The 72,089-nt window shown below is 40.1% G+C and overlaps 1 protein-coding gene across 1 annotated transcript; it reads right to left on the bottom strand.

Moving 5' to 3' along the window:
* Positions 1-14,574: 14,574 nt before the first annotated feature.
* FAM234B (family with sequence similarity 234 member B) lies at positions 14,575-59,409 on the bottom strand. The gene is made up of 13 exons (XM_070755972.1): positions 59,297-59,409; positions 50,619-51,011; positions 47,123-47,221; positions 46,172-46,360; positions 44,902-45,032; positions 44,352-44,499; positions 37,405-37,546; positions 34,814-34,957; positions 31,509-31,590; positions 28,779-28,934; positions 21,268-21,370; positions 19,455-19,678; positions 14,575-16,546 (listed from the first exon to the last, which is right to left on the bottom strand). Exons 1-13 carry the CDS (start codon positions 59,331-59,333, stop codon positions 16,541-16,543), a joined length of 1,854 nt encoding a protein of 617 aa, XP_070612073.1. The 5' UTR covers positions 59,334-59,409; the 3' UTR covers positions 14,575-16,540.
* Positions 59,410-72,089: the final 12,680 nt, after the last annotated feature.

Here is a 72,089-nt window from a genome sequence, read left to right as displayed (position 1 = left end):
CACACATCCTTATTTATTTCAGAAATATCTCTTAACCCCTGTCTTATACTATTATACCCTGTCTTATACTGTCTACGGAGAGGGGCGGCATACAAATTTAATAAATAAAATAAATAAATAAATAAAATAAATTTGCCCTTAGAAAAATTACTTACTCTTAAGTATTAATTGTCCATGCATATCATCTAGATCTTATAAAATATTCTCATGACAATAACATTAGTGGGATTTGAGGGTTCTCCAAACTGCACAGAATCATAGCTAGAGGTTCTCCTGAACCCCTGCAAATCCCCAGCAGCTCACCCCAAGTATATCTATCACCCTGAATAGACACCAGCCTCATTCCAGCTGCAGTTTGACTGTCATAAAAAACAACATGGTTGCTAACAGCTTGCTGTGGGGACAGGCACCATTTTCCCCATTCGATGGTGGCTCTGGTTACACAATGTATGTATATATGTATGTATGTATGTATGTATGTATGTATGTATGTATGTATGTATGTATTTTGACTTCTATGCAGCTTACAACAGTATAAAATTACAACAAATAACAATAACAATAAAAAGAAGTCAAGTAAAAAACAAACTAATTTCTAAAATCCAAATTAAAACTTAAATACAGTCCAACAACACACGTACTAGTCATTCATACCGATTCATACACTGGATAGTTTAAGGTCCCCAAGCCTGCCGGCATAGCCAGGTTTTCACAGCCTTACGAAAAGCCAGGGCCGTAGGGACCTTGGGAGGGAATTGATTCCATAAAGCAACAGAGAAGGCCCTCCCCCACGGTCCAGCCAACCTGCATTGTTTAGCTGACGGGACCTGGAGGAGGCCAACTCTGTGTGCTCTAATTGATCTCTGGGAGGTATTGTGTTATTGTGCGAACTGTTATATAAACACCCGCACCAATCACAATTATCTAAATCAGGAATTTCACTGCATCAGTGGTCCCCAATGTTTCTGGCTTGGTGGATCTGTAGAAGCAGTGAAGGTGGCTGGGGGTGGTGGTTTTGTGCATCACTTTCACAAATGCAGCTGTGCATGCACACATGCGCTCACACACCACTTCCAGAGCCCAGGACTGGGCCTGAACTAGGGCTTGGGGATGGGGACCCCTGCACTACATGATCATCCAACAACTACTTCCAGGTGGCATTGGCTTCAAGATAAGTGCTGAATACTTTACTTATAACCACAACTGAGCCCAAAATTTCCATGGTTAAGCAAGACTGTTTCTAAGTGAGTGTTGCCCCATTTTATGACCTTTCCTGCCACAATTGTTAAGTGAATCCCTGCAGTTAAATTAGTAACTAGTGATGGGCGAACCGAACCCGCACAATTCAGGTCCGTACAGAATTTTGCGGTATTCGGTATGCCGAACACGAACATGAAATTTTTTGAAACTTTGGACAAATTTTGGGGTCGCGTTCGGCATTCAGAGCTTTGACGTCACTGGCAGGTTGTTAAGGACACCAAGGTGATTCCAGGAAGTGATCACCTTGGCATCCTTAGCAACCTGCCGGTGATGTCAAGGCTCCGCCCTCAGAATCTCTTCATGGGAGGGATTCCCCAGCTCCTTCAAAGGGAGGTCTTCACGTAAAAATAAACATTGTTATTTTTATGAAAAAGGATGCCGCAGTGGCGCTGCAAGCAAAGGACGGTCCTTTCACGTAAAGGAGGAGCTGGGGAATCCTCTCACGAAGAGATTCTGGGGGCGGAGCTTGACGTCACCGGCAGGTTGCTAAGGATGCCAAGGTGATCACTTCCTGGATTCCATGGAATCCAGGAAGTGATCACCTTGGCGTCCTTAGCAACCTGCCGGTATACGTGACGTCAAAGCTCCACCCCCGGAATCTCTTGGTGGGATTCCCCATTTGGATTCGGGTTCGGGTTCAGTTCGGGTTCGGCCGAATTTTGCGTAAAGTTTGTCCGAACTTGCCAAACCCGAACACCGTTAGCTTCACCCATCACTATTAGTAACACAGTTGTTAATTGAATATGGCTTTATTTATTTATTCATTCATTCATTCATTCATTCATTCATTCATTCATTTATTAGAGTAGTATGCCGCCCCTCTCTGTAGACAATGGCTTCCCCATTAACTTTGCCTGTCGGTCACAAAAAGTGATCACAGGACACTGCAACCATCATAAATACATGCCAAGTGCTAAATATTCAGATTTTGATCACAAGACCATGGCACTGCAATGATTGTGTGAAAGCTGTTCATAAGTCACTTTTTTTCAGTGTCATTGTAACTTGTGACTTCATTAAACAAATGGTTATAAATCGAGGGCTATCTATACTCACTTTCTGCCAGACCAGCATTCCTTTGCAACACTACACAGGAATGGAACGTGTTCATTATCATTCACTCCTTTCTGCTTTCTGATCCCTCCTTGTTCTGTTTATTTGTTAGCCAAGACATTTAACAGATGTCAAGGAGTTCTGAGGGACGCAAGAGTATCTTCAGTACCTTGCCCTACTTAATGCCTACTACCTGTTAGGAAACTGATTGGTGGCTAAATCCAATGTCCTGCCCATCCCAAATTAGGGGAAATGACTGCTGATTACTTACCCTTTGATAAAGGAAATAATCTAATAAATAATCTAATAATTATACAATTATCATTTCACAAATGTATTTGGATCAACCAGAGAAATAAGATTTAACTGTGCCTCTTGATTCTGCACTCTGAGTTTTGGGGGTTTTAGTTCCTGCTGAGTAATTCCCAAATTCGAAATCTCTAAAATGGATGATGGCTCTCACACTTACAGACCTGTGAAAATGTATTTTCCATTTAAAAAGGTAATTTCAAGCTAGAAATGCACAAGTCAGGTAATCATCTAAGCAGAATTAAAGAGCTAAAAAGATACAGTCCAAGCGAAATGATTTTGTACTCAGGCCAAAAAGAAAAGGGAGGAAAATCCATCATTTACAGTCTATTGCTGGTTTGCGGATTGGACCCGTTTAGTATGCTGGTAGGTGTTCTTTCTTCTAGATATCAGTAAATAAAAGGATTGGAGGGACTGAGAACTTCCTCTAAGGTATATTAAACCAAAGAGAGCAGTAGAGAAGCCAAAGGTTGGAGGCAGCAGAGAAGTATTCTGAACTAACCTGTTTCATTCTTTTTTGAAAGCTACTGAAGAATCCCTTTTGAGAAAATTTATCTACAGTACATTTGTGTGGAAAACTGCATATGAAGCTGTGAAGAGTTGTGGCATCTTTGGGAGACACTGGTGGAGATCTGCTTTATTCTTGGCTACAATGTCGTTTGGCGGGACCCAGGGGAAGAGCCTTCTCTGTGGCGGCCCCGGCCCTTTGGAACCAACTCCCCCCAGAGATTAGAATTGCCCCCACCCTGCTTGCCTTTCATAAGCTTCTTAAAACCCACCTCTGCCATCAGGCATGGGGGAACTGAGATATTCTTTCCCCCTAGGCCTTACAATTTATGCATGATATGTTTGTATGTATGTTTGGTTTTATAATAAGGGTTTTTTTAGTTGTTTAGTATTGGATTGTTACCTGCTGTTTTTTATCACTGTTGTTAGCCGCCCCGAGTCTGCGGAGAGGGGCGGCATACAAATTAAATAAATAAATAAATAAATAAATAAATAAATAAATAAATAAATAAATAAATAAATAAATAAATAAATAAATAAATAAATAGTGTTGTGATTGGCTCCAGGCCAGCTCCTCTGGCTGCTGATTTTGACTCAGGGGAGCCAGGAATGAATAGACGTTGCCGCAGCCTTGAAAAAGGGGAGGTTTTGCAGATGACGTTGTGGGAATTTATCGTTCAGTTTTTGGAGAAAGACTTTGATGAATCGTGGTTTCGTGTTTGTTTTGGATATCTTTGGACATTCTGACACTTAAGCCGTGAGTTATTTGGCTGACGTAAGCCATCAGGACTTCTGTGCTGACCTGACTGATTAACTCTGACCTTTTGGACTCATAAACTAGTACTTGCTCTGGCAGATGCCAAGGCTTGCAGCCTTCTGTAAATAAAGAAAACCTCTTTGCTTTCTTGTTACAAGCCTGCGAGTGTGTGTGTGTTTGGTTAATTACTTCATTCTTGGGTGGCCCACGGCCAGGCAGAACATCCAGAGGATGAAAAATATTTCTTTAAACCACTGCATTGTAGAATTATCAGACCAGGGAGTGAAATGCTACCAGTTCGGCCCAGTTTGAGCGTACTGGTAATGGCAGCCACTGCTGGTTCACAAAACCGGTAGTAGCGGTAATGCGAGGCTCTGCCTACCCACCTGAACATCTCCACTTTCTTTTTTTAAATCTTCTGCACATGTGCAAAGCCTTCTGTGCATGCACAGATAGTAAAAAAGTGTGTGCAAGCACACACAAATTGCACACGTTCGAACTGGTAGGGAAGATAAGTATATTTTACCACTGTATCAGACCCATAATCCCTACATTATTTCTAGTTCAGAGTCTATGGGTTGGCTACCTCCTCCCAGCCCATACAGTAAATGAAATGATTGAGGGAGGGAGGGAAGGTCTTTCATGATTTGCAAGGCCAGTTTCTAATTGAAAGCCCAGGACAGCCTCCCACTACCAGATGATCATTAAAAATGTTTCAATTACACTAGACTGAGAAAAGTACCATAATTATGGGAGCTGTAGTGCCAAAACATTTAGGAAGTTTGAAAGTTTTATAATTGTTCAGAATGTAAAGCTTGGGAACCAAAGAACTAACTGTCGTGAGAGCCATCTAAGCAGATTTTTTAAATGTGACTAAAGGCAATGCAAACCTAGGCTCTGCTTTTAACATTGTGCTACAGATACTTGTAGTACTGTAAATATTCTTTTGGTATCACTTTCGTTAATATCTTCCCAGTTCAAATATTTATCTATTTAAGATCATGAGAACAGAAAGATCCCCATTTGACTAGCAGATACGATGTTTTAAAGTTCATAAGATATCACCATGCTTAAAAATAATTCTGTAAAAAATTAGCCTTGGGATGTTAACCTTTTATTTTGCAATTTCTTGCCCTATTTCTCGTGTTAAAAAATTATCACAGTAGATCCATTCTTTGCATTGTTGTACATGAAAAGAGATAGTGCTTTGGATCTATATATTCATATGTCAAGGGACCTCTTTGGAAAGGATACATTTCATAAACTGCAAAGCAACATGAAACTAAAAGGAATTGGGTGAGGCAAGGTGTAGTCATCTGAAAAGAACTGGGCTTTTTTGCCAAAAGAAAATTGAGAAAATCAAATACCATGAAGACTTAAAAATGGGTGAAGCATAACAGGTAGAACTGTATAAACCTGTTCCCTACAAACCCAATTAGATAGTATAGCACAACTTTATTTCCTAGGTGTTTTAAATTTTTAGAATGACATTCTAAGAAAATTCTGTACTAGAGTGTCATGAACCAAAAATATTCAAAGAAATATATATATATGAGCACACACACACCAACCCCACCCCACCCCCAAAAAATAAAATATAGTAAGAAATGTAAGGCCATCCTCAGAGAAATATTTTCTAAACTGAGAATGTAAGGGTTTTTTCTCCCTTCCTCACTCTCTCTTTCTCTTGCCAAAAGAGATTGTGAGGAAAGATTAACCAAACAAATCTAGGTGGGGTTTATACAGTTTTGAAACAAAACTTTTGAATCAAAAGTTGGAATTAAGAAATATCAACAACCTCAGATATGCAGAATGATATCACTCTAATGGCTGAAAGTAAAGCAGAGCTAAAGAGCCTCTTGATGTGGGATGATGAAAAGTTGGCCTTGAAACTCAACATTAAGAAAACTAAGATTATGGCGTCTGGTCCTTTCAATTCCTGGCAAATAGATGGGGAAGAAATCTAGGTAGTGACAGATTTTATTTTCCTGGGCTCCAAGATCACCACAGATCGGGACTGCGGCCAAGAAATTAAAAGACACTTGCTCCTGGGGAGGAAAGCTATGGCAAATTTAGACACCGGACTAAAAAGTAGAGACAACACCCTTCCAACAAAAGTGCACATAGTCAAGGCTATGGTTTTCCCAGTTGCAATGGATGGCTGTGAAAGTTGGACCATAAGGAAGGCTGAGCGCCAAAAAATTGAGGCCTTTGAACTATGGTGCTGGAGAAACATAGAAGACTGACAGCAGAAAAAGACCTCATGATCCATCTAGTCTGCCCTTATACTATTTTCTGTATTTTATCTTAGGATGGATCTATGTTTATCCCAGGCATGTTTAAATTCAGTTACTGTGGATTTATCAACCACGTCTGCTGGGAGTTTGTTCCAAGGATCTACTACTCTTTCAGTAAAATAATATTTTCTCATGTTGCTTTTGATCTTTCCCCCAACTAACTTCAGATTGTGTCCCCTTGTTCTTGTGTTCACTTTCCTACTAAAAACACTTCCCTCCTGGACCTTATTTAACCCTTTAACATATTTAAATGTTTCGATCATGTCCCCCCTTTTCCTTCTGTCCTCCAGACTATACAGATTGAGTTCATTAAGTCTTTCCTGATATGTTTTATACTTAAGACCTTCCACCATTCTTGTAGCCCATCTTTGGACCCATTCAATTTTGTCAATATCTTGCAGGAGAAGACTCCTGCAAGTCCCTTGGACTCAGTGATGAGCTACCAACATTTTTACTACGACACTGTGGGCGTGGTTTATGCATTTTGTTTCAACATCTTTCAGTGCAAATTGGGTGCTCTGGGGTGGAGCTCCAAATTTTGCTACCGGAACTGCGTTCCTGACCGTTCCCGAATGAGCCCATCAATGCTTAACTGCAAAGGGTCAGTCCTAGAGGAGATCAACTCTGGCTGCTCTTTAGAAGGCCAGGTCCTGAAGATGAAACTCAAAAACTTTGGCCACCTAATGAGAAGGAAAGACTCACCGGAGAAGAGTCCAATGCTGGGAAAGATTGAGGGCAAAAGAAGAAGGGGACAACAGAGAATGAGGTGGTTTGATGGAGTCACTGAAGCAGTCAGCATGAGCTTAAATGAACTCTGGGGGATGGTAGAGGACAGGAAGTCCTGGAGGAACATTGTGTTGGACATGACTCCCTTGGCAACTAACAACATCACCATATCCCCAACCTTGTTGTTTCACCTTCTTTTCAGTGAAAATGCAGGAAACTGACCTGAGGAATCATTCAACTTTAATTCCTCTACCTCTGAAAATAATTGGTAAAGGTGGGAGGAGACCATTGGCAGAGTCAGTTCTAGGCTGCTGTTTATGTGTCTAAATTAGGCCACTCCAGGGAAAGGGTGACTTTTGATTTGAAAATTATGTTCTCCTGGAATGCATCTTTTCAAGGTCTTTTCCTATCTATCTCCAGCAGCCACAATATTAGTAATTATATCCTGATCCCCTTTAACAGGAAACATAAGGTACTAGGATGCTAGGGTTTATCTACTCAAACCATTCTATCTCTTCTAGCTCATCTGTTATAACCTATGGAGAAAATGACATGAACATAAATTATTTTTAAGTTTGGGAATGGCAGAATATACATGTTTACTCAAAATAAATACATGCATGCTTTCTTGCAAATGGAAAAATGTAGATCATTCTAAAAATGTTTATACCTACAGTAGAAGATTGAGTTATAAAATTGGCAGAGCTTGTGGAAATAGCAAATAGTTGCTCAGGGAAAAAAGAAGGAATTTTTTTTTAAAAAAAAACCCCTGAAAACCCTAAATGGATTTTGTGTTGAAAGAAGAAAAGGTATGAACTTATGATTTATAGCCTGAAGATTTAAAAGGGGCCAAGGTAGAAGGGGGAATAATAAGGTGGCAATTACTTGATAGAAAGAAAAGTAGAAGTCATAATTCTGTATTTTCTTTATTTTTTTTTCAGTTCTTTTTTCCACATTCTTTTTTCTATCTTAATCTTTCATTGTGCTGAACAATTCTAATAAAAATATTTTTGAAAAAAAATGTTAAAGACTATAAAATGTAATGTATCTTTACATTGGCCGGGAGCATCGGTAGTTACAATCTAACCTATTGCATGAGAACTAACATTTCTTTCCTTTTAGGGACATGTGATCATTGCGGTTTCTTCTATTGTAGATGAGAAATGTCATAGCTTCATTGAACATTCATCTGAGAAAGGGAGGGAGGGAGAGAGGGAGAGAATTTTAGACCTTTTTCTCACTGCCAAGTTGAAATTACTATCTACTATCCTTTGAGCTGGCAGAAAAAATACCCTGGCATGAAATATGGGGACCCCATTGCCAATTCCTAACCTACCTCTAGAGCAGTGATGGCAAACCTATGGCACAGGTGCCACAGGTGGCATGCTGAGCCATATCTGCTGGCACACGAGCCATAACCGTAGCTCAGCTCCAACGTGCATGTATGTGCCAGCCAGTTGATTTTTGGCTCACATAGAGGCTCTGGCAGGGAGTTTTTACCTTCCTTCAGCTCCAGGGAAGGCTTTGGAGCCTGGGGAGGGCAAAACACGAGCCTACTGGACCCACCAAAAGTTCGGAAACAGGCCGTTTCCAGCCTCCAGAGGGCTTCTGCGGGCGGCAAAGGTATTTTTGCCCTCTTCAGGCATTGGATTATGGGTGTGGGCACTCGCACATGTACCCACGCTCTTCGGGCACCCAAGGGAAAAAAGATTCACCATCACTGCTCTAGAGTCTCTGTTCTGGCTGTCAGCCACATGATGTAAGGATGATGGAGCATCTGCAGGGTGTGTTAAACAAAGCCCTTGGTGCATCCTTTCTGCATTTGCTATCCCTCCATGCTTCTCAACATTACCAACTGATAGGAAACATCTGCCATGTGAAATCTGATTTTCTTTGTACAACTTTACTGTTCGTCTATTAGGCACCTTTTAAATCTTACTGCAAAAAAATCTGTTTAAGATGTTTGCTATAAAGGACACACAGGCTGACAATTAAAAGAATTGGAACAAACGATTCTTTTCTGTCCCTCTGATGAATGCAAAATTCCGGCAGATTGACGTGACTGATCTCTCTTGGCTGATATTAATTAGTGCTGATTTAGAGAGAGGAGTGGAAACCCTAATAAATCGTCCCCTTCTCCCTCCCGCATTTCTCTCCTTGGTTTTAATTAGCTAAAATAGCCAAGCACTTAGGGAGCTGTGGAAATTTGGCATTTTGAAAGGCTGGCATCTCTGTTAGCCCCCTGATCACTTGGTTCAGAGGTTTGTTGAAATTTCACTCTTCTGAAAGCAGAAAAATTATTACGTTATTAAGTTATTTTTCAAAAATAACTCCCAGGAATCAATCTCTCTCTCTCTCTTTCTCTCTCTCTCTCTCTCTCTCTCTCTCTCTGTCTAATCTGTCTAATCTGTCTAATCTATCTATCTATCTATCTATCTATCTATCTCTTTCATCTATCTATCTATCTCTTTCTATCTTTCATCTATCTATCTATCTATCTCTTTCTATCTTTCATCTATCTATCTATCTTTCTCTTTCTATCTTTCATCTATCTACCTATCTAGCTATCTCTTTCTATCTTTCATTTATCTATCTATCTAATCTGTCTAATCTATCTATCTAATCTGTCTAATCTATCTATCTAATCTATCTAATCTGTCTGTCTGTCTGTCTGTCTGTCTGTCTGTCTGTCTGTCTGTCTGTCTGTCTATCTATCTATCTATCTATCTATCTATCTATCTATCTATCTATCTATCTATAACTAGACCCCATCATAAAATATATTTATTTTAAAAGAAACATATTCACATGCATACACACCATTCATACAGTTTGGCCATGAAAGATGTACAATTCATGGCCCCCAGGCCTGTCAGCAGAGTCAGGTCTCCGTGGCCTTATGGAAGGCCAGTAGGGTGTGAGCAATACAGATGTCGGAGGTAGGTAGTTCAATGATATGGCAGATCTTATACTGTTTGTTCCCTTCCATATGCATTTAAGACACTGATGCTTGAACTAATTCAGGGTTTTTTTAAAACCTTAATTATATTTCATATATATACTCTGAGATATTGTTCTTTACAGTCCCTTTTTTATTTATTTATTTATTCATTTATTCATTCATTCATTCATTCATTCATTTAATTTTTATGCCACCCTTCTCCTTAGACTCAGGGCAGCTTACAACATGTTAGCAATAGCACTTTTTAACAGAGCCAGCGTATGTGATTTGTGGTGGTGGGGGTTTCAGTTTAAAATTTGATATCGATAATTTGTCGGTTCTTAGTAATGTCAGGGAATCTATCAATTGCTAGAAATTTGCTGAATGACAGTTTCTAGTAATCTAGAAACTGTAATTCATATTCTAGCCAATATGTCCAATGATAAATGATATCAGGAATTGTAGCTCAGAAATATCAGACAGGTAACAAGGATGTGTCCATGCATGATCCTTATTACTTAGGACAAGGATGTGTCACATTTCCAACCGTGAGAAATGTATCTGGTAGTCAGAAATCACAAGCCAAACATATGTATGTATGCTCCCCACATGCTTATGCTGCAATAATTACTTATCCATTGTCATTGGCAGTCTTTAAAATGCTTGCCAGGAAGAAAAACATAATTTGCAACAATCTGTGCAGTGTGACTAGTAGGGGATGCTTTGTCCCACCCATCCACCCCCTTTAAAAAAATTCTGTGGCATATAACCAGTCTTTAGTTGGATCCAGGGAGATCGGTTTTTCAAATGATTCTGGCCCAGTGTGATTCTGGCCCAATGTGTTTTCCAGTCTTCACCTTGATCAATTTGGTGTCAGAAAAAATAAGTAGAGAATAACCAATAGCACATTGAATCCCCCTTGTTGCATTTCCATGGTGGTGCAGTGTTTAGAATGCTGTATTGCAGGCTAATTCTGCTGACTGCCAGCAGTTCGATTCTCACTGACTCAAGGTTGACTTAGTCTTCCATGATTGGTAAAATGAGGATCCGGATTGTTGGGGAAAATCTGCTTATTCTGTAAACTGCTTAGAGAGGACTGTAAAGCACTATGAATAGAACAGAACAGAACAGAATTCTTTATTGGCCAAGTGGGATTGGACACATAAGGAATTGGTCTTTGGTGCATATGCTCTTAGTGTACATAAAAGAAAATATACATTTGTCTATACATTTGTCAAGAATCAGGAGGCACAATGCTAAATGATTGCCATAGGGGTCAAATAAGCAAAGAAGGTGGATATAACTGTATGTGCTATTTCTGTAGATAACAGCCACATTTCCTTTGTTTCTTTGCAATTGCACATCATCCATTGTTGCCTAGGGATATATGAGAATCCTTACCAGTTCCTAGAATTGGACTGTGATGGCTAGTACAGCCAGACCTTTTACTTCATATGTGGCAGGCTACGAGTGGAATGCTAAACTACTTAAGTTGCTTGCTGAATCTGCCAAAATCAGATCAATACCAGGCAGTCAAGCATGATTGACGTAGCTGATTTAGTTTTGGTTAGTTGCAGGTTTTCCAGGCCTGTATGCTTTTATTAATGTCTTATTTAGCAAGGGTAGAAGGACACACGGAACATCTAACCATAGATCACCTTGAATTGTTTCTTCCAATTATCTCAGAATGCATCATTTGGTTTTATTTTACTAATGAATTATTTTAAAAGCTGTTATTTCTACATTACTATGCTAATTGCAATTACTCTAATAATTATTATACTGTTATCATTATATTGCTAATCAATTATTATTAGAATATTTTCTTTGTACTATTATCTTCGGAGAGGGGCGGCATACAAATCTAATAAATTATTATTATTATTATTATTATTATTATTATTATTATTATTATTATTATCTATAGCAGTGGCCTCCAATCTTTTACTGATTGATTTGATTTGATTTGATTTGATTTGTATGCCGCCCCTCTCACTCGGGGCAGCTAACAACGATAAAAACAGCAGGTAACAATCCAATACTAAAACAACTAAAAAAAACCCTTTATTATAAAACCAAACATACGTACAAACATACCAGGCATAAATTGTAAAGGCCTAGGGGGAAAGAATATCTCAGTTCCCCCATGCCTGGCGGCAGAGGTGGGTTTTAAGGAGCTTACTAAAGACGAGGAGGAGGGGGCAATTCTAATCTCTGGGGGGAGTTGGTTCCAGAGAGTCGGTGCCGCCACAGAGAAGGCTCTTCCCCTGGGTCCCGCCAAACGACCTTGTTTAGTTGACGGGACTTCAAGGAGGCCCACTCTGTGGGACCTAACTGGTTGCTGGGATTCGTGCGGCAGAAGACGGTCCCGGAGATATTCTGGTCCGGTGCCATGAAGGGCTTTATAGGCCATGACCAACACTTTTGGACCCCAGGGAACGGTTCCGTGGAGAGAGGATTTTCCGTGGATCAGAGAGGGAGTCATTTTGCATGCCGTCTGCATCCCATAGATGGAGTTTTGCTTGTTTTTGAGGTCCGGCTTCTGGCATGCTGCTGCCAAGTGCCGGTCCACGGACCAGGGGTTTGGAACCTCTGATCTATAGTATAACTATTATTACAGCATTTCCTTTTTACTATTACTATATTCGGTGAAGGACTACCAACATTTTTACTACCACACTGTGGGTGTGGCTTATGCATTCTCTTTCAACATCTTTCAGTGCAAATTGGGTGCTCTGGGGTGGAACTCCATTTTCGCTACCCCACTGCGTTCCTCCCCCATCCGGGCAGCAGCCCACCCCTGACTTTACTATACAGTAATTTAGGCCAACTAGGAAGGAGCACTTTGATGTATGGGAACATCTGGCTTGTAATAGCTAGACTGTGCTGGCTGGCCACAGTTGCTCAGTATTTATAGGCATGGGATGCTCTTTACGCCGCCCCTCTCCAAGGACTCAGGGCAGCTTACAATATATAAAAAGAAACAATAAGATACAGTAGCTTAAATCCAATTAAATTAAAACTAAATAACTAGTCTAAAATCCCCAATGATGTTTAAAAGTCAATAATACCCACTCCGACCTAACATTCGACAGCCAGGGGGCTAAGGTCTAATCACCCCAAGCCTGGGGGCATAAATGAGCCTTTAGACTCTTACAGAAGGTGAGGAGGTTGGGGGCACAGTGAATCTCTGGGGGGAGCTGGTTCCAGAGGGGCGGGCCCCCCACAGAGAAGGCTCTTCCCCTAGACCCCGCCAAGTGATATTTATAGGCATGGGATGTTCTATTCAGTTAGAATTGGGAGCAATATGAATATTTAAAGTCTAAAGTGCCATCTTAGTGTTATTTACGGAATGGCAGGAGAATCAGCATTTATAAAATCCAGTCACAAATGCAGGTTATTAGATAATATACTGACCTATAAACGTGTTTCCATTTCATTCTACTGCAAAACAGCCTCAGGACTTGCTAACAGCATGAAATAACAGGAAGTTGGTGAGATTCATATGTATTGATTGGCACTGACACTTTATACTGGACAACCCGGGCTTTTCTCATATAAGCCATGTAATAACTGAACAATATGGATTTATTTCACTCACTCACTCATTTATTTATTTGATTTTTATGCTGCCCCTCTCCGAGGACTCGGGGGAGCTTACAAAATATAAAAAGAAACAATAAGATACAGCAGCTTAAATCCAATTAAATGAAAACTAAATAACTAATCTAAAATCCCCAATGATGTTTAAAAATCAATCATACCCACTCAGACCACAATCATACATAACATTCATTGGTCAGGGGGCTAATCGCCCCAAGCCTGGAGGCATAAATGAGTCTTTAGACTCTTACGGAAGGCGAGGAGGTTGGGGGCAGTGCAAATCTCTGGGGGGAGCTGGTTCCAGAGGGCTGGGGCCTCCACAGAGAAGGCTCTTCCCCTAGTGTCATTGTCTAGTTGACGGGACCTGGAGAAGGCCGACTCTGTGAGACCTAACCGGTCGCTAGGACTCATACGGCAGAAGGTGGTCCCGCAAGTAATCTGGTCCAATTTCATGTAGAGCTTTATAGGTCATTACCAACACTTTGAATTGTGTCCGAAAACCAATCAGCAGCCATTGTAGTCCGTATAGTGTTGTAGAAACATGGGCATGCCTAGGGAGGCCCATGACCACTCATGGGGCTGAATTTTGTACGATTTGCAGTTTCCAATAGTGGTTAGCATATGATATGCTTAGCTTCTCCTTGTTTTCATTCCAAATGTCCTGCATTTTGTCAAACTCAGTTGGAATTTAAATAATGTGTGTCCATGGATATAATCTTTAGATTTATTAGGAAGAAATAGCTGTATGATGAACTGGAGGGCCAATTAACAGTGTCATGGCTAAACTATCAATATTCCATAAATCTGATTTCACCCCAGAGGGGGGGAAAAAATTTTTTTATACGTTCTGTTGTAGGCAGAAAACTGTATGATCACAGCTGATATGTTCATATTCCCACAGTAGCTTCTTGTGGCACTTTTAACTGCTGACATCCTACCTGGGGTCCCCAAACTTGCTAACTTTAAGACTTGTGGAGTTCAACTCCCAGAATCTGGAGAATTCCACAAGTCTTAAAGTTGCCAAGTTTGAAGACCTCTGGCCTACAGACTGTAATTTCATTCTTTTCAAGACCCACTTTCAATTGCCCTAGAGACGCCAAAAAACTCAGCTGACACAGAGATGTGCTGTACATATTTATTTCTTCTTATAACTTAGAACAATATACAGACAAGCCTTTTCTTTAAAGTGCGTAGGGTGAACAGGGAGAGAAGAAGAAGAAAAAAAAATTCACAGGAAGCTCAGAAGCACCAAAAGGCATAAAGCAAATGCGAATTGAAAGGAGAAACTCAGGTTGCATGTCATCATTTCAAGTAGTTTTCAAAATCTGCCAACAGAATGAGCAACACAGATTTTCCCTTGTTAAAGAAACTCTTGGAAGCAATGTGGATACATACTGCTTTCTCCAATTCGGTGCCTTTCAGATACATCAAACTGCCACCTGGAACAGCTATGGGAAACACACTCAAAACATTTGTCACATACATATTATGATTGTGTTAGACTGTTACTGCTACACAGTAGGGCCTTAAACTGTTAAGAGAGTTGCAGTCCAATATAGTTGAAGGACACCAAATTAGAGAAGACTATTTTAAATATTTAAGTTATCTGAAAAACTAGAACAAGCCAGGGGGTGGCAGTGAGGAAGACTAGTGCTATAAATTGTGCTAACATTTAGCAAAATTCCTTTACAACATATACAAATAAGAATAGAGCAACAGAATGAGGCACTGCCTCGGAATTACTGCGAGGATACAAGCTGATAAAGAAACACATTTGAAAGGGATTATGTACAGAGCTTGATTTCAATCCAGTACAGCAATTCCTCTTACACTGCCAAGGCAGTAGTCCTGATCCATACCTGATCCAGGAATAAATTGAAATTTCTCATAAAGGAGGAATGTAAGCAATGGAGTCACCAAAATGTGTAGGAAATGGCTAGCGATTTTTCTAAAGGTTCAGCCAGAATAGGATGCTAGAAGAAACAGGTGTTTGGTCTTTCTTGTAGGGGCTCTTGTGTTTTATGAAACACTTCAATTGTATCTTCTTTCACAACTGGTTTTTTTAAAACAATATTTTAAAGTAAAACTGAGAACATACATTATGACAAGATAGTAGAATCATCATTCCCTTATTTAATGAAAGACAATTTCTATTTTAGGAGATATGTGTAATACTAACAACAAAAGCATCTGTCATGCTGTTTCCTTGGCAATGCTTGATCAGAATTCACTTGATCAATACACAAGACCATCACAACAAACATTTTATCCATTGATTATATAAAACTCCCCGATAAATAGATTGATTCTAGACTCATTTGGGAGATTACATGGTCACTAGACCAGTGTTTTCCAACCTTGGCAACTTGGAGATATCTGGACTTTAACTCCCAGAATTCCCCAGCCAACGTTTGCTGGCTGGGGAACTCTGGGAGTTGAAGTCCAAATATCTTCAAGTTGCCAAGGTTGGGAAACACTGCACTAGACTAGTAGCTAATCCATCTGGCTCTGATTGAATTAATTAATGCATGCATGTATGTATGCATGCATGCACTCAAATGGCACTGGGACACATAATATCATTCACTATAGATTATGGATTGAGGCATTGAAGATAGGAATAACTAAATGGGGAAAAAGAGTAACCCTAAAAGAAAATGCTACAAAAACTGAATGAACTCGGAGTGAAGGGTGCCAGTCAAGGGATTATGGGTAAAAGACAGAGTACATGGAAATATCTCTACAATATAAATAGGAGCTTAAATACTTCTACAATATAAATAGGAACTTTTTAATATATCTCATAAATTAAGATGGCAATACCCCTACCCCAATATCCCTGCTTAACGACACACATTCAATCCACCTGGAAAGAAGTATGCAGACTTGTAATAGCAAACAAAGGGACAAGCAGCTTTCCTTCAAGTCAGGATACTTAAAGATGAACAGTTCGGCTTCCCCAGTGCTAAAACATCTGGGCTTAGTTCCCATTCTTCATTAACCGGAGTTTTCATAAAGTCTGACTGGCCAGCTTGGTTGCAGACACTGAGTTCCATATTTGTCACATAGAACACCTGAGATACACGGCTAGAACTGAGGCAGAGAAAAGAAAAGGTGTCAGATATGCCAAGTGTGGCTTCTGAATTAGTATTTATGCAAGGCACAATTAACAGTAACAGCATGTTGGGAGAAAGAGAGATGAAATATCAACTACAGTGATACCTCGTCTTACGAACTTAATTGGTTCCGGGAGGAGGTTTGTAGGGCGAAAAGTTCGTAAGACAAACAATGTTTCCCATAGGAAACAATGTAAAACTGATTAATGCGTGCAAGCAAAAAAATATATTGCAAAAACGACTCTCCGCTGGGCGCCGCCACTCAGCTGTCACCTTTTGAAACAGCCGGGTGCTTCTCGGCATTCTCCTGAATGCTGAACCTGAAAAGTTCGGCAAAAGTTTGGGTTCAGGTTCAGCGCCGCCCCTGGCTGTCACCTTCCGAAACAGCCAGGGGGCTTTTCAGCGTTCTCCCGAATGCTGAACCTGGAAGTTCAGCAAAAGTTCGGGTTCAGCGTTCGGGTTCGAAAGAACGCCGAGAAGCCCCACCACCCGGCTGTCACCTTTGCAGAAGAGCCATGGAGCTCTCGGCCGGTCGGGAGGCTCAAACAGAGGTGGGGAATCACAATCAGAATTCCAGGGGCGGAGTTTTGACATCACAAAGATGTCCTTCCTGGAGTCCACATTTCGGCCGGCCAGGAAGGACATCTCCGTGACGTCAAAACTCCTCCCCCGGAATTCCCTATTGGGATTCCCCACCTCCGTTTGAGCCTCCCGACTGGCCGACGGCCCCGCGGCTCTTCTGCGAAGGTGACAGCTGGGTGGCGGCGCTTCTCGGCATTCTCCCGAACCCGAACGCCAAACCCGAACTTTTGCCGAATTTCCGGGTTCAGCGTTCGGGAGAATGCCAAGAAGCCCCCTGGCTGTTTCGGAAGGTGACAGCCGGGCGGCGACACTTCTCGGCGGTCTCCCGAACCCGAACCCGAACCCAAACTTTTGCCGAACTTCTGGGTTCGGCGTTTGCAGCGGCGGGTTCGTAAGGCAAAAAACGTTTGTAAGAAGAGGCAAAAATTTCCGAACCCCGGGTTCATATTTCGAAAAGTTTGTAAGACAGGTTTAAGACAGATTTGTATCACGAGGTACTACTGCATATGTTCAGCCAGAACAATAGTCGGGACCAAGATTTTAGTTAAGTATGGTTTATTGAATAATGTATAACTAGCTAGGTTCTCACGTCAAGTTAATCTGTAAACCATAATACACAAATTGCAATTGGAATTCGCATATTGTGTTAGCCAAACACATAATGGCTTACGATAATATGTGAACTATATAAATCTCTCTGAATCTATTTAGGATACATGCACTAAAGATCACAACAGATTAGAAAAATGAGCCTACTTCTGCCTGAGAATGCCACTAACTATGTTCGAAACTTCAATCTTAATGTAGAAAGCAATTTCCAATTCATCCACTGGAATTTATTCATTTTCTTCTTCTTCTTTTAAATAAAGTCTTCCCTTTCAGAGATTCTAATATATGGTAATACTCTGCAGAAGTACAGGGAAAGGCAACTCGCTAAGAAGTCTCAACCATATTTCCACATAGCAGCTCTGATAGCCCTGAAAATAGATCTTTTTAATGTATTTGAGGAATTGGTCAGTCCACCCATGGACGCAGGATTCCTTCATCTCACAGCCCAATCTGAAACTTATTTTAACGTTTTGATCCAAAAGCAGAAATACTAAATTTTAGGAAAGCAAATAAAAACATAAAAATCCATATTGTCTACATTGAGCTGCTATGCCACATTTCTGACTCATGCAAGTTAATTTCTGCATTAGTGGAAGGCAAATAAAAACATTAAGATTTAATCCTTGGTTGCTTACTTGAGGCCTCACTTAAGCATTCTCCAGATAAGTGAGCCACTCTAGAATCAGAGCATGACCAAGGGCAATTCCTCCCATATCAAAACAGAAATCATATAGCTTGGCAGTTTCTCAACTCTTTTACAGTGATCCCTCGATTTTCGCGGGTTCAAACTTCGCGAAACGGCTATACCACGGTTTTTCAAAAAATATTAATTAAAAAACACTCCGCGGGTTTTTTCCTATACCACGGTTTTTCCCACCCGATGACGTCATACGTCATCACCAAGAGTCACTTCTCTCTCTCTTTCTCTCTCTTTCCTGTCATTCTCTGCTTCAATCATTTTCTCATTTCTCTTTTTTTCTCCCCTTTTTTCTATGATTTCTCTCTCTCTCTACCTTCCACTCTCCCCCCTCTTTCTCTCTCTCTCTCTTTCTCCCTCTCTCTCTCCCTCTCTCCTTTCTATCTCGCTCTGTCTGTTGCTCTCTCTCTGTGAGAACGCCTGCCCCTCCTCTCCTGCAGCCCCCTCGCTGACAGCTGGGACAAAAGCGCTCTCAGCTAAGGGACTGCGAGAGGGACGGGGCGGGCATTCTCAAAGCGCTCAGAGAGGCTAGCGGCCGAATGAGGAGAACAAGATGCCGTAGCCACCAGCGCTGCTGCAGGAGGACCCGTGCCCCAAGAGATCCGGTGAGAGGGGCGGATCGTGCAGGTAGGGGGTAGCGGCGAGGGGGCCGGAGGCGCTGGGGGGGCGACATTCAAAACAATCTTTGCCAGCCTCCGCATTTTCGTTGTTCCCCGCCCCCAACTTCAAGCCTGGCTCCTTATGCGGCCTTGGAAAAGGGTGCGCCGGGGTAGTTTTTGGCTGTCCATAGCCAAAAATGGTGTTTTTACTTCCGCATCTGTACTTCGCGGAAATTCGACTTTCGCGGGCAGTCTGGGAACGCAACCCCCACGAAAATCGAGGGATCACTGTATTTCATAATTTACAAAAAACATTATTTGGCTTGCTCTTCAATAGAACAGTTAAGTTAGTTCTCCACCCTTTTACATGCCCATGTTTAAACCCCAAGGAATCTCACCTTCTGAGCAAAATCAATAAATTTGATCCTAGAAAGAATCCGCCTCAGTTCCCCATGATTGATTTTGGGATCTGTGTCTTTCAGAGATACATCCCGGCTCTGTGTCATCAAGGCCCACCTCAGGCGGAGCTTCCGAACTGACAGGACCCCTGGCTGGTGTTCAGAAGTGGGACTTCTTGTCACCGTAATATAAAAGGCATCTTTTTGAAGATCATTTATTCCAACTAACGGATGAAAAGGGGAACAAAAACAACAACCGGTCAACAATAAATCACATCTGGATTTCTAAAGCCAATACAGTGTTCCCTTGACTTTCGCGGGTCTGACATTCGCGAAAAGTCTATACCACCACGGTTTTTCAAAAAATATTAATTAAAAAATACTTCGCAGGTTTTTTTCTACACCACGGTTTTTCCCGCCCATGACATCATACGTCATCACCAAATTATTGTTAATAAATAATTATGTTAATAAATATCAGGGTCATTAAGTATCTTCTTCAATGGTCAGTACCAGTAATAATGGTGAGTAACTCTTTTATTCCATAATTTACAAAAAACATTATTTGGCTTGCTCTTCAGTAGAACAGTTAAGTTAGTTCTCCACCCTCTTACATGCCCATTTTAAACCCCAAGGAATCTCACCTTCTGAGCAAAAATCAATAAATTTGATCCTAGAAAGAATCCGCCTCAGTTCCCCATGATTGATTTTGGGATCTATATCTTTCTAAATCTAAATGTTAAGGGAATGGGAAATTATAATTTAGGGGTTCAAAGTGTTAGGGGATGTCCTGCGATACTGTTCATAGCCAAAAATAATGTAATTATTTCCGCATCTCTAGTTCGCGGGAAATTTGACTTTTGCAGGCGGTCTTGGAACACATCCCCCGCGAAAATCAAGGGAACAGTGTACAGTGGTACCTCTACCTAAGAATGCCTCTACTTACGAACTTTCCTAGATAAGAACTGGGTGTTCAAGATTTTTTTGCCTCTTCTCAAGAACCATTTTCCACTTACAAACCCAAGCCTCTGAAACTGTAACTGGAAAAGGCAGGGAGAAGCCTCCGTGGGGCCTCTCTAGGAATCTCCTGGGAGGAAACAGGGCCACCACCCTTCCTGTGGTTTCCCCAATCGCATGCATTATTTGCTTTTACATTGATTCCTATGCGGAAAATTGCTTCTTACAAACTTTTCTACTTAAGAACCTTAATTCGTAAGAACCTTATGAATTAAGTTCGTAAATAGAGGTACCACGGTATTTATTAGCTGTTTTTAAATGAATCCAGGTTTGGTTTCTAGTCACAGCTAAAAGCTAGGCACGGTGATCAGCTGTCTGAAAGTGCTATGAATACAAATGGCTCTGCAGCACAGATACAAGGTCACAATCACACAGCATTTTTGGTTGCACAATTACACACACGCAAAAAACAACTCATCTGAAATCTTAGCACGTTGCAACTGCTTCTAAATCTTAAAAATTGTAATTGCAACAAAACATTTAAGACCTAGAGTAAAAAAAAAAAGCAAACAATTTCATTAGAAGAATATAAGATGCCAAGAAAAACACATCTTCAGTATTTCAGATCCTTGACAGCCCAGACCAGTTTAATGAAATATGCAAATAATGAACTGCATTGTGCATTCAAAGGAGAGATCAATATTTAACTAAGAGGCTTAAGTACTACCGGCACAAACCCAGCAAGGGGGGAAAAAAGGGAATTGAGCCATTATTAGCCATCCCAAACTAGGACATCTTTCAGCATTTACTTAAACAAACTTGACTTTTCCTTTCCCATTTTTCTTGGCATACTCACTAGATGAAGCAATTACTGGGTCTGTCGTATTACTCAGGTCCAAAAGGACTGAAGGGAAAGTAGGATGGAGAAGATAAAGATGGTGAATCCTTGGCCTGGGTTCCTGAAACAGCAGCAACAACAGAAGAAGTCATAAAGGGCCCCAGCTTAGTTCATCTCACTCATTTCCACCGAATGAAAGTAGGCCTTGTACACCAATTCCACAGCCCAGCCAGCACGGCCAGTGATAAAAGGTAATGACAGCTATACTGCAAAACACAAGATCACACAGGGTAATAAAAAGAATCTAAAGCACCTTGGAACAGGGACGAGAAAAGCTTCTAATGATCAAAGAGCAATAAGGACATGGACGTTTCCAGTTATTACCACCTTCAAATTCTCATTAAAATCAGTCTATGTATGCATGTCAATTATCACAATTTCATCTTGCTGCCTCCTCCACGAACCTCAATATTGCTCGTAAGTACCAGATTCACAATAACTGCCAGTGTTCCTTGAAAAAATTCTTGAGATGCAGCGTTTATTTCATTTTATTCCAAGGGGGGGGGGGCGCAGTGGTTTGCCCAAATCCATGAATTAAGGCAGGATCAGCACTGCACTTTATATGGTTGTTTGTATTGGCTAAACTGAAGTTAATAATGATAGCAACAATCATGGGACATGAAGGAAGCTAAAATGAAAAAAGAAGAAGAATTAGGAAAGGTTAGTTTTTAACCTTCTAATGCACTGTTTCCCAACCTTGGCAACTGGAAGATATCTGGACTTCAACTCCCAGAATTCCCCAGCCAGCGAATGCTGGCTGGGGAATTCTGGGAGTTGAAGTCCAGATATCTTCCAGTTGCCAAGGTTGGGAAACACTGTTCTGTTTTCTTCTCATTACAGGTATTCCAATGACCATGTGCGATCAGTGGAGAAAAAGCACAGACAGGGCGAGGAAGAGTCATTTGAAAGAATACAGCAGAATAACAGAATTGGAAGGGACCTTGGAGATCTTCTAGTCCAACCCCCTGCTTAGGCAGGAAACCCTATACCACCTCAGACAAATGGTTATCCAATATTGGCGGGACCCAGAGGAAGAGCCTTCTCTGTGGCGGCTCCGACCCTCTGGAGTCAACTCCCTGCCCTCACCCTCCTTGCCTTTCGTAAACTCCTTAAAACCCACCTCTGTCGTCAAGCGTGGGGGAACTGAAACATCTCCCCCTGCCTATGTAGGTTTTTTTGTGTGTGTATGATATAACTGTACGTATGTTTTTTATATATTGAGGTTTCTTGTTTTTTAGACTTTTTAAATGTATTATTGTTATTTTAGATTCTAACTATTAGATTTGTCATTGTATATTGTTTTTATCATTGCTGTGAGCCGCCCCGAGTCTGCGGAGAGGGGCGGCATACAAATCTAAATAATAATAATAATAATAATAATAATAATAATAATAATAATAATAATAATAATATCTTCTTTAAAACGTCCAGTGTTGGAGCATTCACAACTTCTGGACACAAGTTGTTCCACTGATTAATTTTTCTAACTGTCAGGAATTTTCGCCTTAGTTCTAGGCTGCTTCTCTCCTTGATTAGTTTCCACCCATTGCTTTTTTGTCCTTCCCTCAGGTGCTTTGGGGAATAGCTTGACTCCCTCTTCTTTTTGGCAACCTTTGAGATATTGGAACGCTGCTACCGTGCCACCATGTCAGAATAGAAGCACCGCAATAACATATGAGTACAGGTAGTCCTCAACTTACAGCAGTTCATTTAGTGACTGTTCAAAGTTACAACGGCATTGGAAAAAAGTGACTTTTGAGCTTTTCCTACTTAAGGCCATTGTGGAATCCCCAGGGGTCATGTGATCAAAATTTAGACGCTCGTTAAGTGACTCCTATGTGATCCCCTTTGACAACCTTACTAAATTAACAGATAGAGCTATCATGGGCTTTTCTAAATATGCCCATATCACACCAACACTCTGCAATCTGCATTGGTTGCCGATCGGTTTTCGGTCACAATTCAAAGTGTTAGTTATGACCTATAAAGCTCTTCATGGCATCGGACCAGAATATCTCCAGGACCGTCTTCTGCCGCACGAATCCCAGCGACCAGTTAGGTCCCACAGATTTGGCCTTCTCCGGGTCCCATCGACTAAACAATGTCGTTTGGCGGGGCCTAGGAGAAGAGCCTTCTCTGTGGCAGCCCCGACCCTCTGGAACCAACTCCCCCCAGATATCAGAGTTGCCCCCACCCTCCTTGCCTTTCGTAAGCTCCTCGAAACCAACCTCTGTCGTCAGGCATGGGGCAATTGAGATATTCCCTTCCCCCTAGGCGTATAAAATTTATGCATGGTATATCTGTATGTATGATTGGTTTTTCTTAAATTGGGGTTTTTTAAATTATTTTTAATATTAGATTTGTTTATATTGTCTTTTTTACTGTTGTTAGCCATCTGCGGAGAGGGTCGGCATTACAAATCTAATAAATAAATGAATGAATGAATGAATGAATGAATGAATGAATGAATGAATGAATGAATGAATGAATAAATAAATGAATAAATGAATAAATAAATTAACAACTGCAGTGATTCACTTAACAAATGTGGAAAGAAAGGTCATAACATGGGACAAAATTCGCTTAACAAACGTCCCACTTAGCAAAAGAAATATTGGACGCTCCAGATTTCTCTCTAGCTGTGCTAGCCCTTGAAGTTTATTAAACCTATTTTATTCAGTTCTTTATATCGGTAATGCCTGTGTAGATTCATCAAGCCTAACATTAAGAGCTTGATCAATGTTATCCTTTTTTTTTTACTGTGTGTAGCCGATACAGCTTGGCTGAGAGGAATAAAGATTGTTTATGCAATCTGGGCATGAAGATTATCTCAAGGTGGTCAAAGCTGCATTGCAGTAGTGAATGTTACTACTGCTCACTGACAGAGTAATAAGCCCCTTTGTTAAAAGACAGATGAGAGCATGAACACCGTTGTTTTCAAAGACACGCACACTTTTGTAGTTGCTACATAATTCTCCTAAAAATGTAAAGTGTGTTCTCTAGCTTGGATATATATATCTAGGACAGCAGCTATTCCATAACTTGCCAAGTTGAACACAGGTTCAAAAAGAGGGCGGGGAAAATATTTACTGACCCCTCACATCCTGGACACAAACTGTTTCAACTCCTACCCTCAAAACGTCGCTACAGAGCACTGCACACCAAGACAACTAGACATAAGAACAGTTTTTTTCCGAACGCCATCACTCTACTAAACAAATAATTCCCTCAACACTGTCAGACTTTCTACTAAATCTGTACTTCTATTCTACTAGTTTTTCTCATCATTCCTATCACCCATTCATTCATTCATTCATTCATTAGATTTGCCCCTCTCCGAAGACTCCCAAGTTGACTGTATGACTGTAACTTGTTGCTTATATCCTAAGATTTTTATTAACATTGCTTCTTCATTGCTTATTTGACCCCTATGACAATCATTAAGTGTTGTACCACATGATTCTTGACAAATGTATATTTTTTAATGTACACTGAGAGCCAAAGACAAATTCCTTGTGTGTCCAATCACACTTGGCCAATAAAATTCTATTCTATTCTATTCTATTAAACATAACTACTGTACATCTTGACATCTGACAAACATGTCCAACTCTAGGCCATTATGATTTTATAAATTTAATGGAATCAGCAAGCATTTGAAAAATAACCAACATTCCAGATATGGAAAAATAATACCGGTATTTACCCTTTCTAAAGCAGCTAGTGTGAGATTTAAATGGGAGACACAATTTGATATTTTCAGACGATAAGGTCTGTAGCTTCCATAATTTGCCGATGGCTTTGCAAACTTGAATATATGGGAATAAAAATCTTGCCTATTCAGTATTGGATTTTTTTTTTTTAGAATAGAATAGAATTCTTTATTGGCCAAGTGTGATTGGACACACAAGGAATTTGTCTTGGTGCATATGCTCTCAGTGTACGTAAAAGAAAAAAATACATTTGTCAAGAATCATGTGGTACAACACTTAATGATTGTCATAAGGGTCAAATAAGCAATTAAGAAACAATCAATATTAATAAAAATCTTAGGATACAAGCAACAAGTTACAGTCATACAGTCCTAAGTGTGAGGAAAAGGACGACAGGAATGATGAGAAAAAACTGGTAGAAATAGGAGTGCAGACTTAGTAAAAAGTTTGAGAGTGTTGAGGGAATTATTTGTTTAGTAGAGTGATGGCGTTCGGGGGAAAAACTGTTCTTGTGTCTAGTTGTCTTGGTATACAGTGCTCTGTAGCGACGTTTTGAGGGTAGGAGTTGAAACAATTTGTGTCCAGGATGTGAGGGGTTAGTAAATGTTTTCCCTGCCCTCTTTTTGACTCATGCAGTATACAGGTCCTCAACGGATTGGCAGCAATTGTATTTTCTTCTAAAGACAGTTTAAGATTCTGATAATCTCATAATCTGAGGCTAATATACCATATAAAACACACCGGAGTATGTTGTGTTTGGCTCTGGCCCAGCTCCTGCCCAGGGAATGGGGAGGTGGATGCAGGGGAAAATTCAACATGTCACAGGCCTGTGTTATTGCCGACAGAATCAGTTCAGAGGTCAGTTTCCTCGGACGAAGAAGAAGGTGGGAGTGACTCGGCAGAGGAGGGCTTGGCACACAGCCCAGGCAGTCAATCTCCCTTATCTTACATTGATTCAGATTATGACATTTTGGACCCACGCAAGCGCAGAATTATGCGTAGAGGAGACCAAGTAAGAACATATTACAGGAAATAAGTGAGGCCACCTGTGTTTGGGTGGGGCTCCAGTAATTAGGGCTGCTGCTATAAATAGCAGCATGTGGGTTTGGCCGTTGTGGAAGAATATCTGATTGGAGTTCGTCAGGAATCCTGTGTTTTCTGGACTTTGTTGCTTTTTCATGCCTTGGAAAACAAAGCAGAGCAACGTGTGTGTGTGTGTGTGTGTGTGTGTCTCACTTCATTGAAAGAAGAAGGGGTGTGAAGTTTTTCACAGCTGCTAGCTAAGTACTTAATGACTGCTTAAGGGAAATTGTACAGACTACCCGGTAGTTTTGGGACGCGTGCTCTTTGCAATACAAAAAGAGTGCTTAGTTTATTTTGAATTTTGTGATAAAGAACATTGTTTTGAATTTTCAAACGTGTGTGTGTGTGAAATTTGTACCCTTGAATTTTCGGGAGGCTCCTATCAGAGAGCCCGGCAGAACAGAGTATAAAACACACCTTCATTTTTGGGGAGGAAAATAAGGATAAAATAATCTGCCTACCCGGTATTCATCTGGCTAGTTCTTATTCTGGTCAGCTTCAGCACATTAGTTTGCTGGTTTTGAGCATGTGTGCTTGCTTTTTATCCCCTGGTTGGGGATAAAAAACAGTTTCTAAAACACTTCTCTCTCCCTTCAGAGAGAGGAACTATGATAAAAGCAGGAAAAGGGAAGATCACTGTGCTAGCAAAGCAAGGAAGATGGCTTCACTTGTTAGGGCTGAATAAAGGCTTCTTAAAGCCGCAAAGCCCAGCTGATTGTCAGAGGGAGCAGCAGTGAAAATAGGCAAACGGAAGATGTTTAGCTACCAAAGTACAAAAGATTGCTTGATTCGCTTAGCTAGCAAAGCATGGAAGATCACTTCACTCGTTAGCACCTCATTAGGGCTGGAAAAAAGCTTAGCAAAAGCTACATTCAAAGTATAAGCCACATCCAAATTTTCAGCCTCTTTTAGGGCGGAAGATGTGTCTTATACATTTAAAAATAATAATAATAATATATTAGATTTGTATGCCGCCCCTCTCCGAAGACTCGGGGCGGCTCACAACAATGATAAAAACAATATTATAGTGGCACAAATCTAATATTAAAAGAAATAACTAAAACCCTATCAAATTAAAACCAGACAACACATACATACCAAACATAAATTATAAGGAGCCTGGGGAAAAGATATCTCAAATCCCCCATGCCTGGCGGTATAGGTGGGTCTTCAGTAGTTTACGAAAGACAAGGAGGATGGGAGCAGTTCTAATCTCCGGGGGGAGTTGATTCCAGAGGGCCGGGGTCGCCACAGAGAAGACTCTTCCCCTGGGGCCCGCCAGATGACATTGTTTAGTTGACGGGACCCGGAGAAGGCCAACGCTGTGGGACCTTATCGGTCGCTGGGATATGGTATTTAATGATTGCCTGAATCTATATTACTCTGGTCCAGTGAAGGGCTACCAAACTTTTTACTACCACACTGTGCGCGTGGCTTATGCAGGACACCCTGAATTTTCTTTCAACATCTTTCAGTGCAAATTGGGTGCTCTGGGGTGGAGCTCCATTTTCCCTACCCCACTGCGTTCCCCCCCTGCTCTGGCCCTACTTGTCAATCTACTATAAAGACAGGCAGGTACAAGAGAAATTCAAGCCCTATGTGAATCTCCTTTCCTAGGAAAAAATGTGGGTGCACTGGCTTTTAAAAGATTATTTCTTATCACGTATATGCTTTTAAATACATAATGCCTGGGTTTTGCAGCTGCTGTACTGCATTAGGCTGATGCTTTTTGCCAAAGGAAGTTGCTCTTAAAAGTGTAGAAATATGCCGGGGTGGGGGATGGGAAGAGCAAGGGAGAGGCATGTAATGTTTACTACACTAAGAGACCAGATCCCCCCCCCAAGGATCTAGTCCTCCTATAGCAAAGCTGTCAAACTCGTGGTCTGAAACCAGATGTGTCACATGCTGACCATGCCCTGTTTAGTGAAGGGAGGAATTCTGATAGATCACATGACGCCATGATGCCATGTGTTTGGCACACCTGTCCTGTACGTATTAAAGCTGGTTTGGTGACTTTGGGCCAGTCTTTGTCTCTCTCTGTCTCAGCCCTACAGGGGAAAATTAAAACCCCTTTTTCTACCACCTTGATGTACAATGCACAGCCAGGTAGATTATGGTCCATAACTTTCAAGGCGGAAGCCTTTGATTCATGATGATGACAGATGTACAAGTGCACTAGAGTGCCTTCCGTCCCCTGTCCTATTGCTCTCCTATATCTCCTATACCTTTCTTCTATTCCTAAATCTCTTCTTCTATTCTTTCATTGTTATGTTCTATTACTATATCTTCTTTTCTATTATTTCTTAGATATATTTTACTATGAGCATCTCCTCTATAACCTTCATCATATATTTTACTATGTGTATATAGATATATACCCACTAAAACCCTCATTGTGTATTGGACAAAATAAATAAATTAATTAATAATAAATAAATGTGTACATGTATTTAAATAAAGAAATGGGCCAGGAAAATATTCACAGAAATGAAAACAATTTATCCCAAAATATATTGTTTCAAAGTCCCGGAAACACTTACAATCAGAAAAGGAAGATAGAATGGGCAACCCTTTTTCCATGCCCTTATATAACTGCAGCTTGTTTTCGAACATAATTAGATAGTGTGGTTTCAGGGCAAATGCCTCCTCCAAACCCAAAAATTCTGCACTCACCAAGCTTTTGAAGAGAGATTGCTTCTCATTAGCCCAGAAAAGAAAGACAGATTTTTTGTCCAAAGTCAGCACTGAAAGTGCATCTGATTTTCTCATGTGATACGGCAGCTCATAATTCCAAACTGGCAGTCCTGATTTACCATCCACAACCACAATCTGAAAACAAAAGAAACCCAGAATTAGCAAGATAAAACTTCAGAAGAGAAAGGGGGGGGGAGTGAAAGAGAAGCGGAAAAAAGGGATTAAACACCCTTCCCACATCTGTTGTTTCCCTTTCATTACCATCTTAAAAGATGCACATTAAATGCCAAGAAGCCTTTTATGTCTAGCTTGGCCCTTAACTCTCAGAAATGACCACATGACAAACAGTCCTAAGCATAGCACACAATATTGTCTGATACAACGCCCTACCTATTGTTGTGGTTAGCTCTGGCCCAGCTCCTGCCCCAAGGACTGTGGATGTGGGGGAGACATCCACATGCTGCAGGCCTGTTTTGCCCCCCCCCCCGGTGGAATCTGCTGATGAAGGCTCCTCTGACACAAGAAGACATGAGTGACAGGGAGGAGGAGTGTGTGGCAGACAGCTCTGAAGGAGATCAATTATCTAGCTCCTCCTTGGATTCAGAACAAGAGTTAACGATACAGCCACGCATGTGGAGAGCGATGCATAGGCAACAACAACTGAGAGATTATTATCAAAGAAAAGGAGGCCACCTGTGGTTGGGTGGGGCTGTGGTATAAATAGCAGCCTGTGGGTTTGGCCATTGTATAGGATTATCTGATCGTTGTGTTTCGTGACTGCTTTACTGACTTTGACCTTTTGTGTGCTGATTTTTCCCCACTTTGAAACTAAACCAGAGCAAAGGGTGTTTCACTTTGTGAAGGAAGAAGGACTGTGAATTACCTCACAGCTGCAATCTAAGTATCACAGAACTGATAAGGGACTTGTACAAATTACCAGTTTGTTTGGAGACTAGTGCTCTTTGCTATACCAAAAGAGGGCTTAGGTTAAGTGAATTTTCATTATAAAGAACATTGTTTTGAATTTTCAAACGTGTGTGTGTCTGAAATTTGTACCTGTGAATTTTTGGGAGGAGTCTACCAGAGAGCCCGACAGAACACCTATCAAAGACTACTTCAGCTTCAAGCACAATAATACATGAGTAAACAATAGATACAAACTCAAGGTAAACCGCTCCACACTTGATTGCGGAAAATATGACTTCAGCAACAGAGTGGTCAATGTCTGGAATGCTCTACCTGACTCTGTTGTTGCTTCCTCACACCCCCATAGCTTTAATGTTAAACTGCCTACCTAGGACCTCACCCCATTCCTAAGTCTGTAAGGGGGCATGCAAAAGAGCACCAGTGTGCCTATCGTCCCTGTCCTACTGTCCCCATTTATTTCTACTTATTTCATGTGCTCATGTTCATGTTTATACTTACACAAGAACAGTTTTTTCCCGAACGCCATCACTCTACTAAACAAATAATTCCCTCAACACTGTCAAACCTTTTACTAAGTCTGCACTTCTATTTCTACTAGTTTTTCCTCATCATTCCTATCACCCATTTCCTCCCACTCAAGACTGTATGATTGTAACTTGTTGCCTGTAGCCTAAGATGTTTATTAATATTGATTGTTTCTTCATTGCTTATTTGACCCTTATGACAATCATTAAGTGTTGTACCACATGATTCTTGACAAATGTATCTTTTTCTTTTGTGTACACTGAGAGCATGTGCACCAAGATAAATTCCTTGTGTGTCCAATCACACTTGGCCAATAAAGAATTCTATTCTATTCTATTCTATTCTATATGTTATCTCGTACATGTTTGACTAAATAAATAAATAAAGCAAACCAACAAACTTCTTGTGGTCACTGTTTAGAAGAAAGGTCATAGCTGTATCAACAGCTGACACATTTAAATGACAAGAATTACATATTCAACTTTGTTTGTTTGTTTGTTTGTTTGTTTGTTTGTTTGTTTATTTATTTATTTTGATTTGATTTGATTTGATTTGATTTGAATGCTGCCCTTCTCTGTAGACTCGGGGCAGCTCACAACAATAACAAAGACAATGTAAGAACAAATCTAATAATTTAAAAAACACTAAAAACCCCATTATTAAAAGCAAACATACACACAAACATACCATGTATAAACTGTATAAGCCCGGGGGAGATGTCTCAATTACCCCATGCCTGATGGCAGAGATGGGTCTTAAGAACTTTACGAAAGGCAAGGAGGGTGGGGGCAGTTCTGATCTCCGGGGGGAGCTGGTTCCAGAGGGTCGGGGCCGCCACAGAGAAGGCTCTTCTCCTGGGTCCCGCCAAACGACATTGTTTAGTCGACGGGACCCGGAGAAGGCCAACTCTGTGGGACCTAACCGGTCGCTGGGATTCGTGCGGCAGAAGGCGGTCCTGGAGATATTATGTTGCCACTAACTACAACTTGTATGGATTAAAATACAAAATACCAGGGGGAAGGGACCATCTAGCTTACCTTGAATTAGAATTCAAATAATACTGCTTGTCACAATGGACTGATTGTAAATTGCACATTGGGCAGCTATACAACCCTCTCCCGATCTGGTGCTCTTCAAATGCAGAATTTCCAACCAGCATTGGGTTGGGGGAAAATGCAATAAACATTTACTTTGCAGCTACCTGCCTGAACAGATACGATTGCTAAGGGTTGTAGTGTAAGAAAGCAGTGACTGCACCTTTCTAGAGACGTTTCCACGCTGGGCCTGAAGCATGAAGTCCAAAGTTTGATCATCATTGAAGTATCCCGGGCAAGGCTGGCTGGAAAAATGAAGAAAGCAGTCAGACTGAAAAGTGGACAAAGGAAACATCTTATGTCCATGCCTGGAGCGGAAAGCAACTTTTCCTTCAATGGAGAATATCTGCATTTCTACGAGCCTAAACTTCGCCAGAAGATTTCAAAGTGTTTGTCCACTGAATCTGCTCTCCTAACTATGAGACCAGTAGTGGTTAAAACAAAAGCAAAGTGACAATTTTGGGCCCTAGTAATACAGTGGTACCTTGTGATACAAACCCAGGGTTCGGAAATTTCTTGCCTCTTCTTACGAACTTTTTTCGGCTTACGAACCCACTGCAGATCGCAAAATGGCGCTCCGCCGGGCGCCGCCGCCCGGCTGTCACCTTTTAAAACAGCCGGGGGGCTTCTTGGCGTTCTCCTGAACCTGAACCCGAACTTTTCAGGTTCGGGTTCGGATTCAGGAGGCCGCCGAGAAGCGCCGCCGCCCGGCTGTCACCTTCTGAAACAGCCAGGGGGCTTCTCGGCATTCTCCCGAATGCCGAACCCGCAAGTTCAGGTTCAGGTTCCGGTTCCGGAGGCCGCCGAGAAGTGCCCAGCTGTTTTAGAAGGTTACAGCCAGGCAGCGCTGCTCGGCAGAGCGCCGTTTTTGTGATCGGCGGCAGAGTTTTCGGCCAATCTGGAGGCTGGAAAGGAGGTGGGGAATCCCAATAGGGAATTCCATGGGCGGAGCTTTGACATCATGAAGACGTCCGTCCAGAACCAATTAAGTTTGTAAGACAAGGTATTACTGTATCTTGAATTTCCTAGCAGCAATTTTCCCCACTTGAGTAGAATCTGATTCAGCTAGGTTTCTACTTCACTTGGAGCTTTGGGTCCTTTATGGCCACTTTGCTGCTGTTCTGAGTAGTGCAGGGAGATGATGTTGGGGCAGAGTTTTGCGCACATGGAAGGTAACCCCACCAACTAGCCACAGTTCATTGAAGTTTTCAATGAAAAACACTGCAGTAGGGCTTTCTTGTAAAACAAATATTTTTACTTTTCTTCTTATCCAAATGCTTCATTAAATAAACTGTAATCTGAACTATTATCTGAAAGAGTAGTAGATCCTTGGAACAAACTCCCAGCAGACGTAGCTGGTAAATCCACAGTAACTGAATTTAAACATTCCTGGGATAGACGTATATCCATCCTAAGATAAAATACAGGAAATAGTATAAGGGCAGACTAGATGGACCATGAGGTCTTTTTCTGCCATCAATCTTCTATGTTTCTATCATCTTTACTTTTAAACACTATAATAAACCATTCACAATACTATCATATAACTTTTATGACATCCACCACTGCAACCACCCACAAACCACTAAGCACTAAACCACCAAACCCCTATAACAAACCACCCAGCACAAACCATTCACTATAACAAACCATTCACTATAACAATCTACACCCATGCAAGGGTGTTACTCCTTATATAGGTTACAGCCAATCAGGTTGCAGCACCACTAGCAAACCCATGACTACATACTGATTATGGCTTCCATCAGCCTTTCGTATAGTTACAAACCAATTACTTGCATTGTAATATTACCTCAGAAATAAACTTATTTCTAACAGATGAATCTTGTGCACATACGTAATACAAAAACAGGTAGCCTTCAAAGCCTAACAACTCTTTCATGCATCTTTTTAACATGGCTAGGATTATACACACACACACCCCACACACATTTGGACTTGAACAACTTCAAACCAAAACCTTTTTAATGCTACTGGTAATACCAGGCTTATTGTTTCAACTGCAAAGCCATAAATGCTTTCATAGTCAGAGGTAGCTTGTTTAAAAGGTGTGTCATGTGTTATTTCTCATCTAGTTAGGGCTGCTTCTATATCTAGTAAGCTTTTGGCACAAACTAAAGATGTACCTGTTCATTTAACACCAAGGGGAATAACTTAAATGAGTCAAACAACTAATAAGGGGAAATATATTCACTGCTCGCTTGAAGGCAACAAATGTCAACCAGATTCCTGAAAAGGAGAAACTCCGGTTAATAAGGGTTACTAGCAAGAATGTGGCAGGTAACTGAATAACTGCCTAGCCCAAAATAGAATGAGTTTTCTGCTTCCATAATGACAAATGTTGTTGTTGACGTCAGCAATTACTCTCCTCTACAATTCAACTTATTTTCAAGTCTGCGAATCAACTTACAACATTACAGACATGTTTTATTGATTTGGTTTGATTTGATTTGGTTTGGTTTGATTTGGTTTGGTTTGATTTGGTTTGGTTTGGTTTGGTTTGGTTTGGTTTGCTTTGCTTTGCTTTGATTTGATTTGATTTGATTTGATTTGATTTGATTTGATTTGATTTGATTTGATTTGATTTGATTTGATTTGATTTGATTTGATTTGATTTGATTTGATTTGATTTGATTTGATTTGATTTGATTTGATTTGATTTGATTTGATTTGATTTGATTTGATTTGATTTGATTTGATTTGATTTGATTTGATTTGATTTGATTTGATTTGATTTGATTTGATTTGATTTGATTTGATTTGATTTGATTTGATTTGATTTGATTTGATTTGATTTGTATGCCGCCCCTCTCCGTAGACTCGGGGCGGCTAACAACAGTGGTAAAAACAACATGCGACAATCCAATACTAAAACAGCTAAAAACCCTTATTTTAAAACCAATCATACATACAAACATACCATGCATAAATTGTAGAAGCCTAGGGGGAAAGAATATCTCATTTCCCCCATGCCTGACGACAGAGGTGGGTTTTAAGAAGCTTACGAAAGGCAAGAAAGGTGGGGGCTATTCTAATCTCTGGGGGGAGTTGGTTCCAGAGGGCCGGGGCCGCCACAGAGAAGGCTCTTCCCCTGGGTCCCGCCAAACGACATTAATGGAATAATTTTAAAAAGCACCAGCCATCAAAGGTTTGGATGAATATATCTTTCAGTTGCTTAGAGCTGTTCTCCAGTGGCTCTTCAGAAACAGATCAACCTGACCCAACGATGATTCACTAGACGCGCTGAATGCCAACTCCCCAAAACCCCATCCAGCTTAACCAGATTTAAGGAAAGCTGATTTAAGAGAAAAAACATTCCACAAGGCTGAGAGGAAGCGCCTATAGATTAACGCTAACAAGAGCTGTTCCCTATTAACCTGCCATTACATATGAGCTCAACAAGAGAAGCAGAAAAGGTCACACTCCCCGCCACTCAAACCCAGTAACCTGTCAATATTCAGCTGCTCTAGAGTCCAACGCTGTTCCAAATCTTGACCTCGCAGTAAAGTCAAACCATGTTCGGTGGTGATCAAAAGGTCACTGCAATTGCTGTCAGGAGATTTCACTGCCTGCAGAAACACAACGCCACCACTGCAAGAGACAGAGAGCAAACAAAAGCAATGAGTAAATTACAGTAACGTCAATCATTTTCCCAGTGTACTCAATTCCTACGGTTTTTCTGGTCACGGACTCATTGTTATGGTGGCAGTGCTGTGCAGAATAGGTTTCCCATTTTTTCTTCTAATGCATCTTTTTTCCAATTTCCAGTCTCTCATACAAGCCTGAAACTTTCTGATAGTCTCTGCTTCAAGTATTAACTAGCTCTGTGCCATCTGTTTTATTTTTCTGTTATTACTGCAAAAGCAATTCAATTTATGTTAAAAAATAGGAGAGGAAACACATAGCATTATGTGCCCATGGGGATGCTGTGACAGTCATAAGTGCAAAAATGGTCATAAGTCACTATTATTATTATTATTATTATTATTATTATTATTATTATTATTATTATTATTTTATTATTATTTTATTATTATTTTATTATTATTATTTTATTTTTATTATTATCAGGGCAGCTCACAACAGTAATTCAAAAACAATATAACAGTGAGACAAATCTAATATTAAAATAAAACATATCTAAAACCCCAACAATTTAAAAACCATACAACACATACATACCAAACATAAAATATAAAAGCCTGGGGGAGGATGTCTCAGTTCCCCCATGCATGGTGATAAAGGTGGGTCTTGAGTAATTTGCGAAAGACACGGAGGCTGGGGGCCGTTCTAATCTCTGGGGGGAGTTGATTCCAGAGGGCCGGGGCCGCCACAGAGAAGGCTCTTACCCTGGGGCCCGCCAAACGACATTGTTTGGTCGACGGGACCCGGAGAAGGCCAACTCTGTGGGACCTTATCGGCCGCTGGGATTCATGCGGTAGAAGGCGGTTCCGGGTGTATTCTGGTCTAAAGCCATGTAGGGCTCTAAAGGTCATTACCAACACTTTGAATTGTGACCGGAAACCGATCGGCAGCCAGTGCAGACCACGGAGTGTTGCAGAAATGTGGGCGAATCTAGGGAGCCCCACGATGGCTCTCGCGGCCGCGTTCTACACGATCTGAACTTTTCCGAACACTTTTCAAGGGTAGCCCCATGTAGAGAGCATTGCTGTGACCTTTTAAAACAGCCGGGCGGCTTCCCAGCAGCCTCCCGAAGCCAAACGCCAAACCCGAACTTCCGCGTTCGGCGTTCGGAGGCTGCCGGGAAGCCCCGCCACCCGGCTGTCACCTTTTAAAACAGCCTGGGGGCTTCTCGGTGGCCTCCCGAACGCCGAACCCGGAAGTTCGGGTTTGGCGTTCGGCATTCGGGAGGTCGCTGAGAAGCCCCCAGGCTGTTTTAAAAAGTGACAGCCGGGCGGCAGTGGTTTTTTTGCGGGTTTTTTTTTTTATTGCACGGATTAATTGACTTTACATTGTTTCCTATGGGAAACAATGTTTCGTCTTACGAATGTTTCGTCTTACGAACCTTTCGTCTTACAAACCTCCCCCTGGAACCAATTAGGTTCGTAAGACGAGGTATGACTGTATTCCTATCCCAATATTTTAACTATAATTTTTAACCACTAAATATTAATCTCCGTTTTCAAGCTAAATAGTTCTTACTGTTTATTAGTTGCCATCTGTAAAATTTAGGGCTAATTTTAGCTACTTTATGATTCAGGTTTTTATCTTCTTAGTGTTGTTAGGGAGCAAGAGATTGCAAGATTGGCTAGGAAACTGTCACAGGACATTGAAAATTGAGATCATAGGATCACAGCCGCAGCCCAGCAGGGCAGCAAAAGCCACAACCACCCCAAATTTCATTCGCTCGTTCTTTCTGGAATCATAGGCCAAAAATGCTCATTCATTCCTACATCCAATTAAAGGTCATGACAACAAGAGTTTTTTGTAACACAGAGATATTTCTAGTGTTTTTGCCCAATTGCAATTTTAGTTTAATCTTAATTTTACATTATATGTATAATGGAGTTGCATCACAACAATAAAAATTATTGGCCAGTCAATTTCAATGATCTACACCAGGGGTGTCAAACTCGCGGCATCACGTAACATATCAGGACTTTTGCCCCCTGTGCTAAACCAGGTGGGAACGGGGTCAGCACATGACACGTCCAGCCCATGAGCTGGGAATTTGACACCCATGGTCTACACCAGTGTTTCCCAACCTTGGCAACTTAAAGACATTTGGACTTCAACTCCCAGAATTCCCCAGCCAGCAAATGCCAGCAAATGCTGGTTGGGGAATTCTGGGAGTTGAAGTCCAAATATCTTCAAGTTGCCAAGGTTGGGAAACACTGGTCTACACAATGAAAGGAAAAACACTCCTTTGAGCAATGGCAACCATTTTTTAAAAATAAAACCTATATCGTCACACTCATTTCTTGAATCTTTAGCCAGCTGAAGATTTGTACATTTCACACTGAATTAAGACTTGGCGATTCACAACTTTCGCCGTAGGAAAAAAGATAGTGTCCTACCTGTAAATATCAATGAACTCTAACAAATTGACCGATCTGTGTTTCTCCCACTCTGGTTCTTCGTGCTGCAGCAGTGGAGGGAAATTATCATGATTTCTGGCCTGCGCAAAGATATCTCGTAAAGCAACTGCATAGACCCGACCTAGGTAGGAAGGAAATACAAAGTCTAAAATTCGGTTGTGTTCAATAAAGCAGGTGTGAAATCATGTCAGAAGCTGGAAAGTTAAAGGCATTCAATGGGGACAGCCTATCACTATGAGGGCTTTATATATATACAGATAAACATTCAACTATTCTACAATAATCATATTTCTGTTCAGTTGATCTTGGGAGTCTTTATCACCATATAAGTTGTTGTGGTTAGCTCTGGCCCAGCTCCTGCCCCAAGGACTGTGGATGTGGGGGAGACATCCACATGCTGCAGGCCTGTTTTGCCCCCGGTGGAATCTGCTGATGAAGGCTCCTCTGACCAAGAAGACATGAGTGACAGGGAGGAGGAGAGTGTGGCAGACAGCTCAGAAGGAGATCAATTATCTAGGTCCTCCTTGGATTCGGAACAAGAGTTAATGATACAGCCACGCATGCGGAGAGCGATGCACAGGCAACAACAACTGAGAGATTATTATCAAAGAAAATGAGGCCACTTGTGGTTGGGTGGGGCTGTGGTAATTAGTGAGGCTGCTATAAATAGCAGCCTGTGGGTTTGGCCATTGTGGAGGATTATCTGATCGTTGTGTTTCGTGCCTGCTTTACTGACTTTGTGTTTCGTGCCTGCTTTACTGACTTTGACTTTTTGTGTGCTGATTTTTCCCCGCAAAGTGTGTTTCACTTTGTGAAAGAAGAAGGACTGTGAATTGCCTCACAGCTGCAAGCTAGGTATCACAGAACTGATAAGGGACTTGTATAAATTACCAGTTTGTTTGGAGACAAGTGCTCTTTGCTATACCAAAAGAGGGCTTGGTTTAAGTGAATTTTCATTATAAAGAACATTGTTTTGAATTTTCAAATGTGTGTGTGTCTGAAATTTGTACCTGTGAATTTTTGGGAGGATTCTACCAGAGAGCCCGACAGAACATAAGCGGGTTTATGTTATCACCAGCTCAGTGGATTTTTTCTGTTAGAGCTTTTTACATTTAGTCTTCGTGTTTTCCCAGAAAAAAACATGGCAAGCCCTGCACTCATTTAGTGCAGAACACATGAACAAGGCTCTTTGCATTGGTATCCATGTGATCCATTATCTAAATTGTTATTATGGTTGATCCCATAGTCAGCCAGATGTTTAGGCTGGATTTGGCATTTTAACCAATCAAATCTTTTCTGAGGACAGGGATAGACAGACGTTGTTTGATTCTGTTAAAGTTATTGCTGCAGGATGTAAGCTTTTGCACATAAAGCTCCTTCTGATGGCAATTTTGTCAATGTTGGTGTTTAAGCGGTGCTCCAGATGTTTTTGGGTTGCAGCCAAGGTGTATAGGAATATTGATACTATCTCTGCTTTCTTTTGCCACATTCATAGAAACATAGAAACATAGAAGATTGATGGCAGAAAAAGACCTCATGGTCCATCTAGTCTGCCCTTATACTATTTCCTGTATTTTATCTTAGGATTCGATCTACATTCGTTCTATTTATTTTATTTTTATTTATTTATTTTGTCCAATACACAATGAGGGTTTTAGTGGGTATATATCTATATACACATAGTAAAATACATGATGAAGGTTATAGAGGAGATACTCATAGTAAAATATATCTAAGAAATAATAGAAAAGAAGATAAAGTAATAGAACATATCAATGAAAGAATAGAAGAAGAGATATAGGAATAGAAGAAAGGAATAGGAGATATAGGAGAGCAATAGGACAGGGGATGGAAGGCACTCTAGTGCACTTGTACTCGCCCCTTACTGATCTCTTAGGAATCTGGATAGGTCAACCGTAGATAATCTAAGGGTAAAGTGTTGGGGGTTTGGGGATGACACTATGTAGTCCGGTAATGAGTTCCACGCTTCGACAACTCGGTTACTGAAGTCGTATTTTTTACAGTCAAGTTTGAAGCGGTTAATATTAAGTTTAAATCTGTTGTGTGCTCTTGTGTTGTTGTGGTTGAAGCTGAAGTAGTCACCGACAGGCAGGACGTTGCAGCATATGATCTTGTGGGCAATACTTAGATCTTGTTTAAGGCATCTTAGTTCTAGACTTTCTAGGCCCAGGATTGAAAGTCTAGTCTTGTAGGGTATTCTATTTCGAGTGGAGGAGTGAAGGGCTCTTCTGGTGAAGTATCTTTGGACATTTTCAAGGGTGTTAATGTCTGAGATGTGATATGGGTTCCAACAGATGAGCTGTATTCGAGGATGGGTCTGGCAAAAGTTTTGTAAGCTCTGGTAAGTAGTGTGAGATTGCCAGAGCAGAAGCTACGTAGGATTAGGTTTACAACTCTTGAAGCCTTCTTGGCTATGTTGTTGCAGTGGGCTTTGGCACTTAAATCTTTTGTTATTAGTATACCAAGGTCTTTACTTCTATTTGTAGGCCTTTGTACTTTGTGATTTTTCAGAGAGTCCCTTCTCTTTTACTGTCTCCAGGTCCTGCAACATCCATTATCCAGACTTTTTTTTGCCTTTCTTATCAACAATTGTTAATTCTAGGATGTTCTGTGGCAGGTGCTTGTATGTTTGAACTCTAAAATCCCAGAGCACTTTATCTTCTTCATTTTCCATTACTTTGACTACTTTGTTTTCCAATAGTTTTTGCTTGCAGACAAATGGGATTTCTTGCAGATCTTCCAAGGCGACATTATTGCTACTTTGTCATGCCATTATTTGCAGTCGGTCTGTGAGATCGTCTGGCAGCAGTTAAACAGGCAGCCACTCTTCTTTCAGCTTCTTTGCAGAGGTGGCATTTGCTGTCTGGTAACATCTTCTCAATTCTAGCTTTGTTCTTAAAGCTTAGTTTGTGCAGTCAGAATTAGTCCCTTTGTGTCTCTTTTCAACTTACCAGCTCTTAGCAACTGCCAGGTTTTCTTGATATCTACTTTGAATGCTAGGTAGGTAGATAGGGGTGAGTGTGTGTGTTTGTGTGTGTGTGCGTTGATCATGTAATTGCCCTTCCATATCTCTTATTTTATTTATTTATTTCATCCAATACACAATGAGAGTTTTAGTGGGTATATATATATATATATATACCCACTTACATCCTGCAGGGTGATTCGACGCAAAAATATGTAACCCTTCCCTGGTGCAGAGCTGAAGGGATTGGATACTGTAGCCTAGAGGATAATTCTCTGCTTTACAAGGCAAAGGTTGCAGGTTCAAGTCCCAGTGGGTATGGCTAGCTGATGAGGCCAAAATAAGGCCGAAATAGATCTATCCTAGTCTCCCTTAATTTTCAAATTCAGCAAAAAACATGTGACATATATATATATATAGAGAGAGAGAGAGACAGAGAGGAGATACTCATAGTAAAATATATCTATGAAAGAACAGAAAAGAAGATAAAGTAATAGAACATATCAATGAAAGGATAGAATAAGAGATATAGGAATAGAAGAAAGGTATAGGAGATACAGGAGAGCAAAAGGACAGGGTACGGAAGGCACTCTAGTGCACTTGTACTCGCCCCTTACTGACCTCTTAGGAATCTGGATAGGTCAACCATAGATAATCTAAGGGTAAAGTGTTGGGGGTTTGGGGATGACACTATGTAGTCCGGTAATGAGTTCCAAGCTTCGACAACTCGGTTACTGAAGTCATATTTTTTACAGTCAAGTTTGGAGCGGTTAATATTAAATTTAAATCTGTTGCGTGCTCTTGTATTGTTGTTTCTTTTCTATTTTTAATTTGATCTTTCTTGTAAACCAATTTGGTCTCTCTGGTATTCAATAAGCCTTCACTGTGTACAAACTTGTATCTTCTCCACCGTCCTTCAGATATTCTTCCAATCCTCTTTTTCTTCAACTTTTATTGTACTTGCAACATTTCATACCCATCGATGATTCTTAGTAAGTAGTCTGCCAACATGACTGCGTGAATGAAGACCATGATTCATTGTCATTATATTTCTTGCTTTCCTATCTAGGGCTTTTAGTTCTGCTTGGATCCAATCCATACTTCCAGCTGTGTATTTAATGACTCGAATGGCCCACGTGTTCATTGCCTTGACTGCATTTCTGAGTTTGGACTTTCAAGATCTTTTATACAGGTAGTCCACGATGTATGACAATTGAGCACAGAATTTATGTCGCTACGTGAGAAATTTGCTAAATGAGCTTTGTCCAATTTTACGACATTTCTTACCACATTTGTTAAATGAATCACTGAAGCTATTAAATTAGTGACACAGCTGTTAGGTAAATCTGGCTTCCCCGTTTGAGTTTGCTTGTCAGAAAGTTGCAAAAGATAATCACATGATGACAAGGCACTGCAACCATCAGAAATATGAAACAGCTGTCAAGCATCCAAATGTAAATCACGTGACTGTGGGAATGCTGCAATGGTTGTAAGTGTGAAAAAATGGCCTTAAGTCACTTTTTTCAGTACTGTTATAACTTTGAACGATCATGAAACAAACTTGTAAGTCGAGGACTACCTGTATTCCCTTCATATATTCCCTTCTAATTTCTTGACTTTAACGTGCTTGATGTTGTCAACTTGAAAGATATCCAGGTATTTGTATATGATGATCTTCTAACTCTTGTTGTTATTTCCATAGGGCATCTAGATTCCTTCAATTTCTACTAATTTCCCTTGTGGGTGGTAAGGTTGGTACATTTGTCCAGGCCAAGCTCCATTGCAATATCTTAGCTAAGTGATGGCGAACCTATGGCACAGGTACCACAGGTGGCACGCGAAGCCATATCTGATGGCACACGAGCTGTTGCCTTAGCTTAACTCCAATGTGCATGTGTGTGCTGACCAGCTGATTTTAGGCTGGCACAGAGGCACTGGGAGGGCATTTTTGGCTTCCAAAAAGCCTCCGGCAGGATGGGAGAGCGTATTTTTTACCCTCCCCCAGCTCCAAGGAAGCCTTTGACCCTGGGGAGGGCAAAACACGAGCCTATTGGGCCCACCAGAAGTTGGTAAATAGGCCATTTCTGGCCTCCAGATGCCTTGGGGGGGGGGCTGTTTTTGCCCTCCCCAGGCATTGAATTAAGGGTGTGGGCACTTGGGCATGAGCGATAGCATGTACCCACACTCTTTCGACACCTGCGGGGAAAAAAAGGTTTGCCATCACTGTCTTAGCTCTACCTACAGAGAGTATTGAGCAGTGATTCTATTTTAGATGGCGTTTTTCCATGCAGCTTCAGATTCTCCATGTAAAGGAAGGATGATAGCTTGGAAGATGCTTCTGGTGTTTGATAGCCATGGCCTGATATGTTCAGTTTTGTTGACAAAGGAATCAGTGCAATGACAGACAGTAGTGGTGACAGTGGGACTCCTCCAATCGTGCTGTTAATCTCTCCCAGCCTATCCCCATTGACCGGCAACTATGTCTTCCACTATGCCCATGATGAGTCCTCTCTGTGGGCATGCGTGCCGTCGCCAACTGTTCTTCTGGGTACCGTTGCATGCATATTTGCCAGACAGTTGGTTCAGCGCAAATGCGCACAACAGAACCCAGAAAAGAAGTTGGTTGCCATGCGCATGTACACTGGAACGCTGCTCCCTTCCGGGTTCCGGCACTCCAGTGTGTACACACATATGTGGTCCAGTTTTGACACTCAGTGCCAAAAAGGTTATCCATCACTGCACTATGCCATTGAACTTTGCACAAAGCTTCTGATATTTCTATTGACTCCTTCTAGGCACTTGATTATCCAATCATGTGGCAGGAAGTTGAATACCTTCTTTTGCATTCAAGTTGATGTTCCTTCTCTTGCAGTTTTCCAAAATCATCTTTTCAATTAAGAGCTGGGTTTTTTTTTTCTTTCCTCTGCTCCTCGGAACATTTTCTGCTCATTTTCTGCTTAGATATCATTATATTTTTAACTTTTTTATATGGAAGAAATTGGTACCTTTCTAAGCAATATAGTACCAGTTATATATACAGTGGTACCTCGTGATACGAACCCCTTGTGATACGAACATTTCGAGATACGAACCGGGGGTTTGGGAATTTTTTGCCTCTTCATACGAACTTTTTCGACTTATGAACCCACCACAGATCACAAAAAGGCAGATGTCCTTCCTGGTTGACTGAAACGTGGCCTTCAGGAAGGACGTCTTTGTGACGTTAAAGCTCCGCCCATGGAATTCCCTATTGGGATTCCCCACCTCCGTTTCAGCCTCCAAATCGGCCGAAAACACCGCTGCCGATTGCAAAAACGGCGCTCCGCTGGGCGGCACCACCCGGCTGTAACCCTCTGAAACAGCCGGGCGCTTCTCAGCGGCCTCCGGAACCCGAACCTGAAAAGTTCGGGTTCGGGAGAACGCCGAGAAGCCCCCCGGCTGTTTTAAAAGGTGACAGCCGGGCAGCGGCACCCAGCGGAGCGCCATTTTGCAATTCCCCCCCCCCTTGCACACATTAATCGCTTTTACATTGTTTCCTATGGGAAACATTGTTTAGTGTTATGAACTTTTCGCCTTACGAACCTCCTTCCGGAACCAATTAGGTTCGTAAGACGAGGTATTACTGTATATGTAAAAGAAAAGGAGTTGATAAAAGGAGTTTTTTAAAGATATTGAATAGAGTTGGGCTTTACAGAAAAGTCTTGCCCATAGTGATTTCATTTTATACCCACCAAGCCAACTAGATATTCTTTAGGAATGAAAATTGCTGTGCTTGATATGATTTTGGCATTTATAATTTAAAGAAATAAGTATCCTGAAGGCGAAGCCCATTAAATGCTTGTTATCGGGACCTAAGTAATGCTACCATGGTTTATGGATCAAACTATGTAATTTCAGTATGCTTTAGAAATAAGAATAAGAAAGCAACTGGACATTTTACCAAAGCCAAACAGGATGTAGACTGCTCCATGACAGGTGACATAAGCCTGTGGATCAATCAGTTTTCCACTTCTATTGATACTGTATTTCACAGGTCCTCCCACTGGGTTTCCAGTTTTACCCGATATCAGGATAAAACTTAATTCTGGCTGCATAAGAAAAAAAAGGAAGAGGAAATGTGAAGATGGGAATCCAATCACAATCTATCCAATGCACATCCAAGAAAAAGTGAATGAAAAACATTTTTTATTATTATTTTCTAGCTGCATCCTGTTAAATCTTTTCAGGTTTCTTATTTAGCCAATCTATCCAAGGGTCAGATGCTGTGGGGAAAACTGAGTTAGTAGTTTTTGAATAAACAAAAGTTTATAATATTTTTCTGCTTCAGAAACCAAGTCTGGCACATTGTGGAAGGCTAATCATTAAGCAGTTATTCTAGCCTAATCTGTTACTCTCTAAATATCTTGGACACCTTGCTGGGATAAGCTATAAGAAAATAATGGGTTCAGATCTTCCTCCTTCCTTATCCAGGCTTGGGAAGTGCATCCTACCTGTGTTTTTCCAAGGGTCAAGACCATCAAATCGCTGACCCGATCTCCATCCACATCAGGTATAATAACAGCTGGAGCAGCCAAGATTCCATTGGAAAAGTGGGTGGAATCAAAGGTCCAAACTGGTTTCCCTAAAGGGTGATATACGATAAAATTTATTTATTTATTTATTTATTTTATTAATTGGATTTCTATGCCGCCCCTCTCTGAGGACTCAGGGTGACTCACACCATATAATACACAATATACAGTATAAATTTGTATCAACCAAGAAGTATCTTACCAACTGGCTAGAGCAGGGGTCTCCAACCTTGGCAACTTTAAGAGTTATGGCCTTCAACTCCCCAATCAGCTGATTGCAGAGGTGAATTTTAGGAACAGGTTCATTGGTTGTGAGCTCTGTGCTTTGTTTTTTTTTCCTGCCTCTGAAACCTCCATTTCAGAAGGTTTTTTTTCTGAAGCTCCGTTTCAGAGGTGTTTTTCGTAAAGCTTCTTTTCAGAGGCTTTTTTCAGCCTCTGAAACCTCTGTTTAAGAGGCTGGATAGGCCTACATGTGGAATATATCTCGCACCCAAATTTTCATCCTTTTTTGGTAGGGAAAAGGTGTGTCTTATAGTCCGAAAAATATGGCACTTTTAAAACTTTTGTTTTAACTTTAAGTGGCCTTCTCCGGGTCCCGTCGACTAAACAATGTCATTTGGCGGGCCCCAGGGGAAGAGCCTTCTCTGTGGTGGCCCCAGCCCTCTGGAACCAACTCCCCCCGGAGATTAGAACTGCCCCCACCCTCCCTGTCTTTCGTAAACTACTCAAGACTCATTTATACCGCCAGGCATGGGGGAGTTGAGATAGCTCTTCCCCCTAGGCCATTACAAGTTATGCATGGTATGTTTGTGTGTATGTTTGGTTTTATAATAGGGGTTTTTGGTTGGTTTTTTTATTATTGGATTGTACATGTTGTGTTTATTATTGTTGTTAGCCGCCCCGAGTCTACGGAGAGGGGCGGCAAACAAATCCAATTAATAATAATAATAATTATTATTATTATTATTATTATTAAAAGTAATCCATATACAGTAGTTAGCCGTGAAGAAAGAAGGTTGACAATTCAATGGCACAGTAGATCCTTGACACTTCTCATCTAAAAAGATCAAGTGTTGGAAGAAAAGAAAAGAAAAGGTCTCCAACAAGGTCTCCTTCTAATAAAAACCACGAATCAGAAAACTCCCCATTTTCAATAGTGTGAATTATTAGCTGCACTAAATCAACTTACCTGATGAGGCATTCAGAAGACTGAGGAATGTAGAGGTCCCAGTAACAAGGCAAACAGGCTCTGCAGAGAATGCAGAGTCCAAATTCTTACACTGCACACCCAGAATCTCTTCTTTAACAGGACTGGACCATAAAATGCTCCCGTTCATACCCGAAAGTGCCATTATTGTTACCCACGGTGTGGAGACACCTGTAAAAGGGCACATGTAAGAGAGGTAAATTGATCTTTCTATAATGAAAAAGGAAAAAAAAAACTGCTGTGGAGGGTTGTGCTACTTTCAAATGTTTCCAAGGCTACTTGGAAAGTAAAGTATACAGTGGTACCTCTACCTTCAAATGCCTCTACTTACAAACTTTTCTAGATAAGGACTGGGTGTTCCAAGGGGTTTTTTGCCTCTTCTCAAGAACCATTTTCCACCTACAAACCCGAGCCTCCGAAATTGTAACCAGAAAAGGCAGGGAGAAGCCCCTGTGGGGCCTCTCTAGGAATCTTCTGGGAGGAAACAGGGCTGGAAAAGGCGGGGAGAAGCCTCCATGGGGCCGCTCTAGGAATCTCCTGGGAGGAAACACAGACTCCGCCTTCCCTGTGGTTTCCCCAATCGCACGCATTATTTGCTTTTACTGTACATTGATTCCTAGGGAACAATTGCTTCTTCTTACAAACTTTTCTACTTAAGAACCTGGCCACGGAATGAATTAAGTTCGTAAGTAGAGGTACCACTGTACATTGCAATGTGTCATAGGAAATGAATTCTCAACTAATTAATTGAAGTAATTATTCAGTAAGAAATCAAAGACACTTAAAAACTGTCACTCAGTTATGAAAAAATTGTGTTCACATTCCTTGCAGGCAAGTTTGCTAGAGAGAAGGTTGAGTTTGTGGATTGCCAGCTTGCTATACTTTCATTAAGCTCTGAATTCTGAAATTATGTATTACAACTTGTACACTTACCCAATACGCTAGCATTTTTTAAAGCTGTGAAGGAAAGTAAGACATCAGGGAGACCATCATTATTTACATCAAAAAGTTCTGGTGGAAACAGAACTCCATCTGAAAAATAAGGTGGAATAATTATTTGTCCAGGGTGCAACTCTCATCTATTCTAAGCATATTCAGGATAGCTATCGATACAGGTATCATAAAAATCTTGGGGTAAACATAATCTCACTACTTTCTCCTCTTAGCCCACTCAGATATATTTCTTGACCACTGTAATCAATTCTGTTGAGCTAACATCTCACAAAACTACATTCTTGAGAAGCTTTTCATCTCAACCTTGAAACTCATTGTCACTGCTATTTGCTACAAATATTTTAAAAGATTCAGATCACCTAAAATCCAAGAACATGAGTTGCATGATATGAGTTCTGCAATATTTCAAAATGAGGAAAACAGGAATTGAACAAAATTGATGTCACGACTGATCCAAAGTAACAAACTGGAATCTACACAACCGCAAAGATAAATTACTGATGTAAAGCTATTTTGAAGATTACTTCCCATCATGCTGTGGTTTTTAGAAACTACAAATCCTGATCATCACTCTACTACATAATAGCTCTTGCACATGCTAAATATCTTGCTCTGTACTAAATATCAAAATAGTTATATCATTTCCATATAATTCTGAAGTGGGAAACATGGAGATATCAAAAACAGCATTTAAAAATGGCATTTCCAGCTATAGAATAACAAATCAAGGAAATTAAGAAATAAAAGATAAGTGTTATGTTTCCTGGAATACTAAATGAACTTAAATTTAAACCCTCAGTTTTTTCTCTCTGTCCAAAGATCAAATTCAATTAACATTCCCATGTATGACTCAATAGATTCACATATGCACATTAATTACCAGCCATTAAATGTTCAACTGGATAGAGCATTTAGTCCAATGTATGTGTAATCGCTATACTCAAAATCAAAGGAAATAAATCTTTGAACAGTATAACTGCCACAGAATTAAATAAATATATTTATGTAAGTGGTATAAAAATAATCCTTAATATGTTTTGTTTATGGAATTTGAGATAATTTGGAACAATTGCTTAATTGGACATAAGCTAAGATAGCTTTTACTAAACTGAAATAAAACTTTCAATATGGTATAAATAAAATACCCCAATCAAGAAACTGCCAAAGAGCCAACTAAATAATCTCTAAGACCATCCCCACTAGCACTGACAGGCAAGCCACCAGACTCTAGACCAGTGATGGTGAACCATTTTTTCAATCGGGTGCCAAAAGAGTGAGGCCACGCGCTGCCGTGCATGCGTGAGTGCCCACACCATAATTCAATGCCCCGGAGGCCTTCTGGAAGCTGAAAACAGCCTGTTTCCCAATTTCTGGTAGACTTATGTTTCGCCCTCCCCAGGCTCCAAAGGCTTCCCTGGAGTTGGGGTAGGGTAAAAACTCCTTCCCCCATACCGCGGAAGCTCTCTAGAAGCCAAAAACGCCCTCTCAGAGCCTCTGTGCAAGCCAAAAATCAGCTGGCCGGCACACACCTGCATGTTAGAGCTAAGCTAGGGCAACAGCAGATATGCCAGCAGATATGGCTCCACATGCCACCTGTGGCATCCATGCCATAGGTTCACCATCACTGATCTAGACTGACGGCAAACCGCACACCTTATATGCACTGCAGAGGTGGGTTCCTCCTAGTTCGAACCGGATCACCCAAACTGGTAGTTTTGATGCATTGATGATATTACCTTTTTGCAACTATGATGTTACCTAGATCAAAAATCAAGGTCAGAGAGCACTAAAGAGCCCTCATTTCAACCCTGAGCTACAAATATTTTCTTCTATTGGTACCTATAGTTTCAACAAAACTCTCCGTATGTTTCTTGGTAATTGAAGAAATTAAAAAAGACTTAGAAATTTGGAATAGTTTAAAATTATCTTTCATGGGAAGAATAGCAACCATCAAAATGAATGTACAGTGATCCCTCGATTATCGCGAGGGTTCCGTTCCAAGAGCCCTCGCGATAATCGATTTTTCGCGATGTAGGGTTGCGGAAGTAAAAACACCATCTGCGCATGCGCGCCCTTTTTTCCATGGCCGCGCATGCACAGATGGTGGAGTTTGCGTGGGCGGCGGGGAAATCCCGATCTTCGTCTGCTCGCTGCTGCTGCGGCCGCCCAGCAGCTGATCTGCTCGGCGGCAGCAGCGAGGAGCCGAATCGGGCTTTCCACTTTGCGTGGGCGGCGGGGAAACCCCGATCTTTGTCTGCTCGCTGCTGCTGCGGCCGCCCAGCAGCTGATCTGCTCGGCGGCAGCAGCGAGGAGCCGAATCGGGCTTTCCCCTTTGCGTGGGCGGTGGGGAAACCCCGATCTTCGTCTGCTCACTGCTGCTGCGGCAGCCCAGCAGCTGATCTGCTCGGCAGCACAGCAGCAGCGAGCCGACGAAGATCGGGGTTTCCCCGCCGCCGACGCAAAGGGGAAACCCCGGCTCCTCGCTGATGCCCCCGCTCGCCCGCCCGCCTGCCTGCCGCCCGCCAGCAAGAGGGGGAGAGATAGAGAAAGAGAGAGAAGGAAAGAAAGAGATGAGAGAGGGAGGAAGAGAGTGTGAGAGAGGAAGAAGCAAGATAGAGAAAGAGAGAGAGAAAGAAAGATGAGAAAGGAAGGAAGAGAGTGACGTCATCGGGTGGGAAAAATCGCGATATAGCGTTTCGCGAAGCTCGAGATCGCGAAAATCGAGGGATCGCTGTATTACCTAAGATATTGTTCCTATTTCAAGTATTACCTATAAATCCAGGGGGGAAATTCTTTAAAGATTTAACAACAATTGTTAAAAAAATTATATGGCAACATAAGAAGGCAAGAATAAAGTTAAACATACTAGAAGATATAAAGGAAAGAGGTAGATTTGCCTTGCCCAATTGGAAATTATATTATAAGGCAGCCGCATTAACTTGGATTAAGGAATGGGTAACAATAGAAAACAGAAGAATATTAAATCTGGAAGGGCATGACTTGATGCTTGGATGGCATGCCTTCCTCTGGTATGATAAAGATAGGACACATTCTTATTTTAAAAGTCATACAATAAGAAAGTATTTATTAGAAGTCTGGAAAGATATTAAGAAAGATCACTTTCTAACAGTACCAGATTGGATATCCCCATTAGATGCGATCTGCCACCCTAACTTGATGCAGGATAGAAGGACACCAAAGTATAAAGAATTATTAGATTAACAAATGAAACTAAAAACAAGACATAACTTGCAAGAAGAAGGGTTTAAACTAGATTGGTGGCAATATATACAGATACAGTCGAAATTTCAAAGAGACAGTATAACATACAGTATATATTTAATAAGAGTAAAAAAAAATTAGGTATTTTACATTTGCTTCTATTTGTACCTATAGTTTCAACAAAACTCTCAGTATGTTTCTTGGTGGGGTATACATTTCATGATTTAAAATGTTATTTTCAGATATTTCATACCTGCCACCTGTCCTAAGTTGTGAATCCAAGTATTATGCAAGTCTCTTGGTGGACAAGGAATGAGGAAAGCGCACACCAACACAAGGATCATGGAGATAATCACAGTGAGTAAAAAGATGGCTGTGCGCAAATAGAGCATCAAGGAACTGGTTGTCTTCTGCTCCAAACCATTGTTCATTTCACTTTGGTACTCTTCTGTCATGCCCTCCGAGAGATGCTGCTTAGCTATACTAGTTTCCATATCGGAATCGACATCCTGGACGTCTGCTAAGGGACTTTTCCCATTTTTAACTCCGCCATTCTTCTGCAAATTGAGGACCAAGTCATCTTCACTCTCATCACTGTCAGCCTGAGTGAGAGGGTCATATTCTCCAAGGTCTGGACTCTTCTTACCTGAGAAGGTAGATGAAAAGTGAGAAATATAATGAAAGAATTTGTGGTATTTTCAAGACCACTAAAAATCATCTAAAACAGTGCTTCCCAACCTTGGCAAATTGAAGATATTTGGACTTCAACTCCCAGAATTCCCCAGCCAACGAATGCTGTCTGGGGAATTCTGGAAGTTGAAGTCCAGATATCTTCAAGTTGCCAAGGTTGGGAAACACTGATCTAAAAGATAGGAAGGCAATTTATTACATAAGGTAACAGGCATGCTTGATGCATGGAGATGGCACTGTTGGGCAGAAGAAAAAGTCTCCCTATATTTCAAATTTTATTTTGAATTATATTATTTTTATTTAACAAATTTATTCATCACCATTTCTCTGTAGGGAGTTTTTCTTTGAAGAAGTGTATGGATTATATAATTGTTAATGCCTTCACTTCTATAATAGAAAACAATTATCTGTGAAGCTATTACCGTATTTTTCAGAGTATAAGATGCATCTTTTTCCTCCCTGAAGGCTGAAAATTTAGGTGCGTGTTATATTCTGAATGTGCTTTTTTTCAAAGCTTTTATTTCCACCCCAACGAGGTGCTAACGATCTTTCCAACTCTTACCCAGCTCTTACAATGAAAGAGCTTGCGGGCTCTTTCCATTGTTACTCTCTCAGAAGAATGTTTTTCCAGCCCTAAATCTTTACAGGTTTTTTTTCATTGCTCTACTTGCTCCAAATAAGTTTCTTTCCAGCCCTAACAAGGTGCTATTACCAGCTTGCAAGCTCTTTCATTGTTACTTTTTCCAAACAGGGTTTTTTTTAAGCCCTAACAAGGGGATAAAATAATGTGCTGAAGCTGACCAGACTAAGGATGCGAGCCAGATAAATAGGTAGATTTTTTTTCCCTATTTTCCTTCCCAAAAACTAAGGTGTGTCTAATACTCTGAAAAAATACAGTATGTTGTTCCTTTATGGTTAACCTATATACAGTAATCCCTCGCTACTTCGCAGTTCATCTTTCGCGGATTCGCTACTTCACGGCTTAAATTATCCTGCTGTGAGCCGCCCCGAGTCTGCGGAGAGGGGCGGCATACAAATCTAAATAATAAATAAACAAATAATAATAAATAAATAAATCAAAGGGGGCTTAAATCCATTAAATCTATTAAAAAATTTAAATCCATTAAAAATTCATAACAATTCTTCTACAGTACTACTGTACTCTATTAGAGAAACTGGTAGGATATCACATGTGGTTCCAGCTGAGAAACATCATTGAATGACTGTTTAATGCAAAGGGTGGGTTTTAAAAGTCCAAATATTCATTAAATACATAAAAATATATCTTTCCTCTACTTCACGGAAATTCGTTTTTCACGGGTGATCTTGGAACGCATCCTCCAAGAAAAACGAGGGATCACTGTATACCAAACTTCTATCTTCTTAACAAGGAGTCTCCAACCCCCAGGTTGCGGCCCACTACCAGGCCTTGAGCCCTTGCACGCACATCCCCATTTGTGCAAGAAGTGGGCAAGCATGGGCACATGCACTCCATTTGCACACGCAGCAGGTGCACCTACCTGCCACTCACACAAATAGAGCTGCATGTACACACACTCATGAGAAACCATTTCCTCTCCCCCTCCCCCTCCCCCTCCCCCTCCCCGGTCTGCAAAGGCAGAAAGGTTGGGGAACTATGCACTTAACCATCTTTTTGGTGAGGCAGTTAAAACATTACAACTTTTTTCAAGGCACAATAATTAAAATACTTTTGATTTGGTAGCCTATCGTTTATGGCCTGTTACTGTAAACTTACACTGGACAACAAAAATTTTCCAAAGTTTTGTTTCCTGAAAAACTTTGGCATTGATAGAGCCTTTCAGACGGAATACAAATATAATTGTGATCATTTTTTAATGTAATGCCACTTCTTACACAACTTCCCATCCTTAGCAACAGTACTTGATATACACAAGGTTTATTGCAAGAAGCAAAGCTATTACTTTTAGATGTCGGCAGATATTCCAGTTGTACTGGATGTGCATAAACAACAGTTTCATGTTTTCATATATTTCTTTTATGTATGCAGCACAACCCACAGATACTGAAAGTTGTTCATTACCATTGTGTAAAAACAGATGGTTACTACAAAATGGCACGTGATAATTAAAAATAACAAGTTATTTTCATGATTAGCAGCCAAAAATCTGTAAACATGTTCAGGAAGCCAAATTTTGTTTAGCGTTATCACAGCAACACTTTTCAGTTTTTATTAAAGTAATGTTTGAAATATAAAGTGGTTAATAAATAATTTTGACTTTATAGCTCAAATAGAAAGGAATTTTAAACTACTGTTATCAATGCATTATTATTATTATTTTATTATTATTTATTAGATTTGTATGCCGCTCCTTTCCGTAGACTCGGGGCGGCTCACAACACAATAAAAACAGTTCATAACAAATCTAATAATTTACAATTTAAAATATTAAAAAAAACCATTATTAAACAGACATACATACAAGCATACCATACATAAATTGTATAGGCCCGGGGGAGATATCTCAGTCCCCCCATGCCTGACGACAAAGGTGGGTTTTAAAAGGAGTTTGCAAAAGGCGAGGAAGGTAGGGGCAGTTCTAATCTCTGTGGGGAGCTGGTTCCAGAGAGTCGGGGCCGCCACAGAGAAGGATCTTCCCCTGGGGCCCGCCAACCGACATTGTTTAGTTGATGGGACCCGGAGAAGGCCCACTCTGTGGGACCTAATTGGCCGCTGGGATTCGTGCGGCAGAAGGCGGTCTCGGAGATATTCTGGTCCGATGCCATGAAGGGCTTTAAAGGTCATAACCTGTAAATAAGCATGTATAACAGTATGACTTACTTCCAGTGATGGGTTACCAAAAATTTTACTACCACATTATGGGCGTGGCTTATGCATTTTGTTTCAACATCTTTCAGTGCAAATTGGGTGTTCTGGGTGGAGCTCCATTTTCGCTACCCCATTGCATTCCCCCCATCCAGCCATGATTATCTACTTTGTTTGTTTGTTTGTTTGTTTATTCATTCATTCATTCATTCATTCATTTATTTATTTATTTATTGTTAGAGTTGAAAGGGACCATGCAGGTCATCAAGTCCAACTCCCTGCCTGAGCAGGAATCCTAAAGCACCCCAGCCAAATGGCAGTCCAATCTCCTCTTAAAAGTGTCCAGAGTTGGGGAGTTCACAACCTCCGCAGGCAGGTTGTTCCACTGGTTGATCGCTCTGACCATCAGGAAGTTCTTCCTTACTTCTAGGTTGAATCTCGCCTTGGTCAGCTTCCAGCCGTTGTTCCCCGTCCAGCCCTCTGGTGCTCTGGAGAATAGAGTGCCCCCCTCCTCTCTGTGGCAACCGCTCATATACTTATATACAGCTATCATGTCCCCTCTGGCCCTCCTTTTCTCTAGGCTATCCATGCCCAGTTCCCGCAATCTCTCTTCGTAAGACTTGTTTTCAAGTCCTCTAATCATTTTCGTTGCTCTTTTCTGCACCTTCTCCAGAGTTTCAATGTCTCTTTTGAAGTGTGGTGACCAGAACTGGATGCAGTACTTCAGATGTGGTCTGACCAGGGCGTAGTAGAGTGGTATTAATACATATAAAGTATATGTACACACACACACACAGCTCTTCTAAAATCATACACATTCAACCTCATTTACTACGATAGGAAAAATATACTCAGAGACCAGAAGGGAAGAAAGAAAAAATATCAAAATTTTGCTACCGGTACTGTATACCCGACCAAATTTTTGCCACCGATACTGCGTACCTAACCGTACCCATAGGAGCCCACCACTGCTTACTTCCCATAAATATGTTTGAGATCACACTTTAAAGTTCCATGAAACATATCTAAACTAATATGGTTTACTACAGGAAGAAACGTGCCTTCCGTTATTTTTTTTTTAAGAATCACTTACCCAATCATATCAACTTTACCAAAAGACTAAATCATCAGTTTCTCTTGCCGGCTTTGGATAGGCAATGTAAAATTGGTAAGTGAAAAAAAAGGAGTCCCTGCAGATTTTACTCAGCTAATTGTTGCTAACTATAGGTGGTGGTCATCTCCATTTCTAGGCCATTGAGCCAGCACTCTCCAAAGAGATTTCCGTGGTCATGTGGCCAACGTGACATCACAGGGCAACTTCTCAACAAAGTGATACCTATTTATCTATTTGCATTTGCACTTTCAAACTGTTAGGGAGTGGGGCAAGGATGTGAGCTCACTCCATTGAATCACAATAAGGTCTCAAACCTGGATGATGGCATTCCAGCCAATAAGCCCAGAATCTTAATGCTGAACCACAACTCGCATAACTCCATATAAAAATAATTCATAAATCCGGGATCCTAAAATCAGTACCTATGTTTGCCAGTGTGTTCCACGGCACTCGGTGGCCTACCAGGCTTTATACTTCAACTGCAATTGTGTTTAAATATCCTTTTAACTGTAACAAAATTAAGTGAGAATTTAACCTAATTCAAAACAAAGATCGCTCCTTGGGCATCCTCTTTATTATTAACAAAGACCAACTTGCGGACAAAGCTATTGTAGCAAGAAGAGCCTCAATATTTTGCTTTCTGAAACATTAATGTTTTGGAATTTATGTGGCAGCTATGGAACTGAGACATTTCCCCTGCTTTGAAAATGTTATGGAGGCTATTTGTGCATTTTCAATTTTTATTCCAATTTATTTATTTATTTATTATTTAGATTTGTATGCCACCCCTCTCCGCGAACTCGGGGCGGCTCACAACAAAAAATATAAACAATCGTACAAATCCAAATAAATTCAATAAATTTAAGTATTTAAAATAGTTTTAAAAAGAACCCCACTATATTAACAAGCACACACACAAACATACCATACATAAATTGTACGTGGCCGGGGGAGGTGTTTCAGTTCCCCCATGCCTGACGACAAAGGTGGGTTTTAAGAGCTTTACGGAAGGCACGGAAGGCTACCTCATTTAAGAACTCCTTTTTTTTTATTTTTAGGATTAAAAATACATTTTAAAATATCAGTAGCCAAAACCTATTCCAAATCAAATGTCAAATGTGAAGAAAAAACATACTACGCAAACTCAACTGGAGGTAAATAGTCTCAATGCTTGTGGGTGAGAAAGGAAAAATATAAGATACACGCTATATGACTGCATTCTACAAGGAAAAATAATTCAGAGAAAAGGCTGTATTTCATAGAAAAGGGGAAAGGCTTTAATAGGGGATTACGTGGTTTCAGTTTGATAAGCAAGACAGCTGAGACAATTCCCAAACAGAAGTGCATTATCTCAATTCTCCAGGGCTTTCTCTTCCTGGGAATTTGTAGACCTATGCCAGAGCAAACAAGATTATCTCAGGGACCGCCTTCTGCTGCACGAATCCCAGCGACCAGTTAGGTCCCACAGAGTGGGTCTTCTCCGGGTCCCGTCAACTAAACAATGTCGCTTGGCGGGACCCAGGGGAAAAGCCTTCTCTGTGGTGGCCCCAGCCCTCTGGAACCAACTCCCCCCCAGAGATTAGAATTGCCCCCACCCTCCTTGCCTTTCGTAAGCTGCTTAAAACCCACCTCTGCCACCAGGCATGGGGGAATTGAGATACTCTTTCCCCCTAGGCCTTTACAATTTTATGCATGGTATGTATGTTTTATGCATGGTATGTATGTTTGGTTTTTATAATAATGGGTTTTTAACTGTCTTTAGTATTTGATTATTATTGTATGCTGTTTTATTACTGTTGTTAGCCGCCCCGAGTCCGCCCCGAGTCTGCGGAGAGGGGCGGCATACAAATCCAATAAATAAATAAATAAATAATAAGATACAAGGAAAAGCAGAATCTGAAGCCAACCATTATTAATCCAATTCCAACATAAGGCTTTTCTACACAATATTTTTTTCCTTTTCCTTCCTTCCTTCCTTCCTTCCTTCCTCTCCCTCTCTCTCCATCTCTTTCTTTCTTTCTTTCTTTCTTTCTTTCTTTCTTTCTTTCTTTCTTTCATTTTTGGTCATTAAGTCAGGCTTAACTCCTCACACCTGCCCAGACCGGTTTCCTGAGGTTTTCTTGGCACGATTTTGGAAGTGATTGCTATTGTATTCTTCCTAGGACTAGATGCATGTTACTAGTCACAAGTCATTCAGTTGACCTCATGCCTAAAGCAGGACTAGAACACAGTCTCTCAGTTTCTATCCGCCTTTTAATTATGACAGCAAACTTGCTTCTGTCAAAGCCGCTCTGAGTCTTCGGAGAGGGGCGGCATGCAAATCTAATAAATTATATTATTATTATTATTATTATTATTATTATTATTATTATTATTAACGGTATTATTATTGTTGTTATTATTATTATTATTCTCTTTATATTGCTATAGGATACTTGATTTACTTTTGATGGTTACAACCACTAGAAGTTAGTTTTTAGTTAATAGCAAGATGTTACATTTCAGAAGAAAAAATCATCTTCTTAGGTGTATTTCTCATTTTGTCTGCAATTTGTCTGGCTCTAACTCACCAAGTCAAATTATGTGCCACATTGCACTCATTCAGTCTGCATTTAACTGGAATTTTTCAATTAATTTTCCAGAATTTCCCAATTCACTGACAAGACCACAGTTCACAATTGTCACTGTTCAATTCTCTCTAAATATGTTTCTCTGCATCTTTACATAACGTTACAGCCTTTAAACCTATTAAAATGTAAAAAAGAAAAACCAAACATGTTTATTCATCATATTCCTATTTCATCTATCTCACTTAATTGACTTCACTCTTAAGGTAAGACAAGCCCAACAGAAAATATTGGACAAGATAAGCCAAACTGTACAAGAAAGTTATTATTCATTGACCTAGGTCCCACAGAGTTGGCCTTCTCCGGGTCCTGTCGACTAAACAATGTCGTCTGGCGGGACCCAGGGGAAGAGCCTTCTCTGTGGTGGCTCCGACCCTCTGGAACCAGCTCCCCCCTGAGATTAGGATTCCCCCACCCTCCTTGCCTTTCATAAACTCCTTAAAACCCAACATCTCCCCCTTGCCCATATTGTTTTGGTGTATGATTGATTGTGTGCTTGTTTTTTATATATATACAGTATTGGGGTTGCTTTTATGAATTTTTTAACCTAAAACTGTAATTAGATTGGTAAATATTAGATTTGTCACTATGTACTGTTTTTGCCATTGTTGTGAGCCGCCCCGACTCTGCGGAGAGAGGCGGCGTATAAATCAAATAAATCCAATCTAATCTAATCTTTGTATGCAGCCTGATATGCAGCCTCACTCAACCATGAAAAGCTTAAAATAAGACTTTAATTATAGTTATACCTCTTGAAGTTTAAAGAGATGACAAAAACTCAGTTAAATCAAGCACAACCTTCCCAACACTTTCACTAACAGCTGGTCAGATTCCAAATGGACAGCTGGTACCACAGCCAATAAACAAGGATTGTATTATTATTGGGTCTGCTCTGCCTTTTCCCCTTTTCTGCCAAGAAACAAAACAAAGTATTCCAACCCCCCAACCCCCAAGCATTATTTAAGCCCCCTGAAAATTCCATGAATGAAAGTGCAGGTGATTGCAACCGTAGTATCATAGTCAGAAAGTATCTGGCTCTCATTATCACTGTTTGTCCAGTTCTCAAATAATTCCTTTACTTCCAAAACAAGTTATTCCTGGTGAAATGTAAATATTTGCAAAAAATAAAATAAATGCTGGCTAGCAAGTACTTCGGTCCAAATTGCTCTTAGGAACAACGATTGCACCAACAGGCAGAGCTATTTTCCATCTCTGTCGCAACAATAAAACAATGCCTTATTCATTCCTCTATCTCAAAGCTTCACCCCATCACTTTCCCTGGGGACCAGCGCTGCCCCAGTTTCTTCTGCCATCAAGGTTAATCTTTCTTCCCCACAAAAGAATTGGGTGGTCTCTGCACCTATACTGCCCATCCACAAACCAAGATAGCCAGGATTTATCGCATTCGCCTCTCCGGTCCCTATAATAATTATCCTTATTCTTTCAAGCCATTCATCTTTCTTTCTTTCCTTCTATCGTGGTCAGAGATAAAGGGCACCTGCTGGGACCCGGATACAAGCGGGGAGGAGGCTGGTGGATCTATTCTCCAGATGGGACCCGGATGTTCTCTCGGACCCAGAAACCCGAGCCTGAAACCCCCCAACCCTGCATACTCCAGGGATGCCATCCCCATCCTGCCCACTCTGCATTTCCCACCGGCGTTTGGCGCGCTGCAAGCCCTTCAAGACCCCTACCTGGCAGCTTCAGCGCCCGTGACAACACCGTAGCCATGCTGGAGGCAGGAGACGCGCATGCGCCCGGCTCTTCTGCCTCCTGGGAAGTGTAGTTTTGCAGTCATCCAGACCTGAAGGTGTTAATGGTCTTCAGCGCGCTTGCACGAAAATTACGTAGGTGGAGAAACGAAAGCCTACGTTTGTCATTAGCTTTGCGATTGTATATATTTTACAGCTGAGGCCGCCTTAAAAGGGGGGGGGGGTGTCAGCGAGGCATTTTGTTTTTTCTAAGCAGATGGATGCTATGACATGATGCAAGGGATCCACTTCAGCTTTCCTTTAAAATGCTGGGTACCAGTTGTTTTTTAAAAGGATCCATTCCGGCTAGGACACTAAAGAGACGAGCCAAACTTTGCTAATATTGGAACTGGGACTTCTTGGGAAATAGTTAATATTCGGTAGGCGCCAGGAGTTCTCCTACTCCCCCACCCCCGTATAGTAAATCACATTTTTCAATCGAATGATTTCCGTTTGTAAATTCCTTTCCTTCGAAAGAGACAGCTGTGAGGCATTGGTGGAAGGTTTTAAGCATAAAACTTATGGTGGAAGATCTTAAGCATAAAACATATCATGAAAGACTTAATGACGTCAATCTGTATAGGCTGGAGGACAGAAGAAAAAGGGGGGACGTGATTGAAACGTTTAAATATGTTAAAGGGTTAAATAAGGTTCAGGAGGGAAGTGTTTTTAATAGGAAAGTGAACACAAGAACAAGGGGGCACAATCTGAGGTTAGTTGGGGGAAAGATCAGAAGAAACGTGAGAAAATATTATTTTACTGAAAGAGTAGTAGATCCTTGGAACAAACTTCCAGCAGACATGGTTGGTAAATCCACAGTAACTGAATTTAAACCTGCCTGGGATAAACATATATCCATCCTAAGATAAAATACAGGCAATAGTATAAGGGCAGACTAGATGGACCATGAGGTCTTTTTCTGCCATCAATCTTCTATGTTTCTATGTTTCTATTGGAAGGGACGAGAGTCAACAAGGAGTTTTGCTGTTTCTTTCATGGTCTGATTCTTTTATCTGCTTTCTGACATAAAAAGCCAAACCAAACAGAATGCTTCTGCCCTTGATGTACTGGGATGAGAGTTTCCCTGTGGGGAGCCCTATTTTAATTTTTTTGGGGGGGAGGAGTTTCAAACATTGGAGGGGTTGGGCACATTAGAAGGCATTTTCAGAGGAAGCACCTTTCAAGTGCTTTTGGTCCCTAGTCAAAAGTCGTCCAAGGGTCGGAGAATGAAAACAAACTTTCCAACCAGGATACTCCCATTAGCGTTTCCACTTACAGTATACTACCTCCAGGATCAGAATTTTTTTTCTACCACTGGAATGCGTTGCTTCTCCTTCTGGGTGCATCTCTTCTTGGCACCAACATTTTTGGTTCTGCAAATAGCACCATCAATATTTGTAGTCCCAGGTATATAAACACTAATGCCTCAATATTCAACACAATTTTGATTTGCGGCCAAGGTGGACTTTGGCTCCAGCTAAGAACCTCTGTAACCTACAAGAGAAAGCTGACAGTGATCTGGAACAATCCATGGGAGTATGTGTGATGCCACAGTCTTTTTGGCCTGGATCACAAAATACCTTTTCAAAGATAAATGACTAATATAAGATAGAGATAGATGATAGAAAGAGAGAGAGAAATAGAAAGATAGAGAGATGGAGAGATAGATGGAGAGATAGATGGAGATAGATAGATAGAGTGAGAGAGAGAGAGGGAGAGAGATGGAGAGATACATGGAGATGATAGAGAGAGAGATGGAGATAGATAGATAGATAGATAGATAGATAGATAGATAGATAGATAGATAGATGATAGATAGATGGAGAGATAGATGGAGAGATAGATGGAGATAGATAAATAGAGAGAGAGAGAGAGATGGATAGATAGATGGATAGATAGATGGAGATAGATAGATAGATAGATAGATAGATAGATAGATAGATAGATAGATAGATAGATAGATAGATAGAGATGGAGAGATAGATGGAGAGAGAGAGAGAGATAGATGGACAGAGAGAGAGATGGAAAGATAGATGGAGAGATAGATAGATAGATTGATTGATTGATTGATTGATTGATAGAGAGAGAGAGATGGAGGTAGGTAGGTAGGTAGATAGATAGATAGATAGATAGATAGATAGATAGATAGATAGATAGATAGATAGATAGATAGATATGGATAGAGAGATGGAGAGAGAGAGAGAGAGATGGAGAGAGAGAGAGAGATGGAGAGAGAGATGGAAAGATAGATAGATAGATAGATAGATGATAGATAGATTGATAGATAGATAGATAGATAGATTGATAGATAGATGATAGATAGATAGATAGATAGATAGATAGATAGATAGATAGATAGATAGATAGATAGATAGATAGATAGATAGATAGGAGAGAGTGGGGGGAGAGAGAGAGAGAATGCAGGTTAGTGAATATCTAAACATAAAATCATAGGGCTGGAAGGTACCTTGTATGTCTCCTAGTCCAATCTCCTACTCAAGGCAGAAAATCTTTTATCATTTCTGTCAAATGGCTGTCCAATCTATTTTTGATAACCTCCATTGATGGAGCACCCAGTATCTGTTCCATTGAATGTTCTCACTGTGAGAAAATTTATCCTTATCTCTAGGTTAGACCTCTGTCTAACAAATTTCTGCCCATTACTTCATGGATGGAAATGTTGCATTATTATAAATAAGATCTACAGTATATTAACAGTTTGACTGTCCTTGCAAATCTTTCTTCAGATTGTTTTTAGCTCCCTGGAGAAATACACTGCTCAATAAAATAAAGGGAACACTTAAAAAACAAAATATAACTTCAAGTAAATCAAACTTCTGTGAAATCAAACTGTCCACTTAGGGAGCAACACTGATTGACAGCCAATTTCACATGCTGTTGTGCAAATGAAATATTCAATGAGAATATTTCATTCATTCAGATCTAGGATGTGTTATTTGATTGTTCCCTTTATTTTATTTTATTTTGAGCTGTATAGTATAATAGTGATCTGACCTGCTCAAAAGGAACTATGTTGGCTTGAGAATTCTGGGAGTTCAAGTCCACAAGTCTTAAAGTTGTCAAGTTTGGCGACTCCTAGCATAGAGCCTCAGGGTTATGGATTAACAAGAATAACAATATTGAAGGGTTCCAGGATGATTGGGAAGAATCAGATAGATCAACAACCAAGAAAGACACCAAAGCCAAACAAGATGGTCTGGATCAGGCTGACTGAGGAACTGGTGGCATAGTGATAGTGCAACAACACAACCAATCAGTAGTTCAGGGCAGTAGAAATGCTTAACACTAAGTGGAAACTCCACCAATCGTCTCATGGAGTGTAGCTGCATTTTGATTGCAGTGGAGCCAGTGAAAATCTTTGTGCCTATGTACAGTCAGTACATAACAAAAGGAGAAGAGGAATCTAAACTCTCCAGTGGTATTTGGAGTGTGATAAGGTAAGTGGGTGAGAGGTAGATTGGCAGGCATTAATATCGCAGTAGTGATTGGGCACTGTAAAAATCAATATTACCATATATAACTGCTCTATGGACCATATATTGTAAATTCTATTTCTAATAACTTTATTTATTTATTTGACTTGTATGCTGCCCATATCACCTAGAGCAGTGTTTCCCAACCTTGGCAACTTGAAGATATCTGGACTTCAACTCCCAGAATTCCCCAGGCAGCTGGGGAATTCTGGGAGTTGAAGTCCAAATATCTTCAAGTTGCCAAGGTTGGGAAACCTGACCTAGAGCAATGATGCCGAACCTTTTTTGGTTCACGTGCCAAAAGGGTGTGTGGGGGTGGTGCCCGCACCCCTTCCCTCTGCACACACACACTGTGTTGCCCCCCCTCCCCCGCCGCATATGGTAGGCAGTGGTAGGTTCCTCCCGGTGTGGTCCAGAATGCCACACGATAGGAACCCACTGATGATGCAATTTTCAGCTATTTTTTTCTGGCATCTCCATGTCAGAAGAAGCATTTCCATCCTCGTCTTAATGCCAACTTTGATCTTTTGTCCGGAGCACAGCTGAGAAACTCCTCAGCAGATGTTGGAAAAAAATTGGCGAAAATTGTGTCGTGAGTGGGTTCCTACCTGTGCGGCACTCTATACCATACTGGTAGGAACCCACCAGTGGTGGTAGGTGAATAAAATGTCCAGTGGTGGTAGGGAAGGTTTGCCTATTTGCCAATGACTCTAAAGTGTGCAATAGGGTTGATATTCCTGGAGGCATCTGTAATATGGTAAATGATTTAGCTTTACTAGATAAATGGTCAAAGCAATGGAAACTGCAGTTTAATGTTTCCAAATATAAAATAATGAACTTGGGGAAAAGGAATCCTCAACCTGAGTATGGTATTGGCAGTTCTGTGTTAGCAAATACTTCAGAAGAGAAGGATTTAGTGGTAGTGATTTCTGACAGTCTCAAAATGGGTGAACAGTGCAGTCAGGCAGTAGGGAAAGCAAGTAGGATGCTTGGCTGCATAGCTAGAGGTATAACAAGCAGGAAGAGGGAGATTATGAACCCACTATATAGAGTGCTGGTGAGACCACATTTGGAATACTGTGTTCAGTTCTGGAGACTTCACCTACAAAAAGATATTGACAAAATTGAACGGGTCCAAAGACGGGCTACAAGAATGGTGGAAGGTCTTAAGCATAAAACGTATCAGGAAAGACAATGAACTCAATCTGTATAGTCTGGAAGACAGAAGGAAAAGGGGGGGCATGATCGAAACATTTAAATATGTTAAAGGGTTAAATAAGGTCCAGGAGGGAAGTGTTTTTAATAGGAAAGTGAACACAAGAACGAGGGGACACAATCTGAAGTTAGTTGGGGGAAAGATCAAAAGCAACATGAGAAAATATTATTTTACTGAAAGAGTAGTAGATCCTTGGAACAAACTTCCAGCAGACGTGGTTGGTAAATCCATAGTAACTGAATTTAAACATGCCTGGGATAAACATATATCCATTCTAAGATAAAATACAGAAAATAATATAAGGGCAGAGTAGATGGACCATGAGGTCTTTTCTTGCCGTCAGACTTCTATGTTTCTAAATGGGCAAACTGGAAGTGTGTTTTTCCGAACTTCCGGTTTGTCCATTTGGGGGATTATTATTATTATTATTATTTTGCCTTTGGGGTTCCACAGAAGCTTCCCTGAAGCATCCAGAGGATGCTTCCTTTTCATCCAGACGTCCTTTCTCAAGGCTGCAAATCAGCTGGCCAGCACATACATGCATGCTGGAGATGAAACATGGAAAAGTCTTGCATGCCCTCCTATATGGCTCCGCGTGCCACCTGTGCCCCTAGATCTTTCTTTATGTGGAAAAGTTTGTGCCAAAATCCATGTGTGGGTTATTAAGATATCATAAGACTCATTATCTCTACATTTTAAAGTCATTTTTAAAAGACATGGGAATGATTTGTTTTTTAAACATTGATTCTGAATTAAACCATTGCTTTTTTCATGGACTTTTTATTTTGTTGTAACAAAGATATGAAAATTTTCTCTAGTTTTACTGCTTCAGTATAGTGATAGTTCCCAGGCAAAATCTAGAGAGAATGAACATTACATACTGTATTATTCTTCATAAGTTATATCAATGAATGAAGTAAAGAAAAGTCTGACATCAAAGGACTTTCCAGCTTTTTATTTGCAAAAAATTGAGTAATTGTTTCCCATAGAGAACTCTACTTAAAATAATATCTATCCAATCTTGAGAAAGAATTTCTGCAGTCTGAAAATTTTACCAGCTGGCTAATGATTTGGAGATTATGTCCCAAGGCAAGATCATTACCTTTAATTTATGAATACCTATGGGTTTCTAGTATGTTGCCCAAGATACATTAGATAAAATGATGGCATGAATATACTCCCATACGTCATCCTAATCATTGAAAAGAACATACAGGTTAATGAAAAGCTATCTAAACATTGTTGCTAATTATTCTTTTCCATGCTTTTAGTCATGCCTCCAGCCAGTGCTATTTCAAAATACATAATTCTTAACAATGTTTTACATAGGTAAATTTTAGAAGCATACAAATTGCTATTCAGTATGAAACCATCTGCCATCACAGCTTTATTAAGTGCTCCTTATCTTACTTGTTCAGGATTTAAATGTTTCCATGTGTTTTGGTTTGCTGAATGGTGATGAAGGAAACTGCAATGTGTTTGCCCTTCTGAATGAAAACAACTGTAAGAAATCCATGTGATATAGATTATTGTTGGGACATCTCTTCAAACTATTTGTTTTTCTCAGTTTTTGTTTTAGCAGCAAGAATTGCTGTTTCCCATTAGGCAGGGGAACACATCTTGACAATCATGGCTTTGGAAGTTCCTTTTATTACAAATCTGATATTATACTATACTTTTTTAACATTAGTTCCTCTGGCTTAATACTTGTGGCTCTTGCAGACTGTTTTGGAAGCCCACCACCGTGTCCCTGTAACCTCATCCATCATTTCAGTTGTGAGCAATTGGAAAGATTGATTGCATTGGAAACAGTCCCTAGAAAAATATGTACTTCCCAATAGCCAAACATGTCTACAAATGGCAGTGCGAACCTAGCTGTCTATAGCATGATTGTTGAGAATTGTGTGGTTTTCAGAAATTCTGATCAAGCTTGTCATTCTGTCCCTAAGTATGCCCATGTTACACCAACACTCCGCAGTCTGCATTGGTTGCCAATCAGTTTCCGGTCACAATTCAAAGTGTTGGTTATGACCTATAAAGCCCTTCATGGCATTGGACCAGAATATCTCCAGGACCGCCTTCCGCCGCACGAATCCCAGCGACCAGTTAGGTCCCACAGAGTTGGCCTTCTCCAGGTCCCATCGACTAAACAATGTTATTTGGCGGGACCCAGGTGAAGAGCCTTCTCTGTGGCGGCCCCAACCCTCTAGAACCAACTCCCCCCTGAGATCAGAATTGCCCCCACCCTTCTCGCCTTTCTCAAGCTCCTTAAAACCCACCTCTGTCGTCAGGCATGGGGGAACTGAGATATGCCCTTCCCCCTAGGCCTATACAATTTATGCATGGTATGTTTGTGTGTATGTTTGGTTTTTTAAATTAGGGTTTTTTAAATTATTTTAAATATTAGCTTTGTTATATCTTGTTTCACTATTGTTGTTAGCTGCCCCGAGTCTGCGGAGAGGGGTAGCATACAAATCTAATAAATAAATAAATAAATAAATAAATAAATAAATAAATAAATAAATAAATAAATAAATAAATAAATAAATAAATAAATAAATAAATAAATAAATAAATAAATAAATAAATAAATAAATAAATAAATAAATAAATAAATAAATAAATAAATAAATAAATAAATAAATAAATAAATAAATAAATAAATAAATAAATAAATAAATAAATAAATAAATAATAAATAAATAATAAATAAATAAAAAAATAAAATAAAATAAAATAAAATAAAATAAAATAAATTAAATAAAATAAAATAAAATAAAATAAAATAAAATAAAATAAAATAAAATAAAATAAAATAAAATAAAATAAAATAAAATAAAATAAAATAAAATAAAATAAAATAAAATAAAATAAAATAAAATAAAATAAAATAAAATAAAATAAAATAAAATAAAATAAAATAAAATAAAATAAAATAAAATAAAATAAAATAAAATAAAATAAAATAAAATAAAATAAAATAAAATAAAATAAAATAAAATAAAATAAAATAAAATAAAATAAAATAAAATAAAATAAAATAAAATAAAATAAAATAAAATAAAATAAAATAAAATAAAATAAAATAAAATAAATGGAGCCAAGAGCCCAGAAATATAAGGATTGCTAGAATGAAACTGAAGGTTCTGAGTTGTCTCTATTCTTTCAGCATTTCTACTTGGAACGCAATGTTTGCATCTGGATATGTACTTTAAATGGGTGTGATGTGTCCCAGTGAAAAGGCAATATTCCATGACTTCAGAAATTAGCTATTTTAAAATAATTTCTGTATCAGTCTGACCAAAAAAAATATCTTTCTTTCCTGCATCTGCACATTTTTTTAAATTAAAAAGATTATTTTTCTATGAGAACTGTTCATGAGGGACTTCTAAATTCTGTGACTATTAGGGCCCATTACCCACCATTCTTTGCTGGATTACCTCAGAAGAAAGCTGTCAGGTGTAAAATGTGGTCCAATATCATGCCTATGCACAAGAATCTTCTCAACCAATTGTTAATACCTGCTTGGGGTTAGATAAGGGTCAATGGAATTCAAGAGAGGTGGGATGTAATTTGCTTGTGGCTATGTAGGGATTCTAGGCTGATCCCTCTTTTAACTCTTCTCCCACATTCTGCCACTCTTCCTCCTTACATGCATTTTCATTTAATTGAAAAGTTTACAAAGACATTTGAATGAAAGGGGAGCATGGATGTGTAACAGCTTTTTTTGCAGCTATGTGACAAATTTGAATGCATAGTAATGCTCTGTGGTGTATTTACCTTTCCCATCATATTCTCAGATTCATGAGTAAGTTATTATCTGATAGTTTGAACAATTGTGTAGTAATTTTTCTGAATAACATTCAGATATATATTTTTTTACATACTCCTTTTTATTCAGTTCAAGTCAGGAACATGTGCCAACACGAAAACAGTACAGCAAGTTGGAAAAAGATTTTTTAAAAAATATTGGACTATTAAGGGTATCATATTTCTATAAATAATGTACAGATGGATCCTATAAAAGTTCATTCCATATTTACATGCAGACACCTAGAAAAGTTAAAGATCTCCAAAATTTTCTTGATATTGCTATTTTTAGAAGCATCATTCCTGTTTAACAGAATCTGTAAGTTTTAATTAAGAATGCCAATTTAAATGTCTAATCAAAAGCAAAACATCTTTGAGAACTGAAGTATTGTTTCATCCAAGCCATTATTCAGACATCCAAATGTTGATTTTTCTGCAAATTGACACACTGAACTGAACTTTAGGACCTTTATTCCTCCAGCCCTCAGTGGAAGTGGAAAAGGCCTTCTTACTTCAACCTTACTTTTTCCCTGCTGAAGGGAATTATTGTACCCTAATTAAAGATTTGCTAATAAAGCAGCACATCAACAATAAGATGAAGGATGTTTTAACAAGAGCCAGCCATCTTGTGTAAATAAGGACAGACCCCAACAATCAGGAAAACTTACAGAATGGATAGTTATTATTATTATTATTTTATTATTATTTATTAGATTTGTATGCTGCCCCTCTCCGTACACTCTCAATGGAAGATTAGGCAGGTACTATTTCTATCCTGCTTCAATTTCTCCAACCCCTGTAGGGTGGCACCTCTACCAAAGAACACCTCTACTTAAGAACTTTTCTAGATAACAACCAGGTGTTCAAGATTTTTTTGCCTCTTCTCAAGAACCATTTTCTACTTACAAACCTGAGCCTCCAAAAATGTAACCAGAAAAGGCAGGGAGAAGCCTCCGTGGGGCCTCTCTAGGAATCTTCTGGGAGGAAACAGGGCTGGAAAAGGCGGGGAGAAGCCTCCATGGGGCCTCTCTAGGAATCTCCTGGGAGGAAACAGGGCCTCCACCCTCCCTGTGGTTTCCTCAGTCGCACACATTATTTACATTGATTCCTATGGGAAAAATTGCTTCTTACAAACTTTTCTACTTAAGAACCTGGTCTGTTCGTAAGTAGAGGTACTACTTTACTTCTAACTCACAAAATAAATTGGCAAAAGTTCCATCATGCAAACCTGAATTGACATTTTCTGTCCATTTCCCTCTATCACAGTCTTGAAATCTGAAAATTTTGCCAACTCCACCCTTCAAAGTAAAGCTAAAGGCAGGAAGATCACCAATAGACAAATTGAATTGACTTATCACAACAGCTAACCCATAATTAAAGCTTGATCTCAAACACATTCTTCTGTGGCTGATGGACAACTGTTTCACAAAAGTAATTTATACATTCCTCTTCCTCTCGGAGAAAATATATTGAAATATTGCCAAAACTCTAAAATAAGATGTCAGAGAGTGTTAAGATTGTATCTTTTGCTCAGAGAGTTCTGATAGCCAATGGTAGAAGCAGTTGTTCATCATATTCAGTAACTTCTCCTTCCTGTCTAGTTTCATAGACATGGAAGAGCAATAAAGGTATTGGTGTGTTTTTTTAAAAAAAAAATATGGATGCAAGAAGAGGAGGGATAAATATTTAATTAAATGGAAGGGGCTATCCCTCACAAGTACTACATGCATCACAATTGGCCTAACAATAAAATATCCATGCAAGCACCAATTCTATGAACTTTAGACACACTAGACAATGAACATTTTGCTTCCTGCCAGCTTAGTCTTTCTGGTTGGTGTTGCTTGGCAATTGGGAGTGGGATAAACATTCTGAATTCATCTAGGTTTTCCATCTTGGCTCCCTCCAATTACCACGATGAGCTGCTAGACCTGCCTCATGGGAGGGAAGAGCAATTCTGATGGGGAAGGCAACATGAAGGTTGGTTTGACTCAGAGGAGTGCCAAGACATTATAGAAAATAGATTGGAGTCCTGGAAAAATAAAGCATAAAAATACCTCAAAGCTACTCCAGTTTGTTTGAGTTAGATATAAGTTGAATTGGGGAGGATATTTGACAGTTTTGCAAGATTCTGTTGCAATACTTTAACAATATTAAAGTATATTCCAAGACTCCTAATAATTCCTGTTTTCTAAATTTGTCACAATAGGGATACGCATAGGGATAGGGATAAAATGGAATAGAATAGAACAGAACAGAATACTTTATTGGTCAAGTGTGATTGGACAGACAAGGAATTTGTCTTAGATGTATATGCTCTCAGTGTGCATGAGAATAAATACATTCATTGAAAATAAAAAGTATAGTCAAGGTTAATAATAAGCTATCAAATCGTACTAGGAGGCAAAAACAATGTAATTGAAAGATACAAGTAACATGGTTATAGTAATAAGTAGGAAGAGATAGATACAATAAGGAAGAGAATAATAGTAATAATATAGTCTTAGTAAATTATTTGACAGCGTTGTGGGAATTAGTTATTAAGCAGATTGATGGCCTTTGTGGAAAAACTGTCCTTGTGTCTAGTTGTTTTGGTGTGCAGTGCCCTGAAGCATCTTTTTAAGGGTAGGAGTTGGAACAATTTATGTCCAGGATGTGAGGGGTCTGTAGATATTTTCATATGGTACCTCTGATTTGTCAGCTCACTTTTGAAAGATGAATAAGAGCACAGAAGCCTTGACACAACAGCTGCTTAGCGTAACATATATTTCTTTGGAAGTTCTTTCATTGCAGTTTCACTGAACTCCATAATACTTAATCCTAAGTAAACATGTTTAGGATTGTGCTGTTATGAAACTGTTGAGTAATTCTGATTTTGTTTAGTTTGACAATCCAGGAGCTTTGAGAGTAAAGGAAATGCATGACCAAAAAAAGCAAAAAGCAAAAAACAGAAAAACCCTTCATTTCTTTATTTACGTTGACAAAATAGTTTTGGCATAATATATCCTGAATGAGGTAATCAACGAAGAATTAATTTGACAAACAGCAGGATCATCCTGGGGAACAGATTCACAGTTGGCTACAAATGTTGTCTTCCATAAAGGAAAACAACAGAGTAGTAGGAACTACTGTGGACAGCAAACGGGGTTATATCACCATTGGGGCTGCCAAATAATCGTGGGGGTATAACGGGAAGTAGAAAGATGAATCAGAAGATGCAGGAGAGGAGAAGTAGCTTTGAAAAAAGCCAGTTAGTGATATTTTCAGTTCTCTGCTATTCCTGGGGAAGATATGTTTAGCTTGAATGGCTAAATTGAGAGGCTAAGAAAGGAGAAATTGGACAAAGCTCTGAATAGTTTGGTGAAACATATGGAATAAGAAGCACAATAGTACATAATAGGATTTGTCACTTACCAGCTGAACAGAGAAGAGTGTCTGTGATTGAGAAGAAGAGGAAAAAGAGATTTTGAGAGCATCGTCCTGTGAAATCCAGGTAAATTTTATATAGAATATCATGTTTACCTAAGCAGGAATAAGGTAAATGTCCAATATACAGGGGGTATTATGTGACCTGTAATATTTCTATCAGTTCTCTGAATGAGTCTAATTGCCCAAATGTGAAACTGTATGTGCTTTTTTTACAAATGAGGCAGTAGTTCAAATGGTTAGAGAGAGAGAATCTTTGAACAGATCTTGTGTCCATAAGATTCTGGATATAAGATTGTGTCCATAGATTCTGGACATATATAGGTTATCTATGTTATGAAATCGCTACGGCTCTTTTGACATATATCAGTAGGGTAACAGTCATAAAGTTTAACTCATTTCAGTCATTTATTTATTCCTTCCAAAGCAACTTATTGCTTACCAACATGTGCTCAATAGTATAAAAGTTGTAGAATCTATAAGCAGGGATGAATCTGTCTGGATTTTATTGCTTCTTTTGTTTACCAGAATTTGTTTTATTTATTTCACTTTATCTAATTTTCCTCTTTGTTTTCGTTACTTCATGTAAAAGATTGATGTTTCAAAATCTAAAAATAAAACCAGTTATAATAAAGGAAAATACCACTTAACATTCACATTTAGGTAAATGTGCATAGGTCTGTAGTCCAACAAGCAATGGATATAGCAAGCAAATTAAAAGGCATAACTGTTGCCTGGCTAAAATAAACCCTTTAGGATTTCTAGTTGCTGATGCTGCAAGAAATGAAAA

The sequence above is a fragment of the Erythrolamprus reginae genome, chromosome 6 (genome assembly GCF_031021105.1).
Source record: "Erythrolamprus reginae isolate rEryReg1 chromosome 6, rEryReg1.hap1, whole genome shotgun sequence".
Lineage (NCBI taxonomy): Eukaryota > Metazoa > Chordata > Lepidosauria > Squamata > Dipsadidae > Erythrolamprus > Erythrolamprus reginae.
Note: the sequence above shows the minus strand (reverse complement) of the source record. Positions and strands in the feature narration are given on the sequence as shown.

What these genes read in the sequence shown, in the direction of transcription:
- FAM234B (XM_070755972.1), bottom strand. Translation starts at nt 59,333, where the DNA reads ATGGCTACGGTGTTGTCACGGGCGCTGAAGCTGCCAG. An exon ending in GAGCAGCTGAATATTGACAG is followed by an intron (nt 31,591 to 34,813) that starts GTTACTGGGTTT and finishes TCATTTTTCCAG; the next exon opens with CCAGCCTTGCCCGGGATACT. An exon ending in GTGGAAACGTCTCTAGAAAG is followed by an intron (nt 28,935 to 31,508) that starts GTGCAGTCACTG and finishes TTTTGTTTTCAG; the next exon opens with ATTGTGGTTGTGGATGGTAA.